Raw genomic sequence first — 55,190 nt, 5'->3', positions numbered from 1 at the left:
TATTGCTGGAATCTTTCTATGGTGGCGTTCTTTCTCCTAAGTGACCTATTTATTTTTACACTTTAAATATTATATTAAACGATGTGTCGCTTTTGTAAACGAGACAACCAAGCACCAATTTTAACCATTAAGAACATGATTCTGAGATCTACACAAAGGCGAGAAAACGTGCAATGAATTGACAATGCGGTGAATTTAGGCCGGACAAAGGGTGGTTGACTTTAAACATGTAACATGCGTGTTTGAAGCCTTGCTGTGTTTAACTGCGCTGAAAACTTATGTAATCTGGAATCTACCGGCATATAGTAAAGATTATCCTTGCGGTGCTTTCCGCCGTTGTGGAATAATCCCTTCCAACAGAATACGTCATTAAATCCGTGTCTAACACGAAGCATCGATTAATTATTACAAACGTCAACAATATTTGTAAAAATACCGCGTTGTTGATAGCACGGAATATTTACAGCGCCCTTAAAAATAACTGCTCAATATTTTTGTTATAATTTTTGTTAACACAATTAATGACCTGGAAATTACCGGCGCCCGGCGTGTATGCCGTAGGAACATTACCACTACGAAAATTGCCAAACATTTTCGCGATTAGATTTGTAGTTCCGGTCGAATAGGGTTTTCTTTGACTTACTGTAATAGCGCCAAATGACTTATTTTCGGGATTTTTTGCAATATTATTTATTGATACGTTTTTTTTTAATTTTCGAATACATTCATAGCGCTGTGTAGGATAAATTTAAATCAAGTCGGAATTTGGTGTCTGTCCCATTTTTGAGAAGTTTGTTTGTACTACAGGGCAGTACTTTAATAAACAAAAAAATCTATTGAAGGTTAATGTAGTTATGGACGGCATAGATCGTTCAATACTGAAATGACGTGGATAGTGACGTCAGAATTACTTTTGAAACGGAAAGGCACGCGATCACGTTATTCAAAAAATCGCCCAAATGACGCAAAGAGGAAATATGCAACCAGGATATTGAAAAGTATTTAGTTTTTTTGTGACTTGAATGGGAACTACCCAACTGGTTCGTCGGTGGAGCAAATCACAATTTTCACGCGAAAAAACACGGTTTCTACGAGATCTGCGCTCGTGAAACTCATTATGTTTTTAAAAAATTGGTAAAGAATACTCTTATACTTGTGCGCAAAGGCCGCTAAATTTGCGAAGCAACCGGATCGCGCCGCTGTGTTGATTTTTTAGGATATATAATCGTTCGGAAAATAACTTAAAAGGGTTTTACATTTTACGATTTACGCCACTTAAATTCATAACTTAATATGTCTTTTGAAATAAATTTGTTATCTAAAAAAAAGAAAAAAAAATCGCCCATAGATTTCAGATTTATATTTTGTTTAATGAATGAATTTCCATGGGACAGGAACATCACAACATAATATTGTCGCGAATATAATGAAACGAATGCGTGCTGAGCTCGTATTTTATGTATAACCTTAAATTAATTTGTATATGCTTTTACAAACAACTCGCATGACAATGTAGGTTTTGTTCATAGTGATTTTATGTTTTAAATATTGATAACTGTTTATATAGTAACGATTTTTAAATTAAATTTAAATTAAATTTAAAAATAATCTATTGTCGTGTTTTGTTATATTACAACGTTTGTTGCTTTTAAGATGTTGTTTGTCGAGGCGAATATGGGCAGAATTAAAACAACAAAAAACAAAAGTAAGCACTCGTCAAGCGTTACATCGTTTCATCACCTAATAATTACAAGCAATCGCTTAAAGGACGATTAAACATTTCACAAGTATTGCTAGCGGTGAACTCAGAAAACAAAATTGAGAAATGTCCAATATAAAACATCGTTTAAGAGTCCAAATGACATTATTCGACTTGACAAATCGACTATCGTAATTAAGAAAAGTTTAGTCACGATCGAAAAACCATTCGAGCATTCAAAGCGATAAAGAAGACGTCAGAGAAACACGCCTTTCGACACTTGGAAAAGGTTGGGGGGCGCCCACGTCATAACAAATCTCGCACTAATGATCATCAACTTTCCTTGAAGATTTATTAAGTTCCGGCAAAAAATATTTCAAACGCGATTTACTGGAATTTATACAGAGGTGCAATTGTTTTATTGTGAATCGTGGCCCCTCTTCGTGATTCCTTCGTGAAGCCAATGAGGTAGAATTACCATACAAAGTCAATTGTTGAACATCCATAAATGTTACGCAACACGCGTTAAGACGAATTTAAACCGACTTCAGTTTTTTTTGCGATTAATAAACCATAAATTTGCGTTCAGCGATCGAGACTGCATTAAAATAAAACTCATTCTTGCATGGTTTTCCAAAAATAGACAAGCTTAAACTTATTTTACTAAATGTTTCGATTTTTGTTTTGGATTTTCCTACTAAATAATATAATTTGTTTTGAATATAATAACAGTATACAATGTTATGATAATGATGGCTTAAAAAGTAGTCATAATGACATTAGGCCTATGCGTTAATCTATTTTTGGCGGTATCCATTTCGGTTATTTACCAACAACTTTTGTTTAATTATTATATAAAACATAGAATATTTTTTCATTTTTTGCAAAGGACGTTTTACAAAGAACGGAGAACGAAAATTTGGTATGTCAAAAATAATCCATTTTTGGGAGCAGCATTATTCAGCAGAATTTTGGAAATTGTTTACATAAACCGTCGAGCCAATTTACGCCGAAGGGCGAGCAATCAACTCGTCCAACAGATATCGAAATGGGCATTATTAAAATTTAGCGTTGAAGAATGACAAAGGCTCGTCATTGTTACAAAAAAACTTTCAGGCTTTTGCATGAAAGAGCAATTTCAACGAAGCAATAAAACACATTAATCGAACAACAGTAATTGACCATTAACGCGTGGCGTGACTGGAGCTAAAGGCTGCGTGCGATTCCTAATGGGAAATTCGGTTCGACTTTTGCGAGATCCTGGGGAAAGCGGCCCTAAAGTTCACTGAGCACGTCAAGGCACCTTATAAGAAACAAAGGCCGGTCACGATTCGACCCGGCACGCAAAACTGTCAGCCGGCCAATACACTGCTGTACGGGGCCGCTGATTGGTTGGTGAAAATCACTTCGAACCAACAGTAGGAGAAAAAATGAAAAATGAAAATGTCGCAGTGCGCCACAAGCATGTGACGTCACGATAGAGTAGGTCACGTGGGCAACAAATTTCCCGCGACGCTAAGGGCCTGGTTTTATAGGAGAAAAAATATAAAATACAACTTTCGCATTGCACAAATAATTACCCTATGACGTTTCGGACGTCCGATATAAAAGCTCAGCGCGATAATTATGTGGTCAATTACCGAGGTTTTCGCAAAGAACGAAGGACGTAAAATGAGTTTAAGTCAATACAGGAAAACTAAAGATTGTTTCCAAAACCGTTTTTTCCCAGGTTTTAAGTTGCGGTTACGTGGCGCGATTATTAAAGTCTGTAACAACTCAATTGAGATCTTGCAAGATTATTTTTTGACTAATATTACAACAAAAAAGTTTTCGAGATACTAAATACGTTGAGGGATATACTCACTTTTTTTAAGTAAACTAAATTAAACGCTACAATGTTGCAGTATTTGAAGCCCGAACAAAGTTGTTTTTTTTTTCGCTATTGGCAAAATCCCCCCGACTCGCATGTGGTGGTGTTTCGCAGAAAAACATAATAGCGAATGTCAATTGTCAAGATAATGAGATAGGCCGTTATTGCAGCCTTTAATCGAAGCCTATGAGCTCTGCTAAAAGTTGCCAAATTTTTAGAGAAAATCCCTAAACTTGAAACCGAGTAGGCATTGAGTTGGCACGTAACCGATGCGTGCACATTTCATACACGTCTTGTTCAAAATCGTGGCCCTGACGTTTGTTGACATTTCGAAACTATGGCTGCAAATGCCAAGTTTTAAACGGTTGGCACTTTTTCCGTTTTCGAAGCAGACAGCGAGGCAAAACTCTGCATCAGTGACTCGGCAATCTCAGAAACTGCCATATGGCGTGCAAACCAGCAATTGCTGTCTCAGTGTTGAATAATTGCGAGGTCCATATAACGGATCGACATTGCAACGGCTTTGTTCTGCCAATATCCACAGGTGCGACAAACCATACATTTAATTAAATCTCGCCCGCATTGTTTGCTGCAAGCGAGATTCTCGTGAATTCGAATACTTGCCACCGTTTCTTGGTATTGCCATTTTTTTTCCGAAATCTATTTCAACGCGATCTTTTGCCCAATCGAATTTCCGCCTAAATTACAGAAATTCGAAAACCGACGTCAACTGGTTTTTGAAAACGCCACTTGTGTCAGCACTCACCTTAGAGTGGCCAAAGCGTTTGCACCAAGGCGCGTCGTTCAGCCGCTGCCATAACCTCGTTCAGCCGCAGCTAATTCGCCCGCCTTATAATCATTACCGCCGCTGCCGGTTTGCAACGAAAGGCCACATCCGTTTGAGCGCGACACGGGCGGAATCCTTGTAATTGCAGTTCGCGGCACAGCTAAGGCAGTCAGGCACCTTTCGCCGTATAATACACAACATTCCGAGGGCGCGCCGACTTCGAAATAGCAGGTATTGAAACTTGTGTGTCGTGATCTCTAACTGACCCACGTTATGTGTCAGGTCACAGCTGGTCGTTTAATAACCCGGCGGGGAAGCTTTCACTTCTGTCGAAATAATCCATTTTTGATTATTGAGCGTTGCTTTCCCAATCACAATTCGTCACTGATCAATTAATCCTGGGTCAAAGTTCAAAAGCCTCATCAACCAATTAGTAGCCAAGTTATCACATCGTGGTGTGAAAGAGACTCTCGAGGAAGGAAAGGTCGATTAGTTCAGGTTAAAAGGCGTAGGCGTCGTTGGGAGCGACATCACCATCCCTGGTAAGCCGTTAAATATATCACACAGCCTTAACACTTGAGCTTTTTACGTGAAATGCAATTTTTCGACAATTTCCTTTTTTGGACATGGAAATACGTTAACGATATTTTTGTAAATATTTTGGAACGTGGATACTTAAACAATAGTTTCGTTTTTGAATTGATTTATTATCGAGAAACTTGTGTTAGCTTAGCAATTTACTATACCACAAACGTAGTTGGCTTAGTGGCATTCTAATTACGAAATTGCACGGCAATCTTACCCAATAATTGTTTTACCCCGTCGAGACACTTCGATATAAAAACATGTCATCACATGACGATAGTTACTTTGGTTGCTGTGCATAAAATGCCACGCGCATGAGCTGTCCAGTTCGTGATCGGCCTGCTTTTTAATTTTAAATTTAATCCAGAAAAAGCCCCGATTTTTGGTGTACGAAAGTAAGGGTTTGACATTAAACATCAAAATAGACACGTCATAGGCTTCCCCGAGTTTCTCATACGACTAATTTTTGCCAAAAATCGAGCCAGACAAATTTTGGACCTATAGGAAGACAGATCCTTATCTGTAAGAGTTTCACTGAATCACCCGTATTGCGAATTGCGTAAAAACAATTTTCATGTGCATGCAATATCAACAGCTTGGCGGATTTCAGTTTTCAAAGATTTTAGGGTTTTAAATTAAAAATTTGGTATTTACGCATTTTTACTAATACTTACAGGCAACAGCAAATTAAACTCACGGCCGTTCGTGCTGTGTTTGTTGTTTAGTTCATGCTAAGCCGTTGGCAACGCTAAAACCTGTTTTTATCGCAACTTTGCATATCACATTCGAAGGTATGTAGTGCATAAAACTGCTAAATCCGCATTCACTTAGATAACCCTGAGGCCAAACCACAAATTGCGTGCGGACATATCACCGAAAACTTTCGAAGGAATTGCTTGCATTTTTATGAATTGTGTTTTAAAAATGCTTTTTTGTCACATAACCATTGTACTGACGCAAGATTTTTTGGTTACCTACGTCGTTATCGCTCTAACAATCGCTTAACAGGAGAATCGTATGACGTTCTACGCAATAACACTGACAGGAATAAATCCAAGGAGAACGTTTCTGCGTAGGAGACTGGTCCTTTGAGGTTAAGTACGTCCTTGTGCTGAGAATCTCAATATTTAGATGTCAGACGCATTTAAATGAAATACGTTAGAAGGGCCTGTTTAAGATGACGCCTATTTCAACAACAAAAATATCATTTATTATATATCCGATTATTTATTTCCCATATTTAGGACATATACTTACCTATACCAAATGTTTAACTATATTAACAACAACCAATTTATATTTTCTTGAAAAACGCTGTTGCAACAGCGATTACTGCTGAAGTAAAACTTGAAAACAACCTAAATAATCTTAATAACCAATACTTTTCCACAAAATAATCACCTTGTAAAGATGTTGCACAGCTGTGGGCATACCCTGGTGTTTGCTTTCTTCGTAGCAGGGCTTCTAGCACTATCAAAATGTGCAGTTTTATAGGTAAGCCGCCCTTTTCGCCGAACCAGTTAACAAAGGTGCAAGGTGACAGGTGAGTTTACCGACCAGCAGTTGGCCGAAGCGTTGTCACGTGCCCTTCGCTTTAATTGTGTCATCATAGTCACTTGGCGAAAAAAGAAGTTTTGATGGCGGTGTGTGACTGCGATTTTGATGCGATGAAACTGGCTTATAACAATCAGTGTCTTCGGTGAGAGAAAGAGTGATGTTGAGTTTTAAGTTTTAAAACTGCTAAATAGTATTTGCTAGCTGTTGCACGTTTTGTTAAACACGCGTGGTAGATTGTCACTCCGGACGGCATCTTGTGAAATATGCAGTGGACAAAAGCTTTTTCTATTGTAAACTTCCTCTTTAAAGTCTATTTTAACATTTGTTCTTTATCACTTGAGTCTAGAAGTTAATAGAGCGTTATTAATTAAGTGTAAGGATAATAGGGCGCCTAAAAATGGGCGGGTTAGGCAGGCGGCGCCTGAACCTGCAGCGCAGCACCCAATATTTGAGTGGGCGTCAGGCGTTCGTGTAATCGCACTTTTGGGCGCGCATCAGGTTCATATATAAAGCGAAATTGCATGGCTGAGTCACGCAGTCCAGTAAAGTTGCTCGGCGGTCGAACGGCCGGGCAAACGATGAAGATCAAATGGAAATATAAGGCGCGTAAGAATTTTATTTGCACATAAGATGGAACTGGTTTTCTAATTTACGCAGATTGATTGAGATTTTAAACCTTTTTTGATTAATTTGCTTACGCGAGTTTCGGTGATTTAGATTATAGATTTTTAAAATAAATTAGTTTAGAACTGTGGAAAACAAAGTCGTATACTAAAACAGTAAAGCCAATCGCGGCCTTCTAGTGGCAAAAATAGCGCTGTTTGAAAATATCGGCCAAAGATTCGCGAGCACCTTATTTTAGGCAGAAAACAAAGTGCCAAAGAGGGGTTCTGCGGGGTACATTTTTGTTGGATTTTGGTTTAAATATTGTTTATTGTTTTATTTAACATTTTGGCGAAATTCGCATAATTTATGTTCAAATTGCTTAACTTGTAGTTTAGAATTGACAATGTCAATCACAAAAAACAATTTGAGCAATAATTGTCAATTTCCGAGCGTTCCATATTATGGTAGGCGTCAACCGTTGCGGAAGACTGCGACCTCGAAATGTTGATAGCCAGGTTAATACCCGCCTGCCCAGTGTGTACCCATCAATACCAATCGCCACTTAAATCCGTTTGCTCTCTGGTCTTGATTCAAAAGGATATTTTCGTCGGTTGGAATTGAAGGAAACCGAATAATTGCTCGGTTCCATTCGGCGCGGTAGCGGTAAATGTGTATTTGTGTCGAATAATTGTCACTTCTTCATCTGTGATTACTTTAATACCCGTTCTGCTTAAGGTGTGTGTTTGGCATTCATAAACTCAGTGACACATTCCCAACTTTAAATATATATCCTGCGTCACTTAGTTTTCATTATTAAACTTGGGACGACATGGCACCCAACCACAAATAATAAATTCAATTGAATTTGCAAATTACATGCCTTAACATGTTCCACACAGGTCGAACAAAAAAGACATCACGTTACCGCCTTACTTTACCTTTTACTTTATTTTAGTAAATATATATACATATAATGTTAATAATTTGTTTTGTTTTTGTTATACGCACAGAACTGAAATCAGTAGGATTCTTTACGACTTTTTGGCTTGGCTTAAACGGTCTACGTAAGCCATTCCTCGTTTTTGCTCTGTGTGCAACCCGATCGCCATGAGTCTCCGAGGCTCCGTGAGGGGTCAAACCCCGCTCACTCTGCTAGCAATGCTAGCCGTCTTGTTTCTAGCTATCACCGTCGCTCAAAGGAAGCGAACTCCCCGAATGGGTAGACTGCAAGTTCAACTTGAAAATATCAAAGCAACGTCGGTTCAAGTCGGCTTCACCAACTACCCAAACGCGCAGTTTTACCTGTAAGTGATCAAACTGGTTTGGGAACCTATGTATAGGAATCTAATTGCAGATCTATAATAAGCCTTCATAATCTGACGACAAATATAGACGCGTACACCTTATAAGCTCTTGAATAATGTGCCACATTGAAAAGCGGTTTATTGACAGGCCCTGCTGTGATTTCTGACGCCGTGCGATTGTAAATCGCCAATTAGAGTTATATAAATCTCGCAATTACGGCAGAGGCCATGACAACCCACCCAGGCTTTGGCGCGCGCTAATTGCAGCTAAGCGAGATCGCTACCACGCCTCAATTTCCAATCCACCTACGAAACCTTCAAGTTGCCAAACCACATATGAGAGCCAATCTGCCCTTGTGATGCGGACGTGTGTTCTCGAACCTGCGATTACGTATAAGTTGTATGCAGACACGCATATCGCAACCTCTCACGATTTTTTAATTCATCTTGAGCGAAGACGCAAATTGCCGTGATTGCTCGGTGGTGACATCTTGATCGGCCAAGTCTAAATAATTAACGTAAACTTTCGGCTTTAAATCAGTGGTAGTAAGCCGGAACTGTGCAGAACATCGTTCCGGTTAAATATTTTTTTCGAATACCCGTACCGCTAAATAAAAATGTTCTTATTGTTACGAGGCCATCTTCCGTTCTCCCAAGGCCACCTCCATATTCTTGAATGTATATTTAAACAAATATTTCAGTTTCATGTTGAGCACTCCATTGAACGATAACCTGAGGTTTTGTAATACTTGTTTTAGACGTCTCGTTATAACTTCACTGACGTCATTTTCCGAAAATTTAATGCGTTTTCGGAGGAAAAAAAATATCCCTGCTTTAAATGGATTTCAAAATGCTCAGTTGCTAAAAATATTGTGTTCAATTTTCAGGCAAAAAAACAAAATTTAATTAGCCTATAGCAATGTGCCCTAAATAAAATATTTTCTTTCGCGCTTTACTGAGTAACTGCTTCTATTTGCGATGGTGGCGGTCAGCAGGGCGTCTTCGTGTATGTCTCGTCCGGCGCGAACCGCGGCCCTTTCAGTGTCAGCAGGTGCCACCTCCACACAGCCCTAACCGCTTCAGGGTGTTCGCAATTAAGGCTTTGGCATTAACACTTGTTTAAGCTTGCGCGGCGCTGACAAGACGAACAATTTTACACGTTCGCCCGAGTTAAGCCATTTGCCAATCACGCGAAGACAACAGTTTGGCGGCAGTGCGAGCCAAATGAGATTTTTCACCGGGTTCCGTGTAAAAGCTTGCGCGATGGATAAACAATAACACCGGAGTTTCTCCTACAACAGCGGCTCGAGTTAATCGCTTTTAATTGCGGCGAATATCTAGGAAGAAAATCGGGTTAACTTTTACGCGAAATTGATAAAACTCCGCATCCATCCCGGTAATACCCCTTCTGGACAAAGAATCCGTAAAAAAAGATAAAAATATACTCGAAACTGTTATGTAACAGCAACGAAAGTGGCACCCAGTCATGTACCGATTCTGTTCGGCATTTGGGAGCGAAACTGGTGACAAAGTCACGAACCACGACAAAATAATATGATTTCTTAAAAGTAAAATGTATATATTTAGACGGGAGTTTTGCGAAAGCGCTGGTTTTCGGGAATAGCCGGCTGTTTATTAATGTCATATCGTGATATGTAAGCCGCTATACTGTTTAATCATTGGTGTTGAACTCTATTCTTGGCGTACAAGGGAAATCTCTACATATTGACCCCCAGTGACCCAAAACAATACATCAAAATAAATCGTGATAAAGCTAAAAATTCCTCGCATGTACCGACGACGGGATTCAAGCGAATACATTCCGTTTTCGCGGTCGCACTCCCTCAAAAGGATTTAAAACGCGTGCGCTCGGACATAATTGCACCCTTGTGCAGCGAATTGCCAATTAAACAAAGGTGGATCAGCGCACTTAGCTCGCACCGCTCGAGTTATACTTGAATTTAGCCTTTCCACGGTCGCGTTATGAACTCTAATTGCAGCGAAAGTTTACGCTTTCGGCCGGCATTATGTTCTTTGTTCTCGAGCGGAAGGATCAAACGCACGTGTTTGCCTCCTCTCTGGCTCGCTTGTCCAGAAAGCAATTTTCCCACGAGTCATCCAAAATAACAAACATGGATGGGTGTTTATTTGGCTAGCAGATGGGCGGCAGCATATTTGCGCCAGCGCTCTAAGTATCGAATGGTTTGCGTACCGACCGGCGCCAATGTTAATAAATATAGTTTAAACTGAAATGATTACCTAGCAAGATCAAGGGGAATTTCTATCCGTGAACGAAATATAACGTGATCGATTCCGTCCTAATAAATCGCATTACATGAAAGCACAAACATTGTCGACCCGTTAACTGTTATTCGGCGTTTTTTTGTTCTAACGCGCCACAGAGGTCCAAATTAGGACAAGTTCCACTTCCAAGAGAGGCACGCGTACGCAGCTGATACAAATCAAAAACATAGCGGTCGCAACGAAATCTAGTTTGGATCTGTCTTTCGATCGGCATGTGGTTATTTTTTTCTCTTTCTCAAAACTTGTTGTTTAATATCGGTAAAGGGGATTTACGCGTTATAAATAGCTGACCGATTCGTCATAAGCGTTTGGCTGTGTACTGGTTTTGCTGACGAATAAACCATAAAGCATAAAATGATGCAACTCCAAAAAAACTGATAAACATGTATCATACCTGACAATAACAATTTTATTTCGTTTTCAACATATCTATCCATATCCCACTTCAACCAGTGAAAATAACATTTTTAGGTTTCCCATTTTTAAAGCTAGTTTTTGTTTCAGGATATCAGCAAAGGAATGGATTGACGGCAAAAGAGAACAGTCGGTGGCGACCAGTGAAAGGAAGGTGGGAATACATCAGAGAAGCGCCGTTCTATACGGGTTGGCTTCCGGGGTAAGTAAACAGCAACGAATTACTTCATAGCAAATCTACATTTCTCATATAACGAAAACTTTGTCATGTTAAATGACCAGACTTTATAACAACGATATTTTTTTGACAACAAAAGTTAAATTTGTGAGCACAAAATACATTCATGAACTTTAATTTGCAAACTACAACCTTGTGATTAAACAAACGATGAGTTAAGAAGCACATTTATTTCTACGACAACTGTTAACTATAATACTTTTATCTTGCAGCGTGAGTATTTGGTGCAAGTACAGGCGCTCAACGCTCGTGGAAGAGTGCTTGGCATGCCGTCGGAAAAAGTCTTCCGGACTTTAATCAGGTGCTACGAGTGCAATGGTCGTGCCTCCAACGCCGAATGCAACCGAAACAGGCCCAACTATTGCCCCGCTGGCACCGTAAGTTGTCCGCTACGTTAATTCGCGTATTTTATCTGGCAATATTCGCCAACGTCCTTCAGAGTGCCTCCCCCATTCCGAAGCGTTTTTCGAAATAATGTTATAGATTTCGCTTGTTTTTCCCCGCCCTTTTCTGTGTGTCATTTCGTTAACTGCTGTGACATGGTATTATCTGGTTCCTTGATTGGCGGCCTGTCGAGCGCGAAAATGAGTTGATGGTAGGGTTGAAGGTTTTCCACGTAAAGCACAACGCCTTGTTGTGCCGAATTGTTTGATCTGGTTAACCACAAGGCGACTTTGGATTTTTAACAGCCTCTGATGATTGTCATAAATTGACTTGTTTCGAAACACGTTGCGAAACTTTATAAATCAATCAAATAAGCTTAAAAAAAACAAAGGCGGAACTATAATGTGCAGCTAAAACTAAGAAAATCGTGCATCTGTGCTAGTTTTAATTTTTGATCAACTTTTACCAGCAAACCAAATGACTTTTAAGGCACAAACAGTCGTTTACTTTAAGTTATCCGTAAACAGATGCAACAGACATCATACAGAAACACGATAACTGATAACTATAGGTGTATTTGCGTGTTACCTGTCATTGGCGCAATTTTCCACACGATGCTGTCATTAAAACCGACTGAGGAGCCAGTCGCCCATTTTTAAACCACCGCCTTATACGGCAATGACGCCTCGAGTTTATCTTGTAGCGTGCAACGTCACGATTTATTTAATGGAAAAACGCCGCAAAGGGCATGTTTTCCCAGTAATGGAACTTAACGACGCTTGTGCATCTTTGCCAGAACGCGTGCTTGAACGAGATGAGATACCAGAACGGCATCATCACCTACACGAAGCGGTGCGCGCAATTCATGCCGGTGCTGGCCAAGAAGATCCGAAACGGCAGAGACGTGACGCTGGCCTGTCGAGGAGTACACGCGTAAGTTGCCACTTTCTGGTGTTATTTGCATGATCAAATTTAGATGGTTAAGTCGTAAAAGGCGCTTAAAGCCGCCAAACGCAGTTTTTTTTAATGCGATTGTTAGAGTAGTAATGGGTACACAATTAGCGACGGCGGGCGATTACAAGTCGTTGGGCCGTGCGCGAAACAAACATTACGAAGTGTCACCGCTTGTCGCTGCTTTAAACCGTGAAAAACGAGCGTCGTTTGGTTTTAAAAAGCGTCCGTTGCACTTGCTAGACAACCCGTCGAATCGGCGGAAGTTTATCCCTTTTGTACGATGCTACTTTCCCCGCGCTAATGTGTCAACGCTCGTAAATTGTCGCCTCAAATTGACGCCTTTCTTTTTTCTGTTTCCCAATCATAGGAAGGACGCGGTGTGCAAGTGCATGTGCAAGAGCGACGTCTGCAACGCGGCCGATCTGCCCTGTGGCGACAGTAAGTACACTCAGTGAGGTCGTCGCACGTGCAAGCCGTTACACCTTTATTGCCTTGTGTGTTTTTGCCCTTAACCGAATCAGGGCGACAAGGCTTAAACTGGCGACGGTTATCTCGCCATCGAATAAGCAAATGGCTGTTCGGTTATTTCAACATTCGCGTGTCTGTGGTCGCGCGTGACTAAAAAAACAGGTTTCTCTCCAAAAATTCCAGTCGTAAACTGTGATATAATCTGTCTCGGGGCTAATTTCGAAATTGGTTTATCGTGTTGAAAAGTTGAGCGACCCTAAAACAATTGGTAGGGATTACGGAGAACCGTACCATAAAATCATCCTAGCCATTTTTAGCAGAAAACAAAAGCCAAAACGAGCGATACCACGCTGACTTCTTTGTGACGCTACGATGCGTCACTGGTGACGCGTTTGTCGCCATTTAGGTCCTGCACGTCGGTATATGTTGTGGTAGGTATCGCCAATTAAAATCCAACCGATAACGAAAAGAATTGTTTTAAGTTACGATATGCCGAACAATACCAAAATATCATGCAACTTTCCTGTTTCGAAAACACCTTGACGGGAAATAAACGTGACTTTAAAAGTGCGAACTCGGCACCGTTTAAAACCGCCGTCGACTCGACGTTGGTCTTACGACGATAATCCGTCTGTTTGTTTCGCTGACGCTCGAGTTCATTCCAAATCACAGTTAAGCGCGGCCTCGGGGAAAACTGGCATCGGGAAACCAGACGTTCCGGTGCGTTTGAGTTTTCGCAGTCGCGCGTGATTCAGACTGCGATTGTAGGCTTGTATACGTGTTTATCACTGGCGCGGCAACTGCACAAGGTCGAACGCCAGATAGCTGCCCCCCGCATCAACACGCGCAATATGCAACTTTTCGGTAAGGTCAAGAGGCCGCTGATTCAGGTTTGAAGCAAACCGCGCCCGCGCCTTATGTGGCGATCGTTGGTGGCGAAACGTCAACGCGACCGTCCGCTGCGATTCTGTGGCTTTTAAATACGGGTTGTCAGGTGAACCAAGATTAGCAGAACTTTAATGAAAAAAATATACCCTTCCAGCGAAAATGGATTGTTTCAATTATAACATCCCGTCATTTAAAAGAGTCTGCATAAAAAGCGCGTAGATTTAATAATTCTGAAGAAAATATCTTTAGCTTTGGCATTTATTACTGTACGCCGTTCAATAATGTTTTCTGTCCTCAGCTTGCATCGAAAAGCTGAAAAGCCCAGAAAATGGTCGACTCGAGTGTAAGGCCGGCAATCGCATTAACGACGTCTGCACATGGAAGTGCAATCCCGGGACCAGAGTGGTCGGCTTTACGACGACTAGATGCAGAACTGATCGCACATGGAGCGTCATCACCCCACCCAAGTGTGTCAGACGGGGTAGGACTCTTTCACTTTGCCATTTGAGCTTAAGAGTGTAAAGAAAAAAACTTGTTCAGCGTTCGATTGGACAGCTGTTTTTGCCATGCTCACCTGCAGTTGTTTTAAATAAAGATTCGCATTATGTATGTTAGTTTAATCTAGTGGTTCTCAACCAGGGTGCCGGAGAGATGTTTGAGAATCTTTATGAATCTGATTTTTACACAACTCTTACAATTTTTGTGAAAGATTAGAGTGAAATAAATCCAATTATAACTTTCTACGTTGTGTACATTGGATGTGTGTTGTTCCATTTCCGTTTATTGTGACATTCTAGTGATTTACCTACGGAGAAATCTTGCAGGGGTGCAGCAAGCCATAAAAGGTTGACAACCACTAGTTTAATCGGTCACCAGACCGTTACACTTGTTTATGTACTGTGTTGGTCGGCATTTAAAGTCACTAACTATATGGTCACATTGCTTTGTGATTCCAGTTCCACCCCCAACGCCGTTTAGGAGCCCAAACGTCGGGTCCACGGTCGAACCCGAGTTTGTCTGCCCGGAACTGGATCCCAAACTCAACGTTAAGATCAGCTGTAGCCACGGACGCTCAAGGGGCTCCGTGTGCACTCACACCTGCGAAAGGTATGTGGATATTGAGTTATAGGATGCCAGTGGTGTGTGTATGTTTTATTTGATAGTAGCACAGGGGACAAGCTTTTTTGCTAATAAATTACTTAAAACGACTTTTTAGATACTTTATGAATATTGTTTCATAAAGAAAGGATTATAGTATGTCAGCAGCTATTGGTTAGATTTTCCTGGTTCAAAACCCTTATATTTGTTTAAACATATTAGTGGCTACCGGCTGTTTGGTTCGCCCAAGAGGACATGTCTAAAAAGTGGAAGATGGACGGGATCGGCTGCGAGCTGTAAACGTGAGTAATAAAGTGTTTTGTAACAGAATTTCTTTGCATATTTGTCTACCTGAAGTCCGCGAGGTCTAACGGTCGCGTGTCGGTTAACAGGGAGGCGTTGCGTAACTTGCATTGGCTGCCAAAGATTCGCTGCCCGGTTAAGAGGGTAAAAATTAATTTCCAAACTCCCGACCGGGCGTTAATCCCGCCGTAATCGCGGCTATATGTTGCGCCTTTTGCTTTGGGTTCGAGTGGCTTAGGCGATCTTATCTCCGCCATCGCAACAAATACGATGCGCCTCTGGGACTTTTTCTTTTTTCATCTGCAGTCGCTCGAATAACCCGAAGGGAACCTGAACGGCACGCGGCGACGTGTGAGTTATTCATGTCGAGTGCGCTTGTTAGTATACGTCACTAACTTGGCCCGTGCGTAGTGCTGTGTACCAAACACGTCGGGCAAGAGAGTAAAACTATGGGCAATTAACCGACGCTGGTATTTGGTAGGAATTTGACGCCGCCTGGGAAAAACTGCGCCGCCAAGACGGCTGTACTTTAATTAAAGTTCGTAATTAATATTCGCGCCGGACACTGTTAACCTCTAGGACCTAGGTCGTGCGAAACTTTGCGCTGTGGGATCTAACTGTAATTATTCGCACTAACTGTAATATTTCGCACTAATGCAATATTTTAACCATACGTTTTTATCTTTGGAATATCCTGATAAAAAATGACTTTAAAAATAGGTTTTGCATTTTATTTCAAGTTAAAATCATTTAAAAACATTCGCTTTAAGACAGGAACAAAAATCTTACTTTTTTGTAAAGGATTTCCATTTACCCACTTTATTACTTTTCAGAGATCACTTGCAAGTTGCCGTCAGCCAGCAGTAAGCTGGTAATGGACTGTACCAATAGCAACGCGGTCGGTTCGATTTGCGAGATCTCCTGTTCGGACAGCCTCAGCCTGAATGGACCCAATCGCGTCACCTGCTATCTCCGGGGTACCTGGTCCAGAAAGCTACCGAAATGCGAAAGTAAGAAAACTAAAACAAACATATGCAAATTATTTTTTTCTTGTTGTTTCTCCATTTTACCCGGGTTAGCCACCTGAAGGTGAACACTTAACATTGCACTTTCATGTAAAATTATATGTATTGCCATTTTACATCTGTGCTTCATAACCGTATACACGTTTTTCTATGTCTTGCAGAAACTACTGCTGTCGGTAAGGCGTGATACTGCTGTGTGTAAATCATATATGCGTGTATGCGTTGATATATGACTCTTATTTGGAATGCATTGGTTTCGAAGCACGCGTTTTGCTAAATCGATATCTCTAAGAACAGCTTTCGTCCGTTTAGTTTTGTAACAGATAGCATACGACTTTCCTTAATTTATTTTAACCTAACCGCAATTTTGCCGTTGCAGATATGTTGAAAACATGTGGTGCTTGAGCATTTCTATGAAATAGGCATGTGTTAACGTACAAAGCAAACTTTTTCTTTGAATTTTTTTGCTGCAATCCGCCAGGTTGCGTCAAAGGACATTTTGAAAGTATCTTGGTGTTTTGTTTTCTAAACCAAATTGCATGTGTTGTCCCTGTTGTAAATGCTTTACGGTTTACAGAAAGCCAAGGTAATGCTTTTGCAAAAAAAAATCAGCGAAGTTTAAATCGCACGCTAACTTCGCCCTAAACCCAAACGTGTACTTTGCAGGACGTGGATGCCAGGCGAGGCCCCGCACAGCGAGCAACGTTATTTCCGAGTGTCACGACTACACCTCGCCGCGTGAGGGAGCCATGTGCGAATACTCGTGCAAGCCCGGGTTTGTGATGAGGGGAAAGTCCACCAGCACTTGCACCAACAACAAGTGGTCCAACATGGCGCCCTCCTGCCACCGTAAATGCCATTTTAATTACTGGTTTATTCGTGGTATTTTACTAAGAAAGCGTGTTTAAAACACGGGATCCGAAGCTGTTTAAATTAGAAGTATTCGATACTTGCGTTATTCTGATAGTGTTAACTGATTTTGGAGTAAAAAATACACACGTCCGATCCAATACCAGATTGCGCCAATATTTGTGAAGGTGCAAACGTAAATATTTTTTCTTCAAAATGTAATTTACATTTTGTTCAATTTACTTAAGATAAAAACGCTGCGTTGGAGGCATATGCACAAAATTGAGTATCAAATAAACCTATAGCACCCCATTATAATGCACCGATAGTACCCCAGTATTAGACGAATAACAATACCACCCCTAAGCATCGGTAATCGGAACCGACCCCTTACCATGGGAGCCTCCAACTTAAACATAGTGTACACCTGCTAACTTAATATTTTTTTTGTTTGAAGGCTTTTTCACTTAATTAGAATCTTCTGCTACTGTTTAACATGCATTAAAAGAATAAATATTTTTTTTAGAAATCCGATGCCGACCGGCGATGGGCCAGCCATCTTTCGGTATGGTGCGATGCTCGAACACCAACCGCTACCGCTCCGTTTGCACCTTTACTTGCAACAACAACCATGTGCTTTACGGCAGTGCCAAATCCACTTGCGGCGCTGCGGGGACCTGGAGCTCGAGAGCGCCCACTTGTGAAAGTAGGTTTGGCGTAAAAAAAGATTTTTCGTTTGCGATTGGCAATAGGGCTGTAAACAGTGTTGCTTAATCATTTACAACGGAATAATTGTTGGCTGTTCTAACTTGGTCACATAGTTGTATTTGTTCCTTTGTGAGACATTTTTAATAACTAAACTCGTTACATGAGCTACAATGTTGCGTTTAAAACAAATTATTACAGAGGTCAGCTGCCCGCCCATCAACCAGTTCAACCGCGGTTCCTACTCTTGCAACAACGGCCGCGACTTGAAGAGCGTGTGCAACTTCAGGTGCAATAGTGGCTTCGGAATTCCATCGGGTTTTCGCTCCAGCGTAAGTTCAACTGTCAACCGAGAAACTTTCAAGTAAAATTCTCATTACATATAACGTATTGCGCTACGTGAAGTTCGAAGGAAGTGTAGGCCGCTTTTTACTTTTTTCTTTATATAACAAGTCTGCCGCTTTTCTTACAGCTCGTTTGCGTGGCGCCCAAGACCATCAGCAAGTCCAGCGAATACCCAGGAGTATGGAACAACAAAATCCCGACGTGTGAACGTAAGTTCAACCTGCTGTCCTCTGGCCTTTGGAACCGTGACAACGCCTTTCCCCGACAAATTAGCGTTAGTTGGCGCCTAAATCGCTTAACCGCGTTGCGTAACCTTTATAAATGTTACGATCGTGAAGGCTTTATAACGCCGTTATGGTATTCCTCGCCATAAACCGCGTTGGGTGGATAGAAAATTCCAATGGCTTTAGGACGCAAATGTACATAACGTGGAATGCCGCGAAAGACGATTAGCGGCACGAAGGAGCTCGTCGCTGTTGGCCAGCATCCTTGCACGCAAATTACTTTGCATTTGGCGTTGTCCGCAATGGCTTTCGCATTCATTTTGCTGGCACAGTGCGGTCGATTCGATTTTGCTCGCCCCCAGCCAACTTAACATTTCAACTCTGACGCACTCTGGACACGTCTTTCTAGCGGCCGCACGGCATTTCGACAAACAACTTGCGTGAAACATTGCGAAGGTACTACACATTGGCCACCGCTTGGGCTGTCAGACGATGTTCCGAGAATACGTCATTGGGAACTGCAGCGATCTGTTGTCCTTATATGAGCATTTGATTCTTGTTCGTGTGCAAAAATGCAAAACAGGCTGCAGAGTCACGTACCAAACAGACTAAGCTTTATATCGTAAGGCTTAGGTAATCGTTTTATCATCTTTAATTAGGAATTCCCGCTCATACTGTCTGTAACCACGCGTGTCTGTAACCATGTAAAGGATTGACTTAGACTTAAAGAGACGTAGAGAAAAACCCACAGGACTCTCAACATATTAAAATCGTTCGTTAAAAGCCAATAAAAAACTGGTTTACATTTAAACAAATCATCAATCCTAAACGGTTATCTTCAACTTGCACCAACACGCTTAAAAGTGTTTTCTTGCCGTCACCTGCCTAACTCAGCAATATTGCCTTACAGTGGTCCGATGTCCACCCATCAAGATGAGCGACAAATTGCTGAAGAAGTGCAGTAAGCGAGATTATAGGTCGGTGGGCAGCACGTGCCGCTTTACATGCGAGAAAGGCTACTTCAGAGCAGGCCGAATCAGCACAACCTGCAGAAACGGGGCCCGGGGCCGTGCCCTGGGTCGTTGGTCAAATTCGTTGGTGCCAAAGTGCCTCCGTAAGTATATACTGCTTTGTGAGCAACAGACTCTCTTGGTTAGAACTTTCCTCAAGTTACTTCCAAGTTTGTGTTCTCGCGGGTCTCTTTTAGGGTTTTGATAATTTCTATACTTCCGGTCTAACTTACTGATATAGATATATGTTACCGAAAAGTGAATGCGCTACCTTCTTGTATGGCTAAACATTGGTCCTACCTTATTACTAAAATATTCAGCGTTACAAAAACATCAGTTAAAGAAAAAACTGGATTGCCCGATGGCCTATTATCGCTATCGGTTGTCTAATAGCGCGAAAATGCACTCACCGACAGCATAAAATCGAATTCAAGACTGTGTTAATGCAAAATAAATTTTGCATCTCAAGGTACATCTTGCCGCAAGCTGAGCAAAGTGTACAATGGCGATGTTTCCTGCACGGACGGCTTCTTCGCGGGCTCGACTTGCAACGTCGAGTGCGCCCACGGGTACAGGACAACCGGGACAAGTTCCAAAGTGGTGTGCAACAATGACGGAAGATGGAACCGCGCTATGCCGCGGTGCACGCGTGAGTGTTTTTTGCGGCCTGATATGAGCGCCTTTTTTGTCGACATCAAGCATGGCGCATTGTTAGCATAGGGCCATAGGCACCTGAAAGTTTTTAAGGCGTTTTTGAGGGTTAGTTGGGATATCACATTCTAATAAAAGTATAAGGCAACGCTTACGACAAGCAGATTTTAATACTTTTGTACGTTTAGTTTGCACACCAACCGCTGTGCGTAAGTGCTTTTCAATAGTGGGAATTCTCATTTTTTTATCGATAAAGCGTTTGAGTACATACTAACAGTTAACTTTTGGAGGCAACATTCCTAATTTTGTTTGGCATCATTAGTAATTCGGACGAAAATGGCGCTTGCCAAAACAAAGGCACCTTTTGATCAGCAGGCTAACGTTTCGAATAAAAATGCACAGGTGTGATTTGCAAGTCGCCGACCCGACCCACGATCCAACACTTTGTATTTGAGTGCGGCAAGAAGCTGCGCGACCCACGCCTCAACAGCTTCTATCTCGACTTCGAGTGTCCGCTCTCCTGCAGCGCCGGTTTCACCCTTATCGGCGGCAACAGCACCAAGTGCGGCCAGACTGGCGAGTGGGAACTCTCCCAGTCCATGACCTGTCAAGGTACTTTTTTGTCGCGCCCATTTTTTGTTTGTTTCGTCTTTAAATTCTTGCAAACTAAGTCGCGCATTGGAAAGCTGTGCTGTTTCGGATTGCATGGATAAGCGGAATTCGGCGGTGAAGGGCTGTTTGCTAAATAAAGTTTGCGTTTGTTTCGAATAAAAGATTAATAGAATGGTCATGTTTTATAAGGTTATGAAAAAAGAACGGTTTTTTATTCATATATAGTTTACTAAAAAAAACAACTTAAACGACTTTTTTACTCATAAAATAAACGCAGTGTTAAATTTTACGATCCAATTCAATGCACAAAGAATTTGCAAATCAGTGCCATTACATCATCGCTTAACCTCGCGCGCTGCGTTTGTTTTTGCTGCTCGCTGGCAACGCCGATAACACACTTTACTTGCTCACGATGCCATAAACGCCACGTCCAGCAGTTTGGAAAGGCTTTGGGTGGCAATCCCAGTTCGCCCTTCACTGCCAAACACAATGACGCAGCCTTTCCTTGCTTATATCGAACTGCAAACCAGTTGTGCTCGTTCAAACCCTGGCACGAACCGGATCGTTTGTGACGTAACATGATGCGTTTGTCTAGACACGAACGAGTGTAACTTCGACAACGGCGACTGCGAGCAGGACTGCAACAACGTCTTCGGGTCGCGCACCTGCTCCTGCGGCGAGAACTACCGACTTAATGCTGACGGAAGGACCTGTCGATGTAAGTTAAATCTACTATTACTGTTTAGTGCATTATCAAACACTCCACGAGGCGATGAGCGGTTATTTTCCGGCATTTTTTTTTTGCTTTACCTTCTGGGCTCAGTAACATCAAGTAATGTTCATTTCACGATCTTCTTTAAAAATACACAGGTCCAGGCTATGTACGTTAGCATTGCGTGCCGCATTAATCCCCACTTTGGGTCAATCTAATTTTATCTAGGTGTGTTGCCTACGTTTACCAATTGTTACGTATAAGTTTTAAAAAAATGTCAGGTTTTAAATAGCGCATTTCGGTTCGTAAAGCTTGCCACTAAAAAAGGTGTCTGAGTGAGCGAACTTTCGACTTACGCGTGTCTGGCGCAATTGCTAACCTTTTTTTCTTCTTTTTTTTGTTTTGTTTTTTTGTTTGTATTTTGTATTATACTGAAACGACAACCTTTCTGTATCGCTTACAGTGGTTGTGTGCCCCGCATTTGCCCCCGACCCCCACCGAATTCAGATCTGCCCCACCGGCCTGTCCATCGGATCCGAGTGCTACCTGTCGTGTGACGTCGGCTACGAGCCGTACGGTGGCGCCACGGTGGTCACGTGCATCGAGGGCGGTGCCTGGAACCAACGCGCCGCTTCCTGCCGAAGTAAGTCCGTGTTCCTGTGAGCAACCTTGCTCACGTCACAAGCATAACTTCCTCTTGTCTTGGTAATAAGGCTTGCAAGTATTTTTGTTATCGAAACAAGTGCTTAAACCAGTGGTTATTGCCATTTTTAACGCTCAAGTGTGCCGAGAGATATTTAAATTCTTGTATTCCAATTTTTTGATCTGTTGATAAGCCTCTTGATACACGTCTTTTTATACGATAAAAGTGCATATAATTAAAAATGTTTAACCTTGTTGCACAGTTAATGTGCTGTTTCAATCTTGTTTATTTGAGTGTTACAGTTAACCACTAAAAATACGAGCAAAGGTGTCGCAAACTATTTATAATTTCTTGAAGGTGCCGCAAGCCCAAAAAGGTTGCGAAACACTGGATTAAACGTTTAAGTTGATTGGATGTTTAAATTGAATTAAATGTGTTTTATTTTATTTGTTTAGTGAAACTCATCGTTTGTAACCTTTGATATTGGTAAATTTCCTTTTAGTATTTCTTTGTTGCACTTTTAGTATACCTTTGTTGCACAAAAACAGTCACTGTAACTGAGTGTTGTATGATCAGCGACGTAGACCCGCCATTATGTCCTAACCGTAGTTTTCACGGCGGCAACAGTCTACGACAGAGCATAAGTGACGTTGCTCATTAACCTCGTTGCTTTCCGCCAAACAGAGGTGACCTGTCCCGAGCTGACGCGACTCGCCAACGGCATGAGGATTTGCAGCGAGGGCAACCGCTTCGAATCGGTTTGCGCCAGCATCTGTGACGAAGGCTACACGCTGGAGGGAGCGGCGGAAACCACTTGTACAAGCGAGAGTACCTGGAGCCACAAAGCACCCAAATGCACCAGTGAGACTTCTTTGAATTGCTTAAATTACTGGAATATTCTCTCAGACCAGTTGCTTGAAACGCGGTTTAAATTGACCGAGTTTTGCCTGGCGGTGACCAACTGTTGCTCTTCTGAGTTCTGCTTATCACTTTTAAACAATTTAAATGCGCAGGGAAAGATATTTTATGTAAAAAGGTTTTTTAAGTATAGATATTACTTAAATGTTACGCACTGCCTTGCCAACATCATTTTTAATCGTTTCGAAATTTACCTTGACAAACTGCCGCACCAGCAAGATATGTTTCACACCAAAATCCCAAAGTGACTAAAATATTCATTAAAACCAGATTGTTTACTGTTCAACCGAACCTCGATGTTTTACCTTGCCAGCGCTACCCAATGCTACCAAGGTGGACCTTAATTTAATTCCAAACATTGAGAGCATGTTTCCGCTGGCGGTCGTGTTGCCAAGTATTATAGGACTGTAAACAAAAGCCCCGAGCCCAAGTTTCGTATCTTAGCAAAACAAACGTTACCACCTTTTCTCCAGAAATCCAGTGCCCGGCAGCCCACACGTCTCTCAGCAACGGCCGGGTCAGCTGTGTAGAGGCCAACTTCTACCTTTCTACCTGCCGCTACTTTTGTCACGCGGGATACAAGTACGCGGGCGTGGCTGACGTCAGCGTTACGACAAAGGCCGCCACGTGTCAGAGCAACGGACACTGGGACTTCGAGGCTCCGTCGTGCGAAAAGGCGCGCTGCGAACAGACCGTGCAAGACATGCAACTGGTAAGCATACATACAATAAGTGACTCACTGGTAAAATTTTAAACGAGGGGGGAAACTGCCAGTGTTGTAAACAAGTCATTTTAAAACGACTTAAGTCCCATTCAAGTCATTTGTAAAATAAGTAAGTCAAAGTCAAGTCTTTTTGGACAAATAATAAGTCAATTCCCAGTTCAAGTCATCAGTTGCCCAAGTCAAGTCCAAGTCATAATTTAAAGTCGATTTCAAGTCACGTCGTTGTCATTAAAAAGGAACTTTAGGCAATTGGAAATGGTAAAGTCGTACAACAACTAAACTAGAAATAAGAAAAACACTACATATGACAAGCAAATAAATTTATGTGCAAAAATTTGGATACATAGCTCAATTTTATAACACAAATGCTTAAGGAAAACACTTTATTTTAACCCAAGTCATTTGTCCAAAAGACTTAAGTCAAGGCAAGTCATTAGTCGGAAAGAATAAAGTCAAGTCAAGTCATTTTGCCCAAAAGATTAAGCGAAGTGAAGTCATTTGAAAACAGTGACTTAAGTCAAGTCATTGACTTAAGTCATTACAACACTCGAAACTGCCTTTTAGCATCACGACTGTTAAGCTTATTCAGGATATTTTAAAAAAGAACTTTAAATGCTTACCTAAAAGTTTATTAAACACGACTTCAAGTATAAAACGTCCCTACATTAGTCCAAACTTTTTCTCTTCAGCTTCGCCCAATTAGCGAAGTGTCGTGCACAGAGGACAACCTCTTCGAGTCGACCTGTTCGATCAAGTGCCCGTCGGGATACAAGATGGTTGGTCAGAGTCGAACCACGTGCACGTCGACTCAAACTTGGACGCCAACTCTCGGATATTGCACCAGTAAGTCTTTTTACTGGCCCGGCGTTACAGTAACTTATCCTTTCACGATTATAAAATGAATATCCGTCTCGAAATCAACATCATCTTGATTATTAAGACGTTTCGATACGAGTATCGCGATTTACTCGACCTTTTTGGATTTGCAATTCATTATCAAGCTACATTACAGATCCGTGCATAGTGTACCCAAATAATCTTCCCCATTTATGGGATAAGTAAAATATATCTGACACAAAACTCATCAAGGGCACTGCTATTAAGAAGCACTGTTGAAATCGTCAGCATTTGCAGGATTTTTTGGAGCTAATGTGGCCAGTAACCTACCAATTTCTAATTTCGAAACTAAATTATTTAAACTCTTGCGCCTTTTCAGAAATCAAGTGTCCAGCGCTCCCTGTGCCGCGCAATGGCGCCATGGAGTGCAACGACAGTGTGTTGTTCGAATCCGTGTGCAATTTCACGTGTGAGATTGGACACAATCTGATTGGAGAGAAGGCCTCGCGCTGTCAAGCCGACCGACAGTGGAGTGAAAGCCCACCGCAATGCCAACGTGAGTGAAGCTAAACTTTGGGAAACACATTCTAACGAAATAATCGTTGATAACCTAATACCGTGTTTGAACTAAATCTTAACAATTTTTTGCATGCAAACGATATTTGCGATACGCAATTCTTGAAACTCTCATTGCTGAATATCTAGCAATTAAGCGGCCTATCTAGTTCTAGTCCTAGTCTTCCCGTTTACATCGCTTAACAACCGTTCGTTAATTTAACCTCGACAAATATCCAACCATCCCAGGTGTGGTGTGCGACGAATCGCGTATGGCGATCGAGCACGGCAGCGTCTCCTGCACCGACGAGAACTACTACGACAGCAAGTGCGGCGCTTCGTGTTCCCAGGGTTGGCAGTTCGACGCCCCGACCGTGCGCGAAAGCACGCGCAAGATGCGAGTTGTGCGCCTCATGAACGCAAGCCGCGGCGGCGCCAGTGACTTCGTCTACAGCCGTTGCCTGGCCACTGCCGTTTGGGACGTGAGCCCGCCCCGATGTGAACGGAGTTCCTGCATGCCTTCGAACGAGTTTTTGGATCAGGTGAGCTTAAATAGTACAAAAGTTTGCGAGCACGTAAGAACATGAAAGTATTGCGTTGACTTTTGTTTACAACACTGGAATGAGACCTTATCTTGATATACCATCATGTTAAATCATTACATAAAATTAACTTTATATGCGAGATTTGCGTTTATTATACTTTATTAGATAATGAATTTTGTTTTTGAATCAAGTTTAATAAACTCAAGTGATAGCTACGATTTACAGTGCTTCGATCGGCACCGCGTTTGCACCAGACTCGCTGTGAACGAAATTACACAACTAAATTAGTATTATATCTCAAAGCTGTAAATTTAAAGTAATTTTCACAACTCGAAAAAGGTGCGAAAGAACGGCAAGGTAACCTGCAGCAACAGGAACTTGTACGAGTCTCGGTGCGTCCTTCGCTGCGAAGTCGGCTATGAGATAGTCAAAGGTGAAGACGTGACCACTTGCGGACCTCTGCACGAGTGGACTGCCCAACTTGGATATTGCCAAAGTAACTATACGACTATTGCAATAGTAACAAATAATAATTAATGCGATTTGGACATAGTCGAAGCAAGTTTAACGATGTAGCAATGTTGCCTGAAAAAAGTCGTCGCAAAATATAACTAAACAAGTCACAAAACATAACTAAACCTGAATTTGACATGTCTTATACAGTCTGAGTGAAGTTAAATTTGATCTCCAAACGTAGCATAAACGCAGGAAAACTTTAATGATATTGTGTTTTAATCTTTGCTTTTATTGTACAGAGGTCCAGTGCGCCGAGTTCGATGAGTTCCACAACGGAGTGATGACATGCACCGAAGACAACTCGTACGAATCGGTTTGCGAGTTCGCCTGCAACTCCGGATACCAGTTGATAGGAGAGAAAAGCTCGACCTGCCAAGCGGACCGAACGTTCACCAACCCGCAACCCAAGTGCCAAAGTAAACACACTCTCCATCTTATATGGCGTTTTGTTATGCAGCGTTTTTTTTTATAATAAGTTAAAATGTAATTAAAATAAATTCTTCTTTTATACCTTTTTTGATAAGAAGCTCATCTCGAAACATCTTTGCAACAAATTTCTAAATCTGCACTATTTTTAAAAAAAATTGTGATTTAATTGACAGAAATCACCTGTCCCGACACCCACACTACCCTGGAGAACGGCAACGCCACGTGTTCCGACGGTCGGCGATTCGAATCGCGCTGCATCTACGTGTGCGACCCAGGCTACGAGATGACGACGTCGCCCGACGCCGACGTGGCCGACAGCGATGACGTCACGGTGCTGACGTGCCAGGCCGATCGCACCTGGGGCGGGGATCTCCCCTACTGCAAAAGGAAGCAGTGTTCGATGCACGATGGTTCCATCACTCGGGTGAGTTCTTAAGGTTTTGGAAATAAAATGAATGACTTTATAGAGTTATCCAAATTTTTTGAGCTATATGTAAGTAATAATATATAAAAAAAATTAATAGTAAAAAGTTAACCTTAAAATGTTAAACCTATATGGAAATCTTTTTCAATATGTAAGTGCCAATTCCTTTAAATATGTAAGAACCATTTCCTAGGACCTATAATTACGTTTTTTTTTTTCTTAACAGTCCAAGTTGAACGGCGTTGTGAACTGCTCCGAATCGGCCTGGTTTGGATCTAAATGCTCGGTCACTTGCAACCAAGGCTACTACTTGATTGGCCCGAGCTCGACATACTGCACAGCGTCCGCAGATTGGGCTCCGACCCTGGGATATTGCGAGAGTAGGTTGCCTTAAATATAACGCTTCTTTAAAACCCTTCCAGGGTTTAGATTTACTACAGTGTAACAACAATTTCACCTGTAGTTTAAGCTCCACTTATACCTTTTATTTTGCTATGGTTAATGCAATATTAAAACGCTGATTTCTTACCTAGAAATCGAGTGTTCTTCGCTCGTTGCTCCGGCCTACAGCGAGATGACTTGTTCCGATGGTTTTCGGTTCGAATCCCGCTGCACCGTCGAGTGCTCAAGGGGCTACGAGCGGATAGGCGCGGCTTCGACATCTTGCCTTGCCGATGGAACTTACACAAACGAACTGCCTACTTGCAAAGGTAAAATCAACTTATATAAAGAGCATTTGCATATTGCGAAATATTGACATCTGTCGTTTTCGAGGTAAACGTTAAACCAAGGGTTTAAAAAACGTAGAAGAGTTGCTAAATATCGTCTGTTGTACTATACCAACATAGTCGATAATATTTTATTTCTCTATGGCCAAAGTCCTAAAAAATAAATATGATAAATTTTCTTTGGCCACTACAAATTTTAAATTAAAAAAAATATAATCATACAATAATTTCATTTTAATACAGTTTATTCTGTTAAGTGAGCTCACCTTGTGTTACCAAAAGCTGAACCCAAATAAGCTCATTTCCTCTTGCAAAACCGTTCCTTTTAAAAACAGAAATCATATGTCCCATTCGTTTCACGACCCTCAACAACGGTGTGGCGACTTGCAGCGATTCGAACCGCTTTGCGTCCATTTGTACCTACCGCTGCGACCCAGGCTACCAGCCCACCCTGGCCAGCGTTGCCCGGGCCACATGCCTGGTTACCTACCGCTGGGACGCCCAGACCCAGCCCTCCTGCGAGAAGCGGCGATGCATGCAGGCCGATCCCATCCTTGTGAAGGTAAAGTTTGAGGAAGTTTCACAGGCATGTTGAAATCGTATTTAAAAACAGTTTAATAGCGACGTTTTTTTTTCTTCGTCGGTTGAAAATTTTTTAATCAAAGAAAGCAGAAACAGATAGAGAACCGTCAACAGAAGGATAAACAGCTAATTTAACTATATAGGAATGAATTATCACCACCTTTCAAATGACATCAATTTATACGTTAAATATATTTTTATAGTATTATCAAAATCATTATATGGGCCGAAATTTTGTTTTCGGGACATATGTTGTTTTTCCTCGTATTCTTTTTTGGTTTGCTTGGTATGTTTCAGACCGATTTGACTCTGCGCATGATGGTACAGCGGTGTTACCGTTCTGTAACGGAATATTTAATTCTCAGGCATTGGAGCACGGTTCCATCGTCTGCACCGACGAGAACCGATTTGAATCGCGATGTGATCTCACTTGTGACGAAGGCTACGAGCTTACCGGGGGACAAGATCATACGAATTGCCTGGCCGACCAGACCTGGGATAGCAGCTTTGGCTATTGCACGAGTATGCATCATGAGCACTTAATTTTTTAGTTTAGCGCCCCTTTTCTACTGTTGTTTGCGGCTTGGTTTGGTATTAGGTGAAATAATTTGAAAAAGCTTTAACAGTGACCTAAATACCATGCAGTTTTCCTGATTGTATTGATTTTTTCTTAATCCAGTTTTTGTGTTTTTTTTTAAATTAAAGACGAAAGCTACTTAACAAAGCCGTATAAACTCTTATAAACTGTTCAAATTTTCCGGTACAACAGAATCGTGTTTTAAATCGTACGATTGAACCTTTTAAGTAGTGTTCTTACCAATCTCCCTCTTGCCGCAGAGATTACCTGTCCTGCCATGTCCGCCCCTGACAACGGCGATGTAAGCTGCAGCCAAGGCTCCAAGTTCCAGTCAGTGTGTACATTCGTCTGCTCGCCCGGTTACGAGATGGTGGGCGAACCGAGCTCGACCTGCCAGGCCGACAGAACCTTCAGCAACCCCAAGCCTTCGTGCAAAAGTAGGACAGTTTAACCGCATTTTTCTTCGGGTTTAGGTCTGCAATTTCTTGCCAAAAAAAGCCAAAAGTCACGAACTTCATATTGTCTCCTGCAAATAACTCAATACGAAAATCCATATTTATGTTTTGTTATAATAAAAACACAAGCATCTTACATTTTCGTATAATAAACGAACCAAGTATTTTAATTTGTTACCCAAACACATACCAAATAAAACCAACTGATATAGTTTACAATAACGAAAAAACTGTAATATCCTAATTACTAATATTATATCAAAACTTCAATGAAAGATGCACACCATATATGTGTTAACAACTGTGATCTAACCCTTCTGAAGCTGCTTTTTCACCATCGATTACGGCCTATTACGTATTATTAGTACACCGAAAAGCCATCGCAGATAAATGCAAATGCGGTGTATCATATCCAAAGTTCTGGAGTACATTAAGTGACGAAAAAAATCCCGGTCGCTCTTTCAGGGATCACGTGTCCGGAATCCCACCTCTCGATCGGCAACGGCGCCACCCAGTGCACGATGACGAACCTGTACGAATCGGTGTGCACGTACGAGTGCGAACCGGGCTACGAGGTGACCGCCGGCGAAGTGTCGACCACTTGTCAGGACGATAGAAGCTGGAGCGCACCCAAGGCACTTTGCGAAAAGAAAATGTGCGCCAGTGTGGACGAGAACTTCGTCAGGGCCGACCGACACGGCGTCGTCACATGTTCCGACGGTCACGTGTTTGATTCCCGCTGCTCGCTGGCGTGCGACGTCGGCTACAAGCTGGCCGAGGGCACGAGCGACGCGACACGCTGCAACGAGGACGCGACATGGGGACCCAAGATCGGCTACTGCGTCAGTAAGTTACTGAAGTTTGTGTTATCATTGGGAAGGCATCCACAAGTATATTGCGAGGTCAACACCAGTTTATAGTTGAAACTATCTAAAAAGCTGCATTTCCAACAGTAAATAAAAAAAACTGCTGAAAAAAAGAGCAGTGACAGAAAAATATATCATGGAAAATTTTAGACTAAACAGTCTTTTACAACTTCGTTTCCTGAAAACAAGTTGAAAACCTATTAAAATAGAACGTGGTCAAAACTCACACAAAAACCACCAACGTTTTAATCATTGCCAATCAAACTTTTACAGAGAAATCTTGCCCCGCTTTCACGGATTTGGACAACGGCAGAACCAACTGCAGCGAATCTAACCTCTTCCTGTCCAGATGCGAGTTCGAGTGCGTCGACGGTTACGAAATGGTCGGATCCGCTTCGAGCGTGTGTCAGTCCACCAAGGACTGGACCTCCCCCAAACCGGACTGCTACAGTAGGACTATATTTTTATACTAATAGTTCATTGGGTATTCCGCATGTTTCGGAAAGTTTTGACGAACCATATTGTAAAACCAAAGCATGTTCTAGAAAATTGTTTTGTTTTCCTCTGTGTTTGGGTGTTATCAGTCGCATAAACCTGTGTAAATAAACCTATCACACACATAAAATAGCTGTGTGGATTCCATCGAAGCGTTAAAGCAAATCGTCACGAATAACGTTGACGTATACTTTACATAAGATGGAAAAAATTAACTGTATTGTTTAAACCTTATACCACTGACAGAAACAGTGGTGAAAGAAAAATACGAGTTAGAACGAATGAACGAATATACACTTGCAAATGCAAACGATGCAATAGACAATTTCCATTCAATTTGCAGAGATCAGTTGCTCGCGTTCATTCCTGACTCTGGTAGACGGCCAGAGCGACTGCATCGACAGCAACCGCTTCGAATCCGAATGCACCTACGAGTGCAACGAGGGTTACCAGATGGCCTCCACCGACAGCAAGTCGACCACGTGCACCGCATCCAAGTTGTGGTCCCGGCCGCAGCCAACCTGTCTCAAGAAGCAATGCCCCAAGAATGATGCCAGTCTGGTCAAGGTTTGTGGCTGGTTATTTCTTGATTACGTGAACACGAAGAATACCTTGAAAAGAGTTCCGACAATCCGATGTTTAGTTTTTAAATTTTTAATTAATCTGCACTGCTTTTGAATGTTTTTGGCTTTTTTATTAATTTTATTATTGCTTTGCGATGTTTATCTATTTTACTTATAGGAACTGACGATGTCAGTATAGGCGAAATATATATTCCTTTAACAAAATGTCTAATCATGGTTTTACTCAGGTTTTTAAACTTTAAGTTTTATTTGTTACTACCTTGAGAAGTTTAGTTTTCTAAATGAGCATTACCAACACCACTAACGCCAATTTCAGCAGTTTTTGCCCCGTTTTCGAATACGTGCTGTATTTGACTGTGGTTTAATTTATGTTTTGCCATTAAAGGCCGCCGAGAAAGGCACAGTCACCTGCACCGAAGACAATCTGTACGAGTCCACTTGTTCGGTCGCTTGCCCGCCAGGCTACGAACTGGTCGGCGGAAGTCGCGACATCACCTGCCTGGCTTCTGCTGCGTGGAACGGAACTATGGGATACTGTCAGAGTGAGTGTTCAATGCAAACACGTTTCCACTCGGATAACGAGCGATAAGATGTGCTATACGTTGAGACAGATTTTAAATTCAAAGTCTTTATTTTTTTTTACAGAAATCCGATGTGCAATTCTTATGGCGCCTGCCAACAGTGAGATGGATTGCGACGACAGCAACCGTTTCGAATCCGCCTGCTCTTTTGATTGCGACGAAGGCTATTACATGGAAGGCGATCCCGTAACTGTGTGCCAAGCCGATGCGACCTACTCCAACCCTGTGCCAACATGCCAAAGTAAGTACAACGTTTTTGGTTGAGATGGTATATTTTAAAAGCCGACTCTTTAATACAACACCGATTTTTTTCCCTACACAACAACCAAAAAGCAAGCAAAAAAGCAAATATCAACGCTTTATATATTGAAATATAATGCTAACTTACCTGGCTATACCTTTAAATATATAGATGGTAAAGTAAATTTAATTCGTAGAAATCAGCTGTTCCTCGAACCATATGAGCATTGACTTCGGAACGGTTGACTGTTCCGAGGCCAGCCTCTTCGAATCGGTATGCGCCTACCAGTGCCAGCTCGGCTACCAGTTCTTCGGTAGTGACGTAATCGCTGATGAGGTCATGACCGCTACGTGCCAGGCGGACAGCTCGTGGAGCAGCGTGGTTCCCATTTGCGAGAAAGTAACGTGCCCCCACGACGACCAAGACTTTGTTGAGGTGAGTGCGCTTTATTTCGTGAGGTTTCTCATATTCTCATGTGATTATGAAAGCATTTTTCATATGAACGACATAGAGTTCGTGTTTTTTTTAACTTTTTTTTTAATAACCGGTAATCATTGATGGTTTATATCTTGTGATATGACAACCTGAGATTGCATACTGTGATCACGACACGTGACGGCTTTCACGTTTTCACCAGGCTCACGAGACCGGACAAGTCACGTGTACGGAAGGCAACCGATACGGATCAACGTGCACAGTCACGTGCAAAGTCGGAAGCGAGGTCATCGGCGCAGAACAAGCGACTTGCACAAACACTGGAGCTTGGAATACTTCTCTTGGTCACTGTGAAGGTAATCCTTTATAGTCTACTCCATACTGGAGCTTTTTACAGAATTTACAAGGCTCGGCAAGTTTAAACTTTCAGTGTCAATTTACGTTTGACAACGACAAACGAGCACCTTGGTTGCTTGCTTCTATGCACATTTGTTTCAGTGATGTGACTCAGTAGATTTTATGTAAAAATTAAATATTTATTTGACTTTTATATCAAAACAAATATGTAAATATTGACGTTTATATTACATTTTTAGACACAGTTAGGTATGTATTGTGTAGGGTAACTCGCGACTCCTTTAGATCTCAAGTTTAGAAAGCTTTAAATTAACTATTTATGTTGCAATTCAAGTGAGCACTGGTTCAGTTATATTCACAACCTTGTACAACTTGCTTTTGTCCTAAATAGTTAACGAATGCCCAATGCTGGTCGCTCCCTTCTTCGGCGAACTGAACTGTTCCGACGGTCACGCGTTCGAATCCCGTTGCGAGTTCTCCTGCAACGTCGGCTACCAGTTCACCGCCGAGTCCTGGGACATGGTGCTGGGACCCCAGGTGCCGAACGATGACCCCCAAAGCGAACCCACAATCACCGCCCTCTGCCGCGCCGACAAGTCGTGGACCGTGTCCGGGTCGCCAGAGTGTGAACGTAAGATTTCGATGTTTGTTTGAGCGCTCGCATTTGACCTTGACACATAAGAAAAAGCCGTGCCCGTTGGAAGTTTTTGTTTAAAATAATTTTTCACAAATGTATTTTTTTACACTATATTCCATCAGTTCAATAACGCTGACAATAAATGGAATAAGTTGCTGTTTGATATACTGCTGGTTGTTTTTACTGCAGTTTTTTTTTAAACAATTTTAAAGTTTTCAAAGGTCAATAATTTTAATAAAGTATCCTCGTTTTTCACGAAAAGTGTGTTAATCGCATTTGCAGGCAAAGTGTGTCCCGCATCCGGCTGGGACACTCTGGAAAACGGCGACGTTTCGTGTTCCGAGGGTCAGCTGTTCGGTTCGCGCTGCCTCTTCCAGTGCAAACCGGGCTACGAGATCCGTATGCCACGCGACAACGTCGACATGACGTCAGTGCTGGTGACGTGCAATAGTGACGCCGAGTGGGACGTGCAGTATCCGCCGACCTGCGTGCGCATACAGTGCCAGCAAAACGTCAGCGAATTGCAATCGGTTAGTTCAGCGAAATGGAAATTTTTCGCTACTTAGATGACCTTAGCACTTCGTTATACTGGATTATTTTTTCAGGAATAAAATTATATGAATTTAACTTTAATTAAGAAGTGGTTTTGCAATGCTGTATATAAAACTCATTTCAAATTATTCCGTTGAATTTTCATACATAATTCAGCATACGACTTCATAAACATTTTTAAATCGTCTCCAAAGTCGGCCATCATTTTTTAAACTATAGACCAGGGGTGGGCAAAAGTATTCAATGGAAGGGCCATTTGCAGAAATTTAGAGTACCAAAGAGCCTCAATAAACGGTACTCTTAATCGCCTTTATAATAATTTTACGAAGAGCCACAAAAAACATGCAGGCGAGCCGCATGTTGCTCAAGAGCCGCAGTTTGCCCACCCCTGCTATAGACTATACTTGTTGTAAACCGTTTTATAAAACTTTACCTGCATTTTTAGCTCGAGCCCCACGGCCGCTTGACTTGCACCAACGAGGCCTTGTTCGGTTCCGTGTGCACCCTGAAGTGCAACAAGGGCTACCATTTGGTGAGCGACTACAACACCACTACGTGTGAGAGCACGAAAGAATGGAGCCTCGTGTTGGCGTCTTGCGAGAGTAAGTGCTGATTTTTCGGAATTAGAATAACGAGATTTCGAAATGGAATCCCCTTGTAAGACAGTTTAACCAATAGATTCTATTTCGCTAAAAAGAGGGTTTCAATAAAACTGTATTTTTAAACAAAAAAAACGAAAAATTAACAACTTTTAAATATAAGACTTCCAAACAAACACAACTCAGCTTCTTATGCTATAAACTTATATGAAACAAACAACCCAAGTGCATAATTTGGCTAATCAAGCCTAAATGCAACGGCCAATGAATAGACTGAAAGTCACTATAGTCGCTTAAGGTACTTTTTTACTTAGATTAAAAAGGCGACCAAAAATTTTCTCTTAAACAAAGAAAAAACGTGTTTGCAGAGAACTCGTGTGAGCCTTTGGACGACCCCCACTACGGATCGCTCACCTGTACCGACGGGGAGTTCTTCAAGTCACACTGCTACCTTAAGTGTGACCCCGGCTACCAGATCGTCGACCCCGAAGACGAGTATGACGTCAACAGTGGCGTCACTTGCCGCAGCGACGGCTCCTGGTGCGGGGACATCCCCGAGTGCGAGAGTAAGTGGCTGCGTGTTTATAAAATAATATAAAAAAAAAAGCCAATCCAGCGGTAACAGCAACTACTCTCTAAGGAGGTTTCACCAAAATTTTTATTTTCGACTTCTGAAATTCGATTTTTTAGTTTTTGTATTTTAAATAAACCCTTTGTTACATATGTTTTGCTATTTTCAGAATCAGTTGTGCTGCTGGATAATAATTAGGTACAAATATTAGTATATATATAATTTTGCGAAAACTATCCTTTCAGCTCGTCCTAGCAATAGATAAAAGCACTAGTTTGAATGATGTTCAGGGTGTTAAGGTTCAATATAATTTTAGCCTCAACGTTCTCAAGCCAATAACTCTTGTTTAATTTCTCCCTGCAGAAATGTCGTGTCCCAAGGAGCAGACCAGTCTCCGCAACGGCCAGGTGAACTGCAGCGAGTCCAACTTCTACCTCTCGGTCTGCCAGTACTCGTGCGACCTTGGCTATCACATGATCCAGGGTCAGTCGGCCGTGACCGTGTGCACGTCATCGGGTCAGTGGAGCGAGGCGACACCAGTGTGCGAGAATAACCGTTGCTCGGCGAACGAAACCAGCTTGCTGGAGGTAAGATTACAACGACTTTTTAGGAAACATGTTGAATAAATGCAGCCTATCAATCTCTCTTTTAACCCCTCATAAAACATGATAATAATAAAAAAGTGAAATATTCAATTAAATGTCTTTGTTATCTATATTTTTGAGAAACATGTTTAATTAACGCACCCTAAGCAAATGTATTTTAACCCGTCTAAAACATGTTTATAATTAAGAAAATGAGTAAAATATACAAGTAAGTGTCTTTGCTATCTAATCCTGTTTGTTAAATGCTTTCAAAACCTCAATACCCCATTGTTATCCCTAATTTATAAAATATATTTAATTTTTTTTCCCCAGAGCCAGGTAAATGGCGACGTGACCTGCACAAACGAGAACAAGTTCGGGTCGCAATGCCTGCTCAAGTGCTACGACGGCTACCAGATGACAGGGGAGCCGATCACGGCATGCCTCCACACGGGAGAGTGGAGCAACGGAATTGGACTCTGTCAACGTGAGTTTACATTTGATTCGGTGAACAAATCGAAAATCTTAACGTCTGGATTTCGTTTTTTTTTGCGTTTCGCGAACCCTTGAGTTATCGCCTTTTTGTTTAAACTCTTCTACTGTATTTTGTTGTCAAAATAGTTTTTTTTCTTGTTTATCATACCACATTAACATTAAACTAATCACTTCCAAAGGTAAAACTTTTAAATCATTTTTCTAACGTTCTTGCTCAGTATAAAAGAGAAACCATGGTTTTATCAGCACCCCTTTTAAAATTGTTAAAAATAACTTCTCTGAAGTGCTCAATGCTTAAACTCTTATTCATGTTTCTGCTTTAAGGTATCCGGTGCCCGGGCTTAAACGCCTCGCCTGATTCAAGCTTGGAGTGCTCCAACGAGTTCCGCTACCAGTCGCTCTGCAGGTCCAAGTGCGACGCTGGCTTCGAGCGCATGACGTCACTGGATGACGGTGAGATCACCCACGACACGAAGTGCGAGATGGACGGCACGTGGACAGGCGCCCTGAAGCTGTGCCTGAGTAAGTTTGAACGTTGAATTCCTGTAGAAAGCTAGATAAAATGTTAAAATAACTACCCAGACTTTCTTAAAATCCATTGTTCTGTTTATTTGACTAACTTATGCTTTAGTAAAGCACACAGCTCTAAAAATAATGTTCGGTATATTTGATTAAATTATGCTTTACTAAGGTACAGAACTCTAAAAATCGACTGAGAACACTGCCTGTTTAAAACCGGCATGCCAAACAAGTCTGGAAAAGTAAAATTGTGGTAAACCGAAATGCGTTTTTTTTTCGGCGCGCAGAAAAATCGTGTCCTTGGTCCGGTTACCACACGCTGGCCAACGGCCACGTCCAGTGCACCGACGCCAACCTTTACCAGTCGACCTGCGTCTACATTTGCGAGCCGGGATACGAGATGCGCGTTTCGACGGGACACGACACAACACGGAACGTGGTCAACTGCACGGCCGACGCCAAGTGGGACTCTGAGGCGCCGGTGTGCGAACCATCGCAGTGCAGGCCGACCCTACAAGATCTCAAGCAGGTGGGGTTTCGTCTTTCTGTATTAGTATTACTGGGAAGATGAATCGCGTGTGTGCGACTTCAGCGAGGAACGTATTTTTATTAGGAAATACATAAGAAACTTTGTTTCGTTATGGAGATAGTATAATAATAAACACCTTGGGTTTTGCTTCCTTTGCTAGTATTTTTAAATTTTAGGATTTTTTTTAACATTTTGTGAGGAAAACCTAATATATATATATATATATATATCTTATATATATATACAATCGTTTTAAACGTTTGTAAAACTAAAGGAGTGATCCCGGTCTTCCACAAGAACTATGGTCATCTTATTCGCAAACAACAATAAATCCAACAAACACACAAAAATTTATATTTATTAAACGCAGAACGTCACCGACGGGACACTTGTGTGCACCAACGGGTCTGCGTTCGGCTCCAGTTGCTCTGTGAAGTGCGAATGCGGCTATCAACGCGTGTCCGGATCTTCTGAAACCGTCTGCCAACGCAGCGGAAACTGGTGGCCGCCCCTGGCCAACTGCCAACGTAAGTTAACGAAGGTTTTAGACCAGTATTTTCGATTTTCCCAATTTTTGTTGTTGTTGAAACAAAGGCTCGTACAGGGCGACACTTTAGGTGTTATACCGGGATTACTTTTCGTTTGTATGAAGAAATCTTCCTAAATGCATAACGGTTCTGGTTGCTAATCAAGTGATTAAACTATGTGTAAAACTTGTAACCGAAATCAGTTTATTTATATGTAAAAAAATCATTATCTTTTAGTCGTATGGAAGATAAATTCTTTACCAGAGGTTGAAAAAAAGCAATTCTTTAACAAACTCTGATGGTTTATAAAGGAATCGAGTGCCCTGAACCCCAGGCACCCGCTCACACCGTCGTCGAGTGCACCAACAGTCACGTTTTTGATTCCACCTGTTCGTCGACCGGATGTGACGAGGGCTACATGCTGACGTCAGAGGACGATGACATCATCACATGCGCGGGCGAGGGACAGTGGCTCGGCATGCTTCCGGCTTGTAAAAGTAAGCTAAAAACTAGTATTAAGGGTTGCTTTGTTGTCCAAGCGACCAGTGCAAAAAAACTTGTCAAGAGGCAAAATTGCAACACTTTTACAAAATTTGAAAAAATTTAAAAAAAAATATCTCTTTTTAAAATATCCGTATATGCTTTTTTAATATTAGGATAATGGCTGACGGTTGTAATTAGACATGTTCTGTAAAAAAAACACTTTTTTAATTTATATACTAATGAATCTATTTTTAAAATATCCGTATATGCTGTTTAACATCATGTTCTGTAAAAACATTTATATATTAAGAACGAACTTCGCCTACAACAAGTGACATATTAAATTTAATATATGAATATTAAAAACTTTATCCCCAATATTCCAAAACGAACGTCTTCCAATTTATAACGTTTCTCACCGAACAGAACGCGAGTGTTCCGCCACATACCTGACTCTGGAGCACGGCTCTAGCATCTGCAGCGACGCTAACAACTACGGCTCCACGTGCGATTTCTCCTGCCAACCCGGTTACGTCATCACCCTTGGCCGCCAGGTGGCGCTGTGTCTCGGTAGCGGCGAGTGGTCGGTAGAGGCGCCAACGTGCGTGAGGAGGCTCAGCTGCTCATCAACGGTTAGTTTTATTCGGCTTTAAAAAGAGGAAATATGGCGATACACAAAAGTAAATGGTCGTTAGCTGCTTAAAAGGTTTTTTAATATAATTTATTTTTCTTATGCTTTCTTCGCCATTTTATTTATTGTTAATAATAGAAAAAACGGTACGTTTTTGTTTAAATAATTCCCGTGAGTCCGTAGTGAATATACAATTTCTGTCATTAAGTTAGGACTGATTGCGTGTCTGATAAATCTCAGGCTGTTAAAAATATCTTTCATGCGAAATTTATAAGTTTAATATCTTGACGCGCCCGCAACAGCCAACTGTATACCTTAGGTGCGAAAAGCAAAGAATGATGTACCGACACTTTTTCAACAAGTTTTTTGTCACTTCCTGTATTGTATGTACCGTCGCAATATCCGATATTCAACCATTTATCACAAAACCATGTGTCATCACAATATCCGATATTCAACTATTTATCCCAAAACAAAAAACTTTCGTTTTCAGTATTTTCCGCACGGCTCGGTTGAGTGCGCCAAGGACGGAAGGTGCCAGTTGTCTTGTGGCGTCGGAACTGTTCTGGTAGGAAACGGGGAAAGCATCTGCAGCGACGAGGCGCCCGGAACAGTTCGCTGGGAACCTGCCTTGGGAGTGTGCAAGAGTAAGTTTGTAAACTGCCGCTATAACACGTCACATTTAATCGGTTGTTGTATGAAGTGTCAGACAGTTTTATCAAAAAGTATATTCTGGCCGTGTGTAATAAATATCAGTGTGCGCAAACGGGAAAACGCAATCGCGATAAATTACTCTGGTCTGTCTGCATAAATATTGTCGTACATCGTTTGTTAAACGTTTATCGTATTATGTGAATTAACAAAACTAAAACCAACTCAATAAACCAATGTTGTTATATTTAATTTGTTACAAGAATCTAACAAACGTAAGTCATCTTGAACTCAAACATCTTTCTGTATATATGTTAACTGGGCCAAACATGTACTTTCTATAACCATATGTTAACTGGGTTCGAAAATATGATTGCTATTAACCACGTTTTGGAAAAAGTGGCTAACAGTGAAAATCAATTAATAACTGAAAACGAGTGGCACTGTTGACAAATCTTCATTCCACTGTTGACTCGCTCGCGCACAACCGCGCTTTATCGGGTCAGGGTAAGACTAAGAACGGTAAAAACAAGCGCAGACACTTAATAAGCTGGTCTCCAGCTTAAAAACGTTTTCCGACTGAACTTTGTTTTAATCTAATTTTCCGACTATTTCGCAGAGCAAAGTTGCCCCACTCTGTCGGCGCCTGTGGACGGCTCCATGCACTGCAGCGACCACATGCGCTACCGCTCGTCGTGTCGCTTCCGGTGCGTTGACGGCTTCCGAGTCGCTGGCCCCATGACCACCAGGTGTCGCGCCGACGGTAGCTGGACGAGCGACGCTCCGCTCTGCGTCGGTGAGTTTATCGAAATTGTTAATATGCGTTTGTTTTCAGATAATGAACACTGTAGATTGCAAATAATAACCTTACAAATTTCTCGGCTCTATAGTTAGTTTATCTGTGCAAAATGTGAGCGGAATTGTAAATTAAACACGATTTTCGAACACAATAGACGTTTTTTTAGTAATTTTAATAAAAATATATTGAGCCATAATATTTGATAAATCGACATTTCGTAGTTTACAGACGTTTCAGCAATACCTCATGCAAAAACGTGAATTTTTACACTGATAATGGCATGAAGTATTGCTGAAACGTTTGTAAACTGCGAAATGTCAATTTTATCGAATATTATGACTTTAATATTTTCATTAAAACCATGATTTGTTCTGCCAAAACTTAACCTCTGCTGAAACGCAATCAAAAATACATGAAGCGCTGTTATGGATGTAAAACAGTTCGTATTGATGTAAAACAGTGTGCAAAAAAGGAGTAAACTAAGTTTTAAATTTGGTTTCCTAACTATTTTTAAGTTCAAACTTGCCCCGCCTCCTACCTCACGATCGACAGCGGTGTCGCCGTGGCAACCGATTCGACCAACAACGGGTCGGTGACGTCATACGCCTGTGACCAAGACTTTGAGCTGATCGGGCCGTCCAACGTGACGTGCCTATCGTCGGGAATGTGGAACAAGGCGAAGCCAACTTGCCAAAGTAGGTTCATATCAGGAACGTTTGACCAGTTTCGGTAACCACTTTGAAAGAGATCAGTTTTGTTTTCTTGACTACACAAAGACTAACAAACACCAACAATTCCTCTTTTGTGTAGGTTTTCAGATGTTTTCGTATCACCTATTGCATTTTAGTGACAGAGTGTCTGTTAAATGAGTGATTATTGTGAATGTCTTGAATACGTCCTGAAATATCTGTACTCAACAATAGTTACTCTACTTTCAAAGCTAGGTTTAAAACTAAACGCCTTGTTTAAAACTAAACGCCTTGTTTAGTCTCCAGTAATCGAATTTACGTCCTAATTTGGGCAATTTTTTTGTTAGCATTTGAAACTCGGTTTCTCAATAACCCGTTTTCTTATCTTCAATAAAAACGACATACTATCTACACAGGATTAACATGCCCTTTGCTTAACCTGGACAATGGTCGCGTCGAGTGCAGCGCTGGTCCTTCCACCCGACAAGGTGTCACCTGCTCCTTCTCGTGCAAAGACCAGTTTGAACTCCAGGGCGAGACCTCCTCGACTTGTCAAACCGACGGAACCTGGTCAAACCCGACGCCGTATTGTAGAGGTAAAGATTTGTTTGGGTAAACTTTTTTGGGTTTAACTTCGCTGAACCTCGATTGTGAACCATAGATGACTTGAGTTCGCTTTTTTCTAAGTATCGCTTTATTTTTCAGGCCACTGCGATATTCAGTTTGACGAATCTGCTGACGGTATTAACTGCACCAACGGACATTATCACAGATCACATTGCAGGTATAAATTGCAATATTAAATCAGTGTTTCTTAATCAGGTTAATGGTTCACCCCAGGGTAAATAAACTTTGTGTAGGGGTGAACCAATCAAAAGGAGTGAATAAGGGTGAACCGTCGTAAATGGATGACAACAACCTAAATCATTTTATGCTGTTATATATAGACGAGATAGTTTTATCATATCATGAGACAAGGGTGAATGAAATCTGGAGATAGATGCTAGGGGTGAACAAAACTAAAAAAGTGTAAGAAGCACTGTATTAAATCAATGTAAATTCATTGGTAAGATTTTGGTCATTAGTCTACCACTTGAACCACGGGCACTGGATAAAGATCTTTATGAGTAAACGTCTTTACTTGAATGCAGATTCTGGTGCCCCAACTCCGGTTCTGACGTCACAACAGAACTTCACGGTTCAGCGATCGTGACGTGTCAGGAGGACGGAAAATGGAGCAGCGCGCCTCCTTGTTGCGCAAGTAAGTGGCGTGTTGTGGATAACTGCAATTTACCATTGCTAAACTTAATCCTTTAGCATTAGACAGACCTAAACTTAAACTAAGCATAATTGTACAAGATAGAAAGAAAATCGTTAAAAACAAGATAGAAAGAAAAAAACTTTAATTGGTGCTTTGTTACATAGGTCGTTGTCCAGACCACGCCAAGATCGACCTCTACGTTGTCTTGGACAGTAGCGCCAGTGTTGGTTTCAAGAACTGGACAGATATCCTAGAGTTCGTTAACACTGTGAGTAAACCTCAATATAATGTTATACGGTTGTGACATTACATTTGATTAGAATAACGATCCTCGAACACATAGCAGCAACCTGAAGGTGACCTTTCTAAATTTTGTCGCAGTTTCTCTCGTCCTTCACAATCGGACCACGTGAGACACAAGTGGGCGTACTGCGCTACAACCGTGACGTCGATCTCAAAGGGGAGATCCCCCTGGGTAGCATCGAGTCCCTCTCGTCGCTACAGCATGCGATCACCTTCCTGCCCTACGGAGGCCACGGTATGTTGAGTTATTATAGCAACAAAAGTCCCAACTGCCGTTTTCTAATTTTTTTTTTCAGTTTACAAACATTGATTAAACGGTTTGATTAAATATTGTTTAAGGCTCTAACTAAGCTATGAAGAAAATTAGTTAACTTTCAATCTGCAGTCTTCGAGATTTGTGCCCATTTGGCGTAAATAATGATATCAGCAGGTACGCCATTGTTAATACACGAACACGCTTGTATAACAATACAGGCGATCGGTTTGAATGGCGATCGATAGTGTTAAAATTTGTGTTTTTTATTTGTTTGGTCGCAAACTAAACGGGAAAGAGAAAGTGGGCAAGGTTTCCTTGACCTGGTATCGGCAACGCTTCGATTAAACCCTCAAAGGGGCGTGTATACTGTGCATATTTGTTTTTCCGCCGTTTTGATGTCTCAATTGGCTGGCGAATTTTGAAAATAATTATTAGGGAAACGTTAATCCTATCACGACATGCATAGCACAAAGAGCTTAGTGTTCCACGATAGAACATACGCCTAACAGATTTGACATACAAAATGTTATATCGCTTGCTCCCAAACAAATTATGAATATTAATAAAAAAATATAAGAAAACGAGTAAGTAGATCAGAAAATGAGTTGTCCAGTGAAACACGAACATTACAAACCTTTCGGTTGAGGGTTATATTTATTCAACAAGGAATCATTTTGCGCACAAGCAAACCAGTTACACCTGTGAAGTCGACTGGCGTTTGTCCATATTGCCAAAACTCAGCTGCGGCGGGTAGACCTGAGTCTCACTCTCGGTAAAACTCGTATCGTCTGCTTCCAACACGTGACCGTAGCTCTTCAGCTGGCTGTCAGGTGGCATCGCGTAAATCGGCTCTTCGCCCATCTCGCTCAGCTCCTCATTCACGCGGCCTTCGTTGAATTCAGTGACCGCGGGCTGCGCAAGTTCAAAAAAACTGTCGAATGAGCTTTCGATCTCCTCTCTACTCTTCACCTCGCAGCTGATGTTGTCTCTGCTGCTATTGTGAGTCCTGCGACGACAGAGAAAAACGCCGACTCCGATTGCTGCGGACAGCAGAGCAGTGCACAGCACAGCCAAACCCACGTGCAGCCAGTTGGTGTAGCAGGGATCCGTCGGGGTGCAGAGGGTTGCGCTGTCACCCGACGACATGTCCTCGTAAACGTTCGTGCTTTGGTCGCATCTGTTACCAATATTTCCATTAGTTATAAACATTTAGAAGCTTGCAAGCTGCTAAACATGCGAGATGAAGTAATACTCCCAATATTCAGTTGGGAGGGAGGGGCGTTTAAGAGATTTCTTGCGGACAAATCCACACAAAATTGTCATCGCTAGTTAAAACTATACATACATCTAGGGATGTCTGATAAAATCGGATCGGTGGCGATACCCGATTACAGTCATAGTATCAGTACTCGTCCGATACTAGGGCAGTATCGGTACTGATTAGATACCAAATTATTGCAAGAATTTCAGCCATGCCATATAAATAGGAAAAATGACATTTTAGCGTTTCAATTTTGTCTATTTTGATTGCTTTTGACATAGTAATGACGTCATTTGGCATCGGATCGGATCGCGATACTTGGTGAAATATCGGACATACCTATACGACATAACTGTAACGTATATTGTTTAACGACGATGGGGTATATTAGCACGTTTCTGGTTATTAAAATTATCCGAGGATCACAAACGTTAGAAGCCACTATGAAACTTCCGCATAAGCTAGCCCTACAGTGACGTCATGCAGTTAAGGCCTGTGGCTTAAAGTGATCGCGGAAACTGCGTTTAATCCGATTTGCACTGACTTACGTGTTCGACAAACGAGCGACGCAGCGGCACTCCAACTGAACTTGCTGGCACGTCACTGTGTAGATATCTGTGCACTCGCCAGTAGTTCCAAATGTCGAGACGTTAATCGTTGCCAGAGTAAAGTCCTGCAGCAGGGCAACGCAGTTCGTCTCTGTTGGGTTCATCTTTTCGAGAGAGTTTGAGCTAGATTCGGTGAAAGCGTTTGTACTGAGCACCAAAACAAGCAGCAAGCCAATGACGACGTTTTTGCCCATGTTATCCATTTTCGCTTTAAACAACCTACAACCGAACGAGCTACAAATGATACAAATGTAATCTACTCTTTCTCTATAACAGTCCAGAATTTCGTCAGAATGTCTTCATCGCCACTTTGATACCAGATAACCAAATCTGCACTCATATAGCTAAAGAAGTATTGGATATATAAGTATTGACCAGCTGCCTTTTTCCTTGACTAACACATTCCTTTAGCTTTGGGGCTCCAAGTGGGCTTACCGAACGAACCAGACACTGTCCTCGCAGAAACTCAAGAGTTTTCGATTCCTTTCGTTTATTACGTACGAAAAAATACGACATCTGATATTTGCGACAGATGTTTAGTTAAATAAGCAGCGAAACGAAAGTGTTGACTCGCCAGACCGCCTGTCTTGCGGGCCAGTTCAATTCACTTGTAGGGGAATATTCGGAAACAGTATTTTGAATATCGAGTTTCCCATATCACTTTCGTTCTGCTAAATGGGTGCGATAATAATTGCGAATTTTGACGTTCAAGTGCTGGTGTCATGGTAAAAATCACGTACGCTGATTTTCAAGTTCACTTTGTAAAAGAAGAACGTTGTCATCCAATGTATAAATACAATAGAACGCTTCCGTTGCACTTATCCCAACAAAACTGGTAGCGGACAATAGACATTCACAACAAAAAGGATCAAAACTAAAACATCAAAAGAGTACTACCTATACATGCAATAGAGCAGCTTCCGTTGCACTTATCCGAACAAAACTGGCCGCGGACAATGGACATTCAACGCAAAAATGGTTCAAATCTTAAACCTCAAAAAAAGTACATTGGTTTGTGCGTGTAGTGGCAAAACAGCGAAAAGATGAGAGCATCGCCCGACTTTTAACGCTTGGCGACGAGGGTGTACAGGTCTCCGCCTTCGGTGGCTTCCCTCGTTACTGCGCCGTCTTGAACGGTGTCGTACGTCACCTCTTCGACAGCAACGCCGTCGCCGGCCGCCGACTGGTAGGCCACGTTTGCCACCGTTCCATAGTGTTCGGCCACCTCCTCCCGTTTTGCCTGGAGTTTGCGACGCCCGCGATTTCGGCGACAGATTGCAAAAACTGCGATCGCTAGTACGACGAGGAGTAAAGTAGCGAGTGCCGCAATCACGATGATAAGCTGGTTGATGGCGTTGCTGTTGGTCGTTCTTATTTTCGTTTGTAGCGGCGTTGTTGGTGCTGGGGTCGGCTTTGTGAGAACGCAACCTGGAAATGAATTGCTGATTAGTTGCATTGTTTTAAACCTCGAAATTCGATCGTCGCTTTTCTCATAGAAATCGATTTTAAGGAAACTAAATCTAATTTAGTGAAACCTACATGGTTTATGTTAAATAAGAAGTAAAATTTACAGAACACCAAAACAATAGTGTTTGTATTATGTATCCTGCGAACACTGACCGTTTAAGTTTAACGTGTCGTTCCAGCAGTTGCTGTCGTTAAAGCGTGTGCATATGTCGTTAAGATTGGAGGCGTTAAAGCCAATGGTGTCGTTTATGGTTCTGAGGATGTACTGCGTGAGGTTGCTTGGCACAAACGTAATGCATCTGCGGTAGAGGACAACAACATTCATGAAACAATTCTAATTTAAACAATAATTCTGCATAGTTTATAAGGGATAATACAAGGATTACCTAAGAATACAACACCGACAGGATAACTTAAGTTTTGTTAAATCAAATCGCATGGAATATTGCCCAAAGCAAAACCAATTAAAACAGATATTTTTGCCTGCACGAGTTTTGTTTTTAATAAACATTCACAAAAGCAGCTTCGATACCCCACGGGTGTCTGTAGACTTCGTTTTCAAACTTCGAGGGTGAACATGCGACTTAACAACTATATAGCTTACGTGTTGTACAGCTGGTGGCAGTAGTTTGCGCACGGGAACACGCTCGCCCCGTTGTTCCGGCATTCGGGCATGTAAAGTCGATATGAGATTTGCAGAAAGCGGCTTCTGCACGAACAGTTGCCGTTACCTTCTGGTGGCAAATCCCGACAGAGCCGATTAACCGGCCAATATGTGATGTTGCTTTCGAAAAACGACACCGCGGTCGGTAATGTTTGGTTGTAGTCTGACGACGCCGCCTCTGGGCAGCTGCCATTGGTGGTGCTTGTGGGTATGGACGAGCACTTGGGTGTCGACGGAGCAATTGTTGTTATCGTTGTCGGGCCTTTCTGAGGAGTGGGCTTGCATCCGTCGATAGGTACGATTAATAATAAGATAACTCCAACGAAGAGCAACAAGAGTTTTTCCATTTTAGGACAGGGTTGAATTAAACTTTATACAGTGATAGAAAAATGTAAATATTTATAAAACTGCCGAAAAGCAAAACATCTTTGTATACTTTCTCTAACTATTGTAAAGTTTGCATTTCTTATTTGCTCCTAAATGTGGCGTATAAAGAAACCTTTCCAGTATCGTAGTGTTTGCCTCTGGTACGTTATTGGCTTTATTAACCTTAAAACAACAAACAAACTGTTGGCAAAGCTAACTCGCCTAAAACCGCAACAAAGTTGCCTTTTTAACACTCAGGGGATTCTCAGCAACGACAGCCTCGGTAAATTACTGCTACTATACAATAAACGGTTTCGGGAAATCTGATATTGCGTTTAATATCCGGACTTTGCACAAGCGAAATCATTATGTATCACACCAACAACCGAGATACTAAAATGACGTCTTAACGTGACCAACATACCAGGCCGTAAAAAACGTGACTATTTATATTGGGTTTTGAATACCGGGCAAACGACAGTTAAACATCGATGGCAAAAAATCATCTTTCAAATATTGCGCGTCATGAATTCACTTTGCCTTTAACGTTAATAGAAACTGCTTTTTGCTTTGCAACTTTGTAAGTTATATCTAGCGAAATATAAGTTTTACTTTGCTTTACAAATGTTTGCATGACTACCGAACTACTTTTGCGACTTACAGAGCAGAAAGCCACAGGTAACATACAACAACACGGGGTAGTTAATCGACGATGAAGTAATACAAATACGACTATAAGGAAACAAGGTTGCCGCATCAAAAAGTTTAGATCAACAGTATACTGTATATAGCTGAATGAGGAAGTACTTCATGCATGGACAAAAAAACTGCAAAACAAACTTTCGGCCGCCTATCGATCACCAGTATTCTCGTCCAATAAGAATGCATTGCTCAGTGGTAACTGGGAAGCACACATCAGCGCTTTCCCGTGATGCACCCCACGCCTGGCGTCAACTTGCTACGCGCTGCTTTTATCGCGCGGTGTTTCTCCGCCGTTGAAGCTCGACTCGGAGTAGAAAGAGTCCTCATCCAGGTCGATGACGATGTTCGGCACCGCCTGGCTGAATCCCGACACGGTTTTGCTCCTCCTGCTTCGCCGTCCCATCCGGTTTCTCATGCTCGCCTGGATCCGACGCATCTTCATCGCGTTTCGGCGCCGCTTTTCCCTCTTCCTCGCCCACAGGACGTGCGCTGCCAGCAGAATCCAGCCGATCGCGGCCAGGCCGATTGTTCCGTAGAGAAGGTAGCTCGTGACGAGAATCGCGGAAGGGTTGGTCGCTGTGCGAAAAAATAAACAAAATTGCTCAATCTAGCTAATCCATGTACATTGTACATCATTACATTAAAGTGGTTTTCAAGTGCAATTGCATCCGTTTTTGTTTGTTATGCATTGCACCCAAAGGTGCTCGCGTAACGCGTATATCGACTGACGTGTAGAGGTTTGGTAATGTCATTTGGCGTTATTAGTGTTGCTCTGGTAAAAACTCATTTTTGACTCGTAGGCTTTATGAGCGAATAAGGGAAACATCAACAAGTATTTTATTGAAACTTGGTTGTTATTTGCTGATTAGGATTTGCGTCTAGTGAGTCGGCAAACATATTGACAATCAACTGAGCATATTTGTTCCTTACCTGATGTTCCCGACGGCGTGAAGTATACTTTTTCAGAACTAGAGAAGGCGCTGGTGGAGTTATGTAAATGTGTTGTTGTTTCCTTCATACTCTCACGAGTTTCTTCTCTCTCAGTCGTCGCACCAAGTCCATCTGAGTATTCTTTAGTGTTCAAAACATCTTCAGTGACTTCACTAGTTAAACTCGAACTGTCAAATGGCGTAGTCGTTGCTGCACTTACTCCCGATTTGATGTAGATTCCGACTGAATGTAACAGCGACATTAGCAAGGCGCCGTCTTTAAGCAGTTTCATGGCGAGGTCGCGTAAATTCTGATAAGATTTTAGTCGTGCACCTCCCGAGCACCGACTGTATATATACCAATACAGTCTTTACCCATTTTAACATAAATTCAGTCGTCTATAGCCTCCGCGTATATGTGGCCACAATTACATGTCAGCGTCCTGTTTATGGGTATAAGGATATGCATTTGGAACACAACAAGTGGGCAACCTGACACACGTAATGTTTCGTGGGGGCGAGATAATGTTGTGCAAATTTATTTTTAAATGCCACAACATGTGATTAATGGTCGGGAATGCCATGCCTAGCGCGAACATTCCTAAACTTGTATGAAGACCATGGTAGTAATTTATCCCGAAACTCATCGCTAGTTTAGTTTTTATAAGACAATTATTCATTTCGTGAAGGAAAAAAGTAGTAGCCTACATTATTAATTACTATACTTTGTGATATTGCCACGAACCGCTAAAGTTTGTCATATGTATTTTTTGGACACCTTTGTTTTCTTTTTTACTTTTACAACATTGCTGATCTTCCAACAATTGGGATATATTGGATGACCTACTTTTATGCATGCCACTGATGTTGCTTTCAGTTCTACTGTAGATTTTACTTTACTTTTGTTTTCCAGCATAATATTTGCATTGTTTTTGCAAACAACGATTTTGCAATAATTTTCAAGAAATACAAGACATTGACTGAAAGCAAAATAAAATAAAACTTAAATATCTATGGACTAATGACGCCTTATTTGTGGCGAAATAAAACTTCTCATTTATTGTGGCAAAATAAATTTTGCTTAAAAACTTATCAATGACTGGCTTTGATTTAGACAGAAATAGAGAATGTTTACACTATTTTCATTAGTTTAATGTGCTTCATTGTACAAAAGAAATAGATGAAAAATTCAAGGCCATGTTATTGCCGAAAATTTATAATTTACAATAACGTTCTGTACGGTAGCAAAGAAATAAACTCTCTTTCTTCACAGGCACCAACACCGGACGAGCGCTCTCCTTCGTCGCCCAGAACAGCTTCGCGTTGCCCAGCAACCGTCCCGACGCGCGCGATTACGTTATGTTGATCACCGACGGCGCGAGCCAAGATGACGTCACGGATGCGGCGGTGACGTTAAGAAAGCGTCACATCACGGTGGGTGTCGCTTTTTAAGGAAATACCAAACACATCTCGTGTTGCAGTCTAAAAACTTAATCAACCGAAATGTATTTTAGAAACAGTCCTAGCTATTTATTCTTGTGGTGTATTCGACTTATAATCTTTAAAAGAGAATAAATAAATAACACTCGCACCATTTTACATTACGATACTGCTGACTAGATCAGACGGCTGTAAAATCGGTCTCCAGAAGTCGCTCTTTCTGCAAACCGGTCCTCTGCGGATTTCTACTGCTTAATCTTAAACCTTTTTGTTCTTATATACAGACGTACGCTGTTGGCGTGGGGAACACCGTGAACCGGGAACAACTGAGAAGCATCGCTTCCAAGCCAGAGTACGCTTACACTACGAACGGCAACAACCTTGGAATTGACCAGCAACTGGCAGAAACAATAACCGACAGCTTGTGCGATAATCCCTGCCTGTAAGTATTGTGTTTTACCGAACCTTAGCAGAAAATCTTGTGCGTAAGGATTTATCAAAGAGCCAAGTTCGGAATCTGTCGGTTAGCCTTTTGACGCAAGACGCTAATCTCTCTTTGTTGAAACGGCACTAATATAACTTTTGAATTTTGTCATGTTACGCAGGCTACTGTAAAACAAATGCGCTTCAATTATGTGTGAATGACGGGATGCAATCAGCCATTTAACTTGATAAACATATGGATAATATAAAACAGGAAAGAGAGCTTTTAGGTTGGCTTGAACCGCTATATGTATCATAGTTTTCCGAAAACAATTTTTTTACGTAATTAATTGTGTTTTTGACTTTAGAATGCAAAACTCTTGGAGAAAACTTGCGTCGACCTATCTCGATGACAGGCAAGGCTGATGTTGGGTGGGACAACAGCAAATATATGTCAACTTTACCATGACCTTATAAGACGCGCCAAAGGCGTGAAAAGCGCCATGTGTGCGATGTACGTACACCACGTTCCATCATTATTCCAGTTTAAATTGCAAATTACTTTCCATGCACTACTGTTTATTTTTCTTATTTTATCTTTTTAAATTTTAGTGTACTTTTCCATGAGATTTTTTTGGTTTAAACATCTCTGTATGGAATTACCTTTAAGATTACAGCCACGTAATTCTCCCGAGTATTTTTCTGTTTTATTACTTTATTTTGCTGTGTACGACTACGACGATTATTTATGCCACGCAAATGCTCGTTCATACACGTGTGACGTGTGGACACTGCAAGGAAGTATATTATGCGTGTATACTTGTTGACTGTACCTATGTTGTTTCACCTTTATGCGCTTTTCTATTACTGTTGTCGCTGCAATATATCAAATTTATAAAATTTGCCACAAATGCCGAACATGGAGTAGAGATTGTTCGTTGAGCCGTTTTTTCGGTTAGAATCTGTACTTTATATATTGTTATTCATACAACTGAGATTACTTGTTTTTTCGTTTAAGTTTCCATAGTTACAAGTATACTACTTTTGAAGAGCTGCATTAAACTTTACTTTTAATTTTGCATTTTTCGAGTTTATTTATTGCATTAACCATGCAGTGCCGAATAAAACACTTGAACCCTTGCACATTTTGGCGGTTTGGTTTTATTTATCAGCAGGATATAACGCTTTAGTTATAACAACAAACAAGTGTCAAAGCCTGACGTTTAAAACTAAAAAATAATAGAATGGAACTTTATTAAATCCAAGAAATGTAACCTTTTCAGGTTGCAAAAAGTATTACAAACGTATATAAAATTACAATGACTCTAATGACTGTAAGTATGTTGAAGTTTAAATACTCGAAGAAAACCCAACAGCAGTTTCCTTAGTCCGGTAAATTAGTTAATCCAGTTAAACTAATACAAAGGGCGACATTCCTTTTCCTTTAAACAAAGGGCTGAAAAACGTTTTTCAGCCTGCAGCACGCCAATAAAATAAAACAAACTACTCGCGACACACTTTCTATAAAATCACACAGCACAACACCCATAACAACACTATACCTTAACTTCACTGCAAGACATTAGGTTAAATATTACAATATAGAACCAGTTATCTAATGGATTGGATGGAACGAGCATTTGCGTGGCATAAATAATCGTCGTAGCCATACAAAGCAAAATAAAGAAATAAAACAGAAAAAAATACTCGGCAGAATTACGTGGCTGTAATCTTGAAGGCAATACCATACAGAGATGTTTAAACCGAAAAAATCTCACGGAAAAGTACACTAAAATTGAAAAAGATAAAATAAGAATTGTACATTCATTGTGTATTCAAGGAGCACATGGTTTTCTATACATGGCTATTTGTAATGTAAATCAATTATTTTTCAAAATTACTAAAAACTTCACCGGCATACAAGAATCACTCTTTGAAACCTTTATAAAGAACATTCTCAACCATCCAAGTTTCTTGAGGGCGGTGAAGTGAGTTTTTTTGAAAGCTAAACTCATCAGAACTTTGGCAAGGTCGTGTCGATGATTCATCATTTTGGGGACCTTCAAAAAATAATAGAAGAACTATGTTATGCCGAAAATGAAGTTAAGCCTGTTTTTCAAAAAAAATATTATACCCAGTTTTCTATTGAAGTGTGACGTTGCGGCCATTGTTTACTGTACAATGAAAATATATATGGTGACCACAATTAAGTCTACTATATTAGAATAAACAATTAGCTATTCACCCAAATAGGGTTTTCTTCAAATAAATTTCATGGTTAATTTTTTGGCAAAATTTCCGCCAATAAATAAATGTGCCTACCAGAATAACTCTTATAGAGGACATTGTGAACTTCTTGTCTTTCCCGTTCGTCTTTGTTCTGATTTCTGTTAGATTTGTCCGCCCACTCTCCAAGATTGGGGCACCTAAAGCTATTCTTACAACAGAAACAATAGAAGACAAGAGCAAGCAGGGCACAGCCTAATGTGGCCGAAACTGCTGGTACCACAATGTGCAACAAAACGTTTGCTCGAGTAGACGTAGTATTTTTGTTTTCCGCCGACGTGTCAATAGGATTTATACTATTTTGAACAGTTCTAACCATTGCACTTGAAACCGCTTGGCCAGTTGCGATAGGCGCTGTTTCGCTACTCGTGTGATTTGGCGAGGTTTGGTGCTGGGGTGTAGTTGGCGTCGAAGATCCGAGGCTGCTAAATGTTGTTGATCGTTTAAAAAAACTATCCACTTGAGTACTGACAACTGTTCCTGTACGACCATCGTGTTGTGGTTTACAAGCAAGGGTTTCTGAAAAAAATGCCTAAAATTAAGTTCGATTTACTTAATCTGTTCATTATACAAGATTGTATAGTGTTCATTAAACAAGATTGTATATCTTATTTCGAATTTGCAGTAATTACTATAAGTCGACATACCTGATAGAACGAACATGACAATCGGAATAATGTAGATTTGTGTCATCTCTTATCAACACATGAACACAGATAAGCCGAGGTGAAAAATATTTGTTGATATAGTATTGTCTTTTTTATTCTGGTTGTAAGTCGTCTTCAGACTACAACTGTTTAGCTCAGATACCATTTTACTATTACAGAAAATGTTATGATCTAAGTAACATCTGTCTATGATGCTGATGTTTTCCGTACTCGAACTTTTTATCGACGCGAAGCAGAAGGTTATTCTGAACCCTCCTCCCGCGCAATGTTTATTTTCCACCAACCTATTTGTTTTGCCACTGTTATGACAGCCACCCACAAACTTGTTTTTTTATATCGATAGATTTGTGAAAAACATCCTTCTATAAAACACTAACATGACCTAAATGCTTGTTTATGCAGCACCAGGCACAAACTTTTACACTTGAAATTTGAATACTCTTGTTTACGCTACACAAAATGACATATACTCTTGGAAGTGTGTAGTGTGTATTTAAGAAAGGTATCATCATATATGCTATGTTATTTGTGTTCCTCAAATGAAGCGCACTAATTATAGACAGTTGGTAAAAACTTTCTGCAGGCAAGATGCGTGACGCTACTACGCAAAGTGACTCATATATCATTCGACTAAATTAACACGAAGAACATGTTCGTCACATCTAATATTTTGTTCGCTACACGCAATGTTGACGAAATCTGTTACCCAATTTTGGAGTGTCCTATAAAGGTCAATTTAAAGCAAAAAAAGTTTATTGCACGTTTTTATGATTCTAAATTTCCAGTCGCTCCCATGATTCGTGATGATTAAATAACTTTAATATCCCTAGCAAACAGCGATCAAATACTATCCACACATCAGCATAGAAATACAACACAGAAAAAACATTGCATGTTGACGTAAATATAGATGTCGATCCAATGATCGAAAAAACGTCTTTAGCATATTAAAATTGGGCTATGTGTTTTAGGCGGATTTTTTTAGAGTTTGTAGTGTTTTTTTAAAGTATAAAAACACAATTTTGTGCTGAATTGTACCTGAAGTTGCTTAAAATATGTTAAAGAGTTTTGCAATGATATTAGTTTCCTCGAATGACAAAGGCCCCGCTCCCCGAATCTCTCGAGATAATCAGAACGATTACAAAACCAACAGCTTCCACCAAGAGGTAGCTAGTTTTCATTCGAAGTCGTACACGTTTGGCGTTT

The 55,190-nt window shown here is 41.3% G+C and overlaps 4 protein-coding genes across 4 annotated transcripts; 2 read left to right on the top strand and 2 right to left on the bottom strand.

The window, feature by feature from the left end:
* The first annotated feature begins 7,051 nt into the window (after window positions 1–7,051).
* LOC146147947 (uncharacterized) lies at window positions 7,052–13,157 on the top strand. Its single transcript, XM_083387963.1, has 5 exons — window positions 7,052–8,408; window positions 11,217–11,328; window positions 11,577–11,741; window positions 12,545–12,681; window positions 13,070–13,157. The coding sequence occupies exons 1-5, from the start codon at window positions 8,212–8,214 to the stop codon at window positions 13,155–13,157; spliced, it is 699 nt and encodes a 232-aa protein (XP_083244089.1). The 5' UTR covers window positions 7,052–8,211.
* Window positions 13,158–14,021: 864 nt separating this feature from the next.
* On the top strand, window positions 14,022–52,173 carry LOC146147945 (complement receptor type 1-like). The gene is made up of 56 exons (XM_083387962.1): window positions 14,022–14,034; window positions 14,357–14,539; window positions 15,015–15,165; window positions 15,379–15,458; window positions 16,293–16,469; window positions 17,151–17,333; window positions 17,860–18,039; window positions 18,240–18,370; window positions 18,511–18,592; window positions 19,518–19,721; window positions 20,087–20,266; window positions 20,671–20,880; window positions 21,476–21,598; window positions 22,056–22,235; window positions 22,920–23,096; window positions 23,627–23,865; window positions 24,567–24,720; window positions 25,094–25,270; window positions 25,519–25,811; window positions 26,154–26,310; window positions 26,570–26,746; window positions 26,933–27,183; window positions 27,410–27,563; window positions 27,717–27,893; window positions 28,247–28,473; window positions 28,859–29,015; window positions 29,331–29,507; window positions 29,991–30,371; window positions 30,665–30,841; window positions 31,230–31,453; window positions 31,856–32,012; window positions 32,116–32,292; window positions 32,489–32,727; window positions 32,930–33,083; window positions 33,476–33,715; window positions 34,004–34,251; window positions 34,719–34,875; window positions 35,241–35,438; window positions 35,807–36,030; window positions 36,361–36,514; window positions 36,847–37,044; window positions 37,329–37,570; window positions 37,941–38,097; window positions 38,409–38,594; window positions 39,007–39,212; window positions 39,705–39,858; window positions 40,482–40,658; window positions 41,177–41,356; window positions 41,767–41,946; window positions 42,056–42,134; window positions 42,502–42,611; window positions 42,776–42,879; window positions 42,993–43,149; window positions 50,441–50,601; window positions 50,892–51,049; window positions 51,399–52,173. The coding sequence occupies exons 1-56, from the start codon at window positions 14,022–14,024 to the stop codon at window positions 51,454–51,456; spliced, it is 9,831 nt and encodes a 3,276-aa protein (XP_083244088.1). The 3' UTR covers window positions 51,457–52,173.
* Window positions 47,859–49,584, bottom strand: LOC146147946 (uncharacterized). Its single transcript, XM_083388483.1, has 2 exons — window positions 49,169–49,584; window positions 47,859–48,814 (listed from the first exon to the last, which is right to left on the bottom strand). Exons 1-2 carry the CDS (start codon window positions 49,458–49,460, stop codon window positions 48,495–48,497), a joined length of 612 nt encoding a protein of 203 aa, XP_083244609.1. The 5' UTR covers window positions 49,461–49,584; the 3' UTR covers window positions 47,859–48,494.
* An 84-nt stretch (window positions 52,174–52,257) lies between the features above and the next one.
* On the bottom strand, window positions 52,258–54,159 carry LOC146147944 (uncharacterized). The gene is made up of 3 exons (XM_083388378.1): window positions 53,964–54,159; window positions 53,353–53,835; window positions 52,258–53,090 (listed from the first exon to the last, which is right to left on the bottom strand). Exons 1-3 carry the CDS (start codon window positions 54,007–54,009, stop codon window positions 52,957–52,959), a joined length of 663 nt encoding a protein of 220 aa, XP_083244504.1. The 5' UTR covers window positions 54,010–54,159; the 3' UTR covers window positions 52,258–52,956.
* Between the last annotated feature and the right edge of the window lie 1,031 nt (window positions 54,160–55,190).

The sequence above is a fragment of the Ascidiella aspersa genome, chromosome 4 (assembly GCF_963924565.1).
Source record: "Ascidiella aspersa chromosome 4, kaAscAspe10.2, whole genome shotgun sequence".
Lineage (NCBI taxonomy): Eukaryota > Metazoa > Chordata > Ascidiacea > Phlebobranchia > Ascidiidae > Ascidiella > Ascidiella aspersa.
Note: the sequence above shows the minus strand (reverse complement) of the source record. Positions and strands in the feature narration are given on the sequence as shown.

Coding starts and splice junctions, on each gene's coding strand:
- LOC146147947 (XM_083387963.1), top strand. CDS start 8,212: ATGAGTCTCCGAGGCTCCGTGAGGGGTCAAACCCCGCTCACTCTGCTA. Junction 8,409..11,216: donor CCAAACGCGCAGTTTTACCT/GTAAGTGATCAA, acceptor TTTTTGTTTCAG/GATATCAGCAAAGGAATGGA. Junction 12,682..13,069: donor GCCTGTCGAGGAGTACACGC/GTAAGTTGCCAC, acceptor TCCCAATCATAG/GAAGGACGCGGTGTGCAAGT.
- LOC146147945 (XM_083387962.1), top strand. Junction 17,334..17,859: donor CATGGCGCCCTCCTGCCACC/GTAAATGCCATT, acceptor TATTTTTTTTAG/AAATCCGATGCCGACCGGCG. Junction 42,135..42,501: donor TATCACAGATCACATTGCAG/GTATAAATTGCA, acceptor ACTTGAATGCAG/ATTCTGGTGCCCCAACTCCG.
- LOC146147946 (XM_083388483.1), bottom strand. CDS start 49,460: ATGAAACTGCTTAAAGACGGCGCCTTGCTAATGTCGCTGTTACATTCA. Junction 48,815..49,168: donor CACGCCGTCGGGAACATCAG/GTAAGGAACAAA, acceptor TTTTTCGCACAG/CGACCAACCCTTCCGCGATT.
- LOC146147944 (XM_083388378.1), bottom strand. CDS start 54,009: ATGACACAAATCTACATTATTCCGATTGTCATGTTCGTTCTATCAG. Junction 53,836..53,963: donor TGTCATGTTCGTTCTATCAG/GTATGTCGACTT, acceptor CATTTTTTTCAG/AAACCCTTGCTTGTAAACCA. Junction 53,091..53,352: donor CCTCTATAAGAGTTATTCTG/GTAGGCACATTT, acceptor TATTTTTTGAAG/GTCCCCAAAATGATGAATCA.